This window comes from Saccopteryx bilineata, chromosome 2 (genome assembly GCF_036850765.1).
Source record: "Saccopteryx bilineata isolate mSacBil1 chromosome 2, mSacBil1_pri_phased_curated, whole genome shotgun sequence".
Taxonomy (NCBI): Eukaryota; Metazoa; Chordata; class Mammalia; order Chiroptera; family Emballonuridae; genus Saccopteryx; species Saccopteryx bilineata.
This window is the reverse complement of record NC_089491.1, coordinates 304,586,071-304,654,299: the sequence shown is the minus strand read 5'-3', so window position 1 is coordinate 304,654,299 and position 68,229 is coordinate 304,586,071. Positions and strand designations below refer to the sequence as shown.

Genomic DNA, 68,229 nt, shown 5'->3' with positions numbered 1-68,229 from the left:
GAAAGACCATTAAGTTGCTGCCAACCCCTTCTTTTTATAAACTTTTTATCCATTTGTCATTGGGTTATTAGTCCTTTTATTGTTTAGTGTTCTTTTTTGTTTGTTTGTTTTTCTAGAGACAGAGAGAAAGTCAGAGAGAGGAACAGACAGACAGGAACAGAGAGAGATGAGAAGCATCAATCATCAGTTTTTCATTGCGACACACCTTAGTTGTTCATTGATTACTTTCTCATATGTGCCTTGACCACGGGCCTTCAGCAGACCGAGTAACCCCTTGCTCGAGCCAGTGACCTTGGGTCCAAGCTGGTGAGCTTTTGCTCAAATCAGATGAGCTCGCGCTCAATCTGGCAACCCCGGGGTCTCGAACCTGGGTCTTCTGCATCACAGTCCGACGCTCTATCCACTGCACCACCGCCTGGTCAGGCTCTTTTCTTTTTTAAAGAGACAGAGAGAGAGTCAGAGAGAGGGACAGATAGGGACAGACAGACAGGAATGGAGAGATGAGAAGCATCAATCATTAGTTTTTTGTTGCGACACCTTAGTTGTTCATTGATTGCTTTCTCATATGTGCCTTGACCGTGGGGCTACAGCAGACCGAGTGACCCCTTGCTCAAGCCAGCAAGCTTGGGTCCAAGCTGGTGAGCCTTGCTCAAAGCAGATGAGCCCGTGCTCAAGCTGGTGACCTCGGGGTCTCAAGCCTGGGTCCTCCGCATCCCAGTCCGACGCTCTATCCACTGCGCCACCGCCTGGTCAGGCAACCTCTTCTTTTCCAAGAAGTCTTTCCCCAGGTTATATTCTACAGCAGTTTTTTTAAAAAAAATTATTGATTGACTTTAGAGAGAGAAGAAGGGAGAGAGAGAGAAATGTTGATTTGTTGTTCCACATATGTAAGCATTCATTGGTTGACTGGGGATCAAACCCACACCTTGGCATATCAGGATCTCGCTCTAACCAACTGAGTGACCCAGCCAGGGTCTACAATATTTTTCTGTAACTGTCTTTCCCTCCAGTGTTCTCTCCTTCAGCTCTAGCTGGTACCAAGTCAGAAGTCTCTGACTGACCCCCATTACAATAAGAGAGAGTTTTCCCCCTTGCGGCATGCTAACAAATCCACAGCATCCCCTTCCCAGGCCCTCCAGAAGATGATGAGGCCACTAGTTGTTCCAAGATTTTCTATATAGGATAAGCTTGATGTAGCAGTCTAGATAATGTGTCATGAAATGGCTTTTGTGTAACCACCAGAGTATTTTCACTTAGAACGTGAGATTATTGGCGGAAGTGGGAGAATTGGGGAAAGGGGGAGGTATTGATCACTGCGAGGGGTCAATGGAGAAGCTTCTGAGGGAAGCACCTTCGTGGGGCAGACTTCTTAAGTCTTGGCTTGGCACTTTGTCTTATATATGATTCATTTAACCTTCATCCTGAGGTCCTCCAGGCCCCATGGCTTTTCTTCAGGGACAGCCGCTGTCTACCAATGGCTTCTCCATGGATCAACTGGATACTTATCCTGAAATATTTTAACTTTCTAGAGCCTTGTAAATCCTGGGTCTCCTAACCAGCGTGGTATAGTTGCATGACTAGCCTGACATGGATGGACACTTTTCTGTCTTTTGTTCCTGCTAGGGACAGGTAACCGCTCCCATTTTTACCCCTGCTATACCCCTTCCCCTGCTATCTACCTCTCAGAGGTCAACTTCTCTCCTACTACCCAGAGCTGAGGTGATAGCCCCTTCCAGCTCCATTCTATTCTAGGAGAATATAGTGATGAGTGTGGATGGGGAAGTGTGGCCTTCTGTGCTATGAGCTAGTGGCTCTCCCATCCCCTTTGCTTCTGTCTAATGGAGCTCCCTTTCCCAAAGGCCCCTGGTTCCCTCCCTGGGATTATTCTAGGCAGAATTGTTCCAGGAATTTTGGAGCTGCAGCTCTGAAATTACTGGGTGTAGCTGGGAAGCAAACAAAATAGTCTGGTGAACTATAACTGGAGGTACAGAAGTAGTCTTTGAGAGGCAGAATAGAAGGTACTGCAGCTTTGCAATCACACGGGTTTTTTTTTTTTTCTGAAGCTGGAAACGGGGAGAGACAGACTGACTCCCGCATGCGCCTGACCAGGATCTACCTGGCACGCCCACCAGGGGCGACGCTCTGCCCACCAGGGGGCGATGCTCTGCCCCTCCGGGGCGTTGCTTTGCTGCGACCAGAGCCACTTTAGCGCCTGGGGCAGAGGCCAAGGAGCCATCCCCAGCGCCCGGGCCATCTTTGCTCCAATGGAGCCTTGGCTGCGGGAGGGGAAGAGAGAGACAGAGAGGAAGGAAGGGGGGGGGGCTGGAGAAGCAAATGGGCGCTTCTCCTATGTGCCCTGGCCAGGAATTGAACCCGGGTCCCCCGCACGCCAGGCCGACGCTCTACTGCTGAGCCAACCGGCCAGGGCCGCAATCACACGGGTTTGAATCCAAGCTCACCCACATAAGGTGCGCAAACTTGGACAAGCTCCTATATGTCTCTGAGCTACATCTATAAAATGGAGACACTACTTTCTCAGAGATGCTGTGAGGATTAGTAGTAATATAGCATTTGGAACATTCCCTGCATATAGTGGGAATATTATTATTTCACCAAAAAGGAAAAGCCACAAACAGGGACTAGACATCTGGAAGAGCAGATCAGAATCTCTAGGAATAATACTGATGTCTTGACTTCACAGAGTGTGAGGGCACTCCTAACTACAGGGGACTGAAGATGAACAATCTCCATAGCACACAGAGGGTTCCTGCAGCATTCTTGCACTGGGTCGTCAGCCAATAAGTAAGCTTTACCCTTTCAAAGCCAGGATGTAAGAAAGTTGTACAGTCATCCCTCGCCATATTGCATTTCACTTTTCATGGTCTCATTGTATTGCGGATTTAAAATTTGTATATATCTAATTTTGTATTGTGGATTTTGTGATATATAGGTATATTTATTATTTTAATTATTTTTTGCAGTAAAATAAGCATAGAAAGTGTTTATAAGAGTGTGGGAAAGGTTAATAACAGTGTAGGAAAGTTTTATAAGAGTGTGGGAAGGGTTTATATAACCTTAAAATATATATAAATAATAAAATAAATATAAGGTCGCTACTTCGCAAATTTTCACCTATCGCAGGGGGGTTCTGGAACTGAACCCCCCTGCGATAGACAGGGGACCACTTCTGCAACCAGATTATCTACTTTCAAACTGCTCTCTGTATTTACTGCCCTTTGATTATCCACTAACTCAGGGTTTCCGAAACTGGCCTGGTCATAGGAATCACCTGTGGGTAGTTAGACTTTATTTTAAAATATAGATTTCCAGGCCTCTCTCCTGGAAATTCTTTTTCCAGTGATCTGGGGCTGGGCCAGGAAATCCACTGTTTTAATTAATGCCCCACATGACTCCCATGATCCGGCCAGGTTGGGTAACAGTGCCCCAAGCTGGTGGTTCGTAACCATGGTTGCGTAGTAGAAACTCCAGGGGTGCTTTAATTGAAACATATCTTTGTCATAGAAGGAAGCACTGAACTTTGGGGTGGCTCTGGGAATCTTCAAAGACCTGGAAATGTTTTGATTGAATTTTCCTGTGTAGATTTACATATTAACTTATTTAATCCCAATTTTTACTCTATGAAGTAGGCTATTGCAATATAACAAGTCAAAATCAAGTCAGTTACTTAAGTTAGTCATTAGAGAAATGCAAGTCAAAATCATAATGGGGTATTACTTCTCACTCACTAGGTTGGTCATGAAAATAAAAAAGAGCAAAAAACAGAAAATAAGGTGTTAGTGAGGATATGGGGAAATTGTAACTCTTGTAACATTTGCTGGTGGGAATGTAAAATGGTGCAGCTACTGCAGAAAGAGTTTACTATTTCCTCAAAAAGTTAAACATAAAGTTATCATATCACCCAGCAATTTTATTCCTGAGTAGATGCCTAAAAAGACTAAAGACAGGCCCTGGCCGATTGGCTCAGTGGTAGAGCGTCGGCCTGGCGTGCAGAAGTTCCGGGTTCGATTCCCGGGCAGGGCACACAGGAGAAGCGCCCATTTGCTTCTCCACCCCTCCCCTTCTCCTTCCTCTCTGTCTCTCTCTTCCCCTCTGGCCCGGGCGCTGGGGATGGCTCCTTGGCCTCTGCCCCAGGCGCTGGAGTGGCTCTGGTCCTAACAGAGCGATGCCCCGGAGGGGCAGAGCATCGCCCCCTGGTGAGCAGAGTGTCGCCCCCTGGTGGGCATGCCGGTAGGGCGCATGCGGGAGTCTGTCTGTCTTTCCCCGTTTCCAGCTTCAGAAAAATACAAAAAAAAAAAGACTAAAGACAGAGGAGAAAGTCATTCTATTCAGAGGAAACAGCAAAATGACAGGCATGGAAAGGAGAATGTGGCCATTTCAAGGAATAGCAGATGATTCAATATGTGTTTGGATGCCTATGAGAAGCGTAGGGTGAAAGGCAAAATGATAGTTTTTGATGATATAATAAATTATACAACTTAAGACTTACTTTACATGCATTTGTTTTATGTGTCAGTTTTGTTTTCCCAACTAGATTTCAAGGTCCTCGAGCACAGAGACTTAATAGTTTTAAATTAAAATTAGTTTAAAATGTCATATTTATAAAGTTCTGTGATGTTTGTTGATGCACACAATAAAATTGAGAAGATGGTGCAGAGATTTTCTATAGACACCCTGCCCCCACACATGCATAGCCTCCCCATTATCAGTATCACTCAGTAGAGTGCTATATTTTTCACCAAGGATGAACCAATATTGACATATTATAATCACCCAAAATCCATAGTTTACCTTAGGGTTCACTCTTGGTACTGTACATTCTGTGGGATTGGACAAATGTATAATTTATCATTAGAAGGTCATACAGAGTCTTTTCACTGCCCTAAAAATCCTTTTTCATAACCTTTCTCCTCCACAACCAATGGTCTTTATTGTCTCCATAGTTTTGCCTTTTCTGAAATGTCATGCAGTTAGAATCACACAATATGTAGCCTTTTCAGATTGCCTTCTTTCACTTAGTAATCTACATTTAAGGTTCCTCCATGTCTTTTCATGGCTTGACAACTCATTTCCTTTTAGTGCTGAATAATATGCTATTGTCTGGATGTCCCAGACTTTATTGAAGGATATCTTGGTTGCCTCCAAGTTTTTGGCGATTATGAATAAGGTTGCTATAAACATACATGTGTAGATGTAAGTTTTCAAGTCCTTTGTGTAAATATGAAGGAGCTTGATTGTTGGATCATATAGTAAGAGTATGTTTAGTTGTGAGAACCTGCATTTCCACCAGCAATGTGTAAGAGTTCCTGGTTCTCCATATCCTCATCAGATTTTGGTGTTATCAGTGTTTCAGATTATGGTCATTGTAATAGGTAGGTGGTAGCATTACATTATTGTTTTAATTTGCATTTGCCTGATGACAAATGATGTGTACCATCTTTTCATATGTTTATTTGCCATCTGTAAATATTTGGTGAGGTATCTGTTAAGGTCTTTGGCCCATTTTAAAATTGGATTGTTTATTTTCCTATTGCTGAGTTTTAAGAATTTTTGCATGTTTTGAATAACAGTCCTTTATCAGATGTATCCTTGAACATTCTGATTTAAACTTAAAAATTTAATCTTTTTCCTTGATCAGACCCTTAGATATTGTCTCATTTACTCTCATAGTGTCAATTTATGGTGCTATGTTGATGACTCCCAAATATCTTTGACTTAGACTTCTTTTCTGAGCTCCAGATTTGGATGTCTCAGCACTTCCAACTTGTTATATCCAAAATGGAGCTCATCGGGCATCTTACCAAAAAAACTTGAAAACATTGGTATGCAAAGACATATGTACTCCCATGTTCATCGCAGCATTATTCACAGTGGCCAAGAAAGACATGGAAACAACCAAAGTGTCCCTCAATAGAGGATTGGATAAAGAAGATGTGATACATATATACAATAGAATACTACTCAGCCATAAGAAATGATGACATATTGCCATTTACAACAACATGAATGGACCCTGAGAACATTGTACTAAGTGAAATGAGTAAATCAGAAAAAAAGAAGAACTTTATGATTTCACACATTAGTGCAATATAAAAATGAGACTCATGGACACAGATAAAAATGAAATGGTTACCAGGGGGAGGGGAGCAAAAAGGGACAAATATATGGTGACAGAAAATGATTTAACTTTGGGTGATGGACACGCAATGCAATCAACAGTTCAAATGCCACAGAGATGTTTACCTGAAACCTCTGTACTCTTATTGGTCAATATCACCCCATTAAATTAAATTTTTTATTATTTAAAAAAATTGTATTTTATTTTATTTATTCATTTTTAGAGAGGAGACAGAGAGGGAGAGAGAGGAGAGAGAGAGAGAGAAGGGGGAGGAGCTGGAAGCATCAACTCCCATATGTGCCTTGACCAGGCAAGCCCAGGGTTTCGAACCAGCGACCTCAGCATTTCCAGGTTGATGCTTTATCCACTGCGCCACCACAGGTCAGGCTAAATTTAATTTTTTAAATAAAATTTTTATAAAACGGAACTCTTCATTTCATATATAACTGTTCCTTCTCTAGTCTTTCCCAACTCAGTAAATGGAGTCAACCTCACATTTGCTCAAGTAGCCACCTGACTTGAGACTCCTTCCTCTACTTCCCTGCCAGCCCACCACCAATCATCTATCACTATCCATTGACTCCACATCTTAAATAACTTAAAATTTTTTATATTGAAGTAAAGATCACATAACATGAAATTAACCATTTCAAAGCATAAAATCTATTGGCATTTAGTATATTCACAATGCTATGCAACCATCACCTCTATTTAGTTTCAAGACACCACATTCCCCCAAAAGGAATTCTCTTACCCATTAAGTAGTCACTCCCCATTCTTACCCTTTCCCTAGCTCCTGTCAACCACTAGTCTGTTTTGTGTCTCTGGAGTTTCCTATGCTGAACATTTCATATAAATGAAACCATGCAATATGTGACATTTTGTGACTGGCTTCTTTCACTCAGGTTAATGTTTTCAAGGCTCATTCATGTTATAGCATGTGTATGTCATTCCTTTTTATGGCTGAATAATAGTTCATAATATGTATACATACACCAAATATTGTTTATCCATTCATCTGCTTATGGACATTTGGCTTATTTCCACCTTTTGTCTTTTGTGAATAGTTCTGCTATGAGGATTTGTGCACAAACTTTTGTTTGAATACCTGTTCAATTCTGTTGAGAATATACTGTGAAATTGCTGAGTGATATGTTAATTGTATGTTTAACTTTTTGAGGAAACAGCAAACTGTTCCTGCAGCAGCTGTACCATTTTTCATTCCCACAGCAAATGTACGAGGGTTCTAATTTCCCCACACTCTCACCAACACTTGCTTTTTCTGTTGTTTTTATCATGACCATGGCCAGCTTAGTGGATGTGATTTTGCACCTTTGATTTGTATTTCCCCAATTACTAACCTAAATAACTTTTTAAAAATGGAGATGAATACTTTTATTTATTATTTATTTATTTATTTTAGAGAGAGAGAGAGAGAAGAAGGGAGAGAGAGGCAGGAGAGAGAGATGAGAAGCATAAACTCATAGTTGCTTCATTTTAGTTGTTCACTGATTGCTTCTCATATGTGCCTTGTTGGTTGGGGTGGGGGACAGGGGCTCAAGCTGGGCCAGTGACCCCTTGCCTGAGCCAGTGACTTTGGGCTCAAGCCAGTGACGTTGGGACCATGTTGATGATCCCACACTCCAGCCAGTGACCCTGAGCTCAAGCTGATATGACCACTCTCAAGATGGCAACCTTGTGGTTTTGAACCGAAACCTCAGCATTTTGGGTTGATGCTCTATCCACTGTACTACCACCAGTCAAGCTAACCTAAATAACTTTTTAATCCAGCTTTTCTCCAATCCACTGACTTGATTTTTCAACTATTATATTGCAACAGCCTACTTTGTCAGTTAGTTATTAAGATTAAGTGAGTTTATTATATGAGTTAAATATTATATATTATTTAGAACAATGCCTGGTATATAGTAATCACTGTATGACTGTTAGAAAGAAGGAAGAAAACGAAGAACAGGACAGAATGATTGAAGAAAGGAAATAAAGAAGAAACAACCTCTTAACTATTCTCTTTCCCATTGTCCTTAAGACCATGTCTTGATTTACAAGGCCCAACTAGGTCTCTTTTCAGTTTCCTGAAGGTATCACACTCTCATAGTCTCTGCACACTCTATTATCTCTCTCTGGCACCTCCTGCTCCAACTCTTTGCCTTGTTAACTCTTTTTCAATCTTTATAAAAATTTTTAAAAATTATTTATTCAAAAAAATTGTATCATATATAATATATTGGTGCCAAGAGAAAAACAGACAATATAATCTCAAGACACTCTATAGAAAAGTTGTTACAGAAGTTTCAATAAAGAAGTGATGAGAGCCTGACCATGTGGTGGCGCAGCAGATAGATCATTGGCTTGGGACGCTGAGGACTCAGGTTTGAAACACCAAGGTTGCTGGCTTGAGCACTGGCTCACCAGCTTGAGCACAAGGTCGCTGGCTTGAGTATGGGATCATAGACCTGACCCCGTGGTCGCTGGCTTGAGCAAGGGGTCACTGGCTCAGCTGGAGCCCTGCTGTCAAGGAACATATGAGAAAGCAATCAATGAACAACTAAAGTGCCACAACAACAAATTGATGCTTATCATCTCTCTCTCTTCCTGTCTATATGTCCCTGTCTATCCCTCTTTCTCTCTCTCTTACTAAAAAAAAAAATGAAGAAGAAGTGAAGAGATATGGTAGAACAGACTCAATGAATCCTAAGCAATCTGCATCATAAAAATCATATTTGGGAAATCTATTAAAGTAGCAATTCATATATATGTCTACATAGAGTAGGTAAGACTCAGTTTTGAATCTATGTAACTGGTAGCTAATTTTGGCATAACTATATAAAAGGAAACAGCTTATGTTTTGTTAAAGGAAAAGTTAGGCCCTGGCCGGTTGGCTCAGCGGTAGAGCGTCGGCCTAGCGTGCGGAGGACCCGGGTTCGATTCCCGGCCAGGGCACACAGGAGAAGCGCCCATTTGCTTCTCCACCCCTCCGCCGCGCTTTCCTCTCTGTCTCTCTCTTCCCCTCCCGCAGCCGAGGCTCCATTGGAGCAAAGATGGCCCGGGCGCTGGGGATGGCTCTGTGGCCTCTGCCTCAGGCGCTAGAGTGGCTCTGGTCGCAACATGGCGACGCCCAGGATGGGCAGAGCATCGCCCCCTGGTGGGCAGAGCGTCGCCCCTGGTGGGCGTGCCGGGTGGATCCCGGTCGGGCGCATGCGGGAGTCTGTCTGACTGTCTCTCCCTGTTTCCAGCTTCAGAAAAATGAAAAAAAAAAAAAAGGAAAAGTTAGATACAGAGAAAATACTCAATTTTACATTTTAATAATCATAGTAACAATAATAATAGTTGTAATTTATTAAAAGCCTTCTTTATATCAGGCATTACATAAAATGTTAAACTTTCCCATCAGCTACTCAAATTATTACAATCCCTATTTGAAATGAGCATTTTACTCATTTCAATTTAAACTCAAAATTTGTATTCTTCCCATTACATTTTAAAATTGTAATTAAAAAACATTTTTATTTATTGATTTTGGTGAAAGAGAAAGGGAGAGAGAGAGAAAGAGACAGAAACATCAGTCTGTTCCAGTACGTGCCCTGACCAGGGATCAAACCAGCAACCTCTGTGCTTTGGGATGAAGCTCTAACCAATGGAGCCATCTGGCTATGACTTTAATTGTAATTTTTATCTGCCTTGTACTTGGCAAGGATTGCTTATTCTTTTTAAAATTTAATTTTTCAATTATATTTGACATTTAATATGATTTTATATTAGTTTCAGGTGTACAATATAGTGGTTAGTCATTTATGTAATTTATGAAGTGATCCCCTGTTAAGTCTAGTACCTACCTGACATCATACATAATTATTACACTATTATTGACTATATTCCCTATCCTGTACTTTATATCCCATGGCTACTTTGTAACTGCCAATTTGTACTTCTCAATCCCTTTACCTTTTTCACCCAGCCTTCCAAAACCCCTGCCATCTGGCAACCATCGGTTTGTTCTCTATTAGTTTGTTTCTGTTTTTGTTTGTTTGTTTTTTAGATTTCACATATAAGTGAAATTATATGCTATTTGCCTTTCTCTGTCTGACTTTTTTCACTTAGCATAATACTCTCCAGGTCCATCCATGTTGTTGCAAATAGTACAGTTTCATTCTTTATGGCCAAGTATTATTCCATTGTATATATGTACGTACCACCTCTTCTATATCCAATTGTCTATTGATGGACACTTAGGTTGTTCCTTCTATATCTTGGCTATTGTAAATAATGCTGCAATGAATGTAAGGATGCATATATCTTTTTAAATTAGTGTTTTGAGTTTTTTACATAAACACCCAGAAATGGGATTTCTGGGTCATATGGTAGTTTTATTTAACCATTTTTGAGAAACCTTTATACTGTTTTCCATAATGGCTGCACCAGTTTGCAATCCTACCAAAAGTGCCCGAGGGTTCCTTTTCTCTACATCCTCACCAACACTTGTCGCTTGTTGATTTATTGATGATAGCCATTCTGACAGGTGTGAGGTGATAGCTCATTGTGGTTTTAATTTACATTTCCCTGATGACTAGTGATGTTGAACATTTTTCATATGTCTATTGGTCATTTGTTTGTCCTCTTTGGAGAAATCTTTATTCAGGTCCTCTGCCTGTTTTTTTTTAATTGGATTGTTTGTTTGGTATTAAGTTGTATAAATTCCTTATATGTTTTGGATATTAATTCCTCATTGAATGTTTCATTGGCAAATATCTTCTCCCAATTCAGTGGGTTGTCTTTTTGTTTTGCTGTTGGTTTCCTTTTCTGTGCAAAAACATTTTAGTTTTGTCCTAGCTGGTTGAGCATCAGCCTAGTGTGTGAAAGTTCTGGGTTTGATTCCCAGCCAGGGCACAAAGAGGAAGCACCCATATGCTTCTCCACCCTTCTCCCTTTCCTTTCTCTCTATCTCTCTCTTCCCTTCCCACAACCAAAGCTCCATGGGAGCAAAGTTGGCCTGGGTACTGAGGATGGCTCCATGGCTTCCACCTCAGGTGCTAGAATGGCTCCAGTTGCAACAGAGCAATGACCCCAGATGAGCAGAGCATCACCCCCTAGTAGGCATGCCAGGTGGATCCTGGTCAGGTACCTGTGGGAGTCTGTCTCTCTGCCTCCCCGCTTCTCACTTCAGAAAAATACAAAAACAAAAACAGAAAAACATTTTAGTTTAATGTAGTCCCATTTGTTTATTTTTTCTTTTGTTTCCCTTGGCCAAGGAGATATATCAGAAAAAAATATTGCTAAGAGAAATATCAGAGATTTTACTATGCTTTCTTCTAGAAGTTTTATCGTTTCAAGTCTTACATTTAAGTCTTTAATCCATTTTAAGTTTATTCTTGTAACGGTGTAAGAAAGTGGTCTAGTTTTATTTTTTCCATGCATCTGTCCAATTTTACCAACACCGTTTATTGAAAATACTGCCTTTACCCCATTGTATTTTTTTGCTTCCTTTGACATAGATTAATTGACCATAAAGGCTGGGATTCATGTCTAGGTTCTCTGTTTTGGTTCATTGATCTATATGTCTGTTTTTATCCCAGTACCATGGTGTTTTAATTACTATAGCCTTGTAGTATAGTTTGATATCAGGTACTGTAATACCTCCAATTTTGATCTTCTTTCTCAATATTTCTTTAGCCATTTGAGGTCTTTTGTGATTCCATATGAATTTTAGAATTATTTGTTCTAGTTTTATGAAAAATACCATTGGTATTTTGATAATTTTGCATTGAATGTATAGATTGTTTTGGGTAGTATGTGCATTTTAAGAATGTTAGTTCTTCTTATCCGTGAACATAGTAGATGCTTCCACGTATTTGTACTTTCTTCAATTTCTTTTTTACAATGTCATAATTTTCTGAGTACAGGTCTTTTACTTTCTTAGTTAAATTTATTTCTGAGTATGTTTTGATTTAGTTATAAATGGAATTTCTTTCTGTCTTTTCTTCCCTCTCTCTTTTAGTTTTTCCATTGATGAGAGAGAGAGAGAGAGAGAGATATGAAGGGAGAGATAGAGGGGAAGGGAGAGAGAAAAAGAGAGAAGCATCAACTTGTTGTTCTACTTAGTTGTTCCATTATTTGTGCACTCATTGATTACTTCTTGTATGTCTCCTGACTAGGGATTGAACCTGTGACCTTGGTATGCTGAGTGACACTCTATTCACTGAGCCATTGGCCAGGGTATGGGACTGTTTTCTTAATTTCTCTTTCTGAAAGTTCATTATTATGTATAAAAAGTGCAACTAATTTCTGAATATTAATTTTGTATTTTGCTATTTATTGAGTTCACTTATCAGTTCTAATAGTTTTTTGGGGACTCTTTAGGGTTCTCTCTATATAGTATCACTCTTTGTCAGCTTGGAAGTTTCAGCTTATTCATGGCCTCCTTACCATTGAGCCGTTCCTGACTTCTTGGACCAGGCAGAATGGGGTATATAAAATAAGACCTTATCTTTCAGATCTGGACAAGAGAATCCTTTGCCCTGGGCTTCATACGTTAGAAAGAACCATATATTACAACCACAAAAGAACTAAATCTATTGGGATTCAGCACTCAGTCCTGGCTCAGAGCAACTAGTCACCCTAAACACATATTCCTAACACAGTTCAAGCCCCAGAGAAACACTTCTCCATAAATCTTGCCCTATGTGTTCAGAAAAAAAAATTACATCAGAACACTCTGAAGCTTTTTTTTTTTTTCCCCCAGGATAGAGAGAGAGTCAGAGAGAGAGAGGGATAGACAGAGACAGACAGACAGGAACAGAGAGAGATGAGAAGCATCCATCATCAGTTTTTTGTTGTGAGACCTTAGTTGTTCATTGATGCTTTCTCATATGTGCCTTGACTGTGGGCCTACAGCAGACCAAGTAACCCCTTGCTGGAGCCAGCAACCTTGGGTCCAAGCTGGTGAGCCCTGTTCAAACCAGATGAGCCCACACTCAAGCTGGCGACGTTCGGGGTCTCAAACCTGGGTTCTCGGCATCCCAGTCCGACGCTCTATCCACTGTGCCACCACCTGGTCAGGCAGAACACTCTGAAGTTTTATGGGTTGTGTCAATGTGAACTTGGGAGACAGGCATGGCTTTGGAGTACAGAAAAGAACCGAGTTGTTGAAGGGCTTACCTAAGAAAAGAATATTGACTAGTCAAATCTTTCCTCCCAGATAGCATGATTACAATAGATTCCTGCATGACACATATTTCCCAGCAGTGCTGAGCATCTATTTTCTTGCCCCTGCTTTGAGTTCCAATTTCTGATTCTGGAGGTACTCATGAATTAGTGTAGTGCTTGTAACATTGCACACAGTAGCTGAGGAACATTTTGTAATGTTAAACAATTTGTATTATTCTTAGGTTTTTATATTTGTATGTATAGCTATAACATACATAAAACATGATACTTATTCTCTTTATTGACAATGACATGGATACTGAACAGTAAATTATATATTGTTTCATTTTAATTAGATTTAAATTTTCTTTTTCTCTTCTTTTTCTTCTTCTCCCTCTCCTTCTCCTTCTCCTCTTCTTCTTCTTTTCCAAGTGAGAGGAGGGGAGATAGAGAGACAGACTCCTGCATGCACCCTGACCAGGATCCACCCGGCAACCCCTGTCTGTGACCGATGTTCTGCCCATTTGGGGCCATGCTCACAACAGAGCAATTTTTAGAGCCTGAGGCGGAGGCTCCATAGAGCCATCCTCAGCTCCAGGGGCTGATGCGCTTGGAACAATCAAGCCATGGCTGTGGGAGGGGGAGAGGCAGAGAGAAGGAGGAGGGCAAGGGGTGAAGAAGCAGATGTTTGCTTCTCCTGTGTGCCCTGACCAGAAATCGAACCTGGGACATCCACACACTGAGCTGATGCTCTACCACTGAGCCAACCAACCAGGGCCTAGATTTAAATTTTCAAAAAAATTAAGTGTTCAGTCTCTCTTCAGTAGGGACTCTGTCTTTTTCCATTATCTGCTCTGGAACAAAATAATCCTAGTTCTAAAATGGCCAAGTTTTTAGCAATCCAGGTTCAAAATTAAAGGACTCCAGTCAAACTTTACTCCTTTCCTTTCTCATTTTCTTTGCTCATGAATATTTTGTCTTCCTTCCAGCCTTAGGGAGTGTCAGCTTGAGCTAAGTCCTTGATGGGGGTGCAGGGTGTACCTGTGATTATCTGCTAGAGCTACGCATGGTGGATTTCGGGAGTAGTAGATGAAAGGGTACAGGGGTACATGGAAGTCCCACATTTCTTGCCCCATCCCGCTCAGAGTCTTAGGGCTCAGGTTGTCCTGGCCTGGCCAGCACTTTCAGCCAGTCTCTTCAGAAAAGCCTCCAGGAGCCACAGGGCTGCAATGCCTCTGTGTTCAGAGCCAGGATTTGGAGCAGTTTCCTCTCAAGGGCCTTCCTTCCCACTCCAGGGGCTCTGAAGACTATCCTTTCTGATGCTAGAAGAGAGCGATGAGACTGGTCCCCTGCTTATTCTTTTCCCAGTTATCCCATGGATCATTAGAGACCTGGCTGTCCCTTAACTCAGAGAAGGGAGAAGAGCTGAACCCAGAAACCGGGGGTGAGCAGACAGAGGGAGAGGTGTGAATAGGGAGAGGTCAGCCAGGGGGACACAGACAGCTTGAGCTAAGAACTAAATCCAACAGTAGAACAGCCTTTGTCCTGGAGATTTCCCTGGACCCAAATGAATGAGCCACACACCACAGGTTCTTGGGGCAGACAGTGTGGTGCAAGTGAAAAAGAAAAGGACTTGGGGATTTTGACCTGCATTGGAATTCTAGGGCTGCCTCTTAAGAACTGGGTGATCTTGGACAAATGACTTCTCAGAATCTCCGTTTCCTTTTCAGTACTATTAGCACAAGCTTTAGATTTGCATAGACTCTTCCCCTACCTAACACTTGCATGACCTAGCACAAATACTTAACCTCTGAGCCTCAGTTGCCTTATGTGTGAAACAGGGGCAATAATACCTTAGTGCTGTTGTCAGGATTAAACAAGATCATTGATGGGAAGTAGGGTCCATCAGTAATTCAGGATGACAGAGTAACTGAGTTTGGGGCCAGCTGACATGGGTTGGATGTCTCTGAGAACCAATTCCTTCTCCATATGAAGGGGTAACAGTACCTTCTTCACAGGGCTTTTGTGGGCTCCAATGAGCTAAGATATATGAAAGCACCGTCTCTGTGCAGTCCCGTACAAATGTGAAAGATTATTTTTATTCTTCAGCCACCCTCTAACAAAGGCTGAATAAGTAACAAATTGGCGGAAAAAAGGAGGGTGAGGGAAGGAATGTGAATCTCAGGGGGAGTAGCAAAAAGGCTCAAATAATCCAGCACTGTGTTTTTAACATTTTTTATTAAGCTCAAGCACCAGGGAACAGCAGCATGCACAGGAGGGAGGTGAGTGGTTGGGGCAGGAGGACGGGGGTTGTGAGGAGGGATTAGGAGCCCACTGCTGTCAAAGCCCAGGACAGTCCTTGTCTGGTAAGGAAAGGAGGGAGTCTCTCCAGTCCTTGCTCCTGTGAGATCCACACAGCCTTGAGCCAAGAAATGGTGCCTTCCAATGCCCCCTACCTGGCAGCTACTGAGCAGAGTCAAATATGCTCAGGGTTGAATTCCAGAAAAAGACAAGAGCTCTGCCATCCCCTAATGGAGGGCAGCTTGTACTCCCTCATGCTCCACAAGCCAGCCTCGTCCTGCCCCCTCCTCTGCCCCCTCCCTTGCCCCATACCCTCCCCTTCCTTTTGAGAAGTCTGAACTAGGACATGATGCCAGGGGCCAGGGCCCTGCTGGTTCTGGGCTTCTCTGAGAGGCTGGATCATGAGTGCCCTTCCCTGAGCAGCTCAGCCCATAGACTGTGCCAGGGAAATGTTTCCACACATTAGTGCTTCCTGACGTAGGGCAGCAGCAGCAGGTGGCAGGAAAGGGCAGGGGAGGGAACAAAGCCTAGGGAGCCCATGGCAGAAGCCCAAGCACAGAGACATTTTTCTCCAGGCTCCAGAGCCAGGAAGTTTGGGGTTCCTCCAAAGCCTCCTACCTCAGTTTAATCCCTCAGTGACCAGTTGATGCTGCATAGAACACTTTATTTGACCAACTGTTGTGTAATTATGGCGGTATCTGTAATGCCGGTGGCCGAGGCCAGGCAGGTTCCCATTGGATTCGGGCAGACAGTAGAGAAACTGCAAATCCAGAAAGTGTTGGACCATTCCCGTTTAATACAGTAGATTCTCACAAGGGCAGGAAAACCACTTCTCATGGCAGCAGGCAAAGGAACAGCAAAAGGGCCCCTCACAGTGGCAGGCAGGCAGGCAGGCAATCCGCAATCCACCCCAAAGGAAAGCACCTGTAGCCTTACATAAGCTATGCACACATGCTAACGCACTAGTCGTGCAAAGCGCAAGCGAGCAAGCCTAACACAGCTGTTTTCCCAACAGTATCACAATTTGACTGCAGAGTAAATTAAAGGGTAGGGGAAGAGATGTAGGGGCAGGAGAGGAGAGACAAAGAGCCAGCTAAATAATCCAAGAAGAGACCGGGTGGGGGAGGGGAAGTGAAAGAAAGTTACAGCAAGAACTATATAAGCCATGGAGAAGGCAGCCTGGCAGGAGTGACCTAAATTAAATGCCTTCAGCAGGTAAAACCTGGTTAAGATTTCTCAAATCTGCGTTTGGTAGGTCAGGCCTGTAGTATGGAGCTGTTAAATAATCAGCATGAGACAGACAGGCCAGGGACCGTCTAAGACGGACAAGAAGGCAGCAATCAATGCCGGTCAGTTGAAAGATGGAGATGGCAGGAGGAGGGAGAAGCTAGGTTCCTGCTGGCTGTCCCCTAACCTTGTTCTTGGGGAATTCAGGAGTGAGCAAGGCAGGTGGTGATGTATTACCATGTGGTTCTGACCCAAAGTTTCATCAACATTGGCTTTCTCCCTTGTGTTAGTCCTGGCCCGGGTCAGGCGCCCTGATCCAGCTGCTCCTGGAACTCAGAGTTCGTGCTGGTGAGGAACTGGTTGCTGGTCTGCATCAGCATTCTGGATAAACTCAAAGATGAATTTCACCTGAGTCTCGTAGGCGTGGACTGAGATTTTCTCGTTGACTCCGTGGACGCTGAGGGAAAGAGATTTGGGGGAAGAAAGGGGAGAGCTCACTGCTGAAGCACAAGTGCCCCTGGAGAGCACCTGCCACCCCACAGCCCCTGGAAACACTGGCCTCTGACCCTCCGGGCAGGAAGTGGGCTCGGTGAGAGAGGCCATTTGTAAGACGTGAGCTTTCCTATGACATATCTCTCCAGGATTGGAACCTATGTCAAAGAACCATGGGGGCAAATTATAATAAATTTCTCCTCTGAAATCTTTCTAATCTTCCTTCTCTTAGGCCACAGCCCCCAGCTAGACTTATCTCTAAGCAAGCACTGCTCCCACTGCACCCCCACATTCCTAGGGGCACAAGAGGTTAGGGGGGGCAATTGCTAGGGTACTTATGGGGTTCTTTACTTCCCCTGGGAACTTCACTATCAGACCTCATGCCCACAATCTGCCTCTACAAAACACAAAACACAACACGCAACCAAACTCTACATGCAACCTCAAAGATGAAAGGAAATAAAGAGTAACTTCCCACTGCTTCATTAAAAACAAACCAAAGGCCCTGGTCAGATAGCTCAGTTGGTTAGAGCATCGTCCCAATACGCCAAGGTTACAGGTTTGATCCCCGCTCAGGTCACAAACAAGTATCAACTAATGAGTGCATGAATAAGCGGAACAACAAATTGATGTCTTTTTCTTTCCCCCTCGCTCTCTAAAAGTCACACCCCCCAAAAAAAATTCCATGAAAGCAGTGCTTAAGTCATATTCAAATATTTTCATTCTGTTGGCAACTGACTTACTGTGAGGAAATGAGGTCTGAATATGACAAGGAGCAGAGAGGTAAACAGAAATCATCTTCCCAGACTCCATGTTTAAAATTTGCCTTAAGGGCCCACAAAATAGTAACTCACACACAATTAAATTAGCAGTTAAAATGGGTAATCATGTCTTAGATTCCTATAGTCAAGCAGTGGTTGGCAAACTCATTAGTCAACAGAGCCAAATAACAACAGTACAACGATTGAAATTTCTTTTGAGAGCCAAATTTTTTAAACGTAAACTATATATAGGTAGGTACATTCCTTATTGAGGTAGCATCCGCACGTGGTATTTTGTGGAAGAGCCACATTCAAAGGGCCAAAGAGCTGCGTGTGGCTCGTGAGCTGTAGTTTGCCGACCAGGGCTAGTGTATTTCTTTCTGATAATTCAAAGCAGGTGTTATCTTTGACCTCACATATGCCTGCATTTCACTGAGTGGTAATCAAGAGCTCTGGAGTCTCCCCTTCTTTGGAGAGAAAATGAAGTCCAGAGGGTAAGCAGTCTCTGAAACAGAGGAATACCTGGGATTAGCACTCAAGGGTCCTAATTTCACCAGGTTCTCTCTAATCATCTTAAAAAAAAAAATCTTATCCTTGAAAAATAGTGGCCAATTTACACACATTCTGAGTAGTGGCAAGACTCTGGCAATGAGGAAAGCTGACCAATTGAGTTCTAGAATGTCTCCATTTTAGTTTGTGTAAACCCTGGCCTTTCCCCATTCTGTGGACTTTCAGGAGAAAGAGGTGGGAAATGGACAGGTCAGTTGTATCAGACCTGTCCTACTCACTCACCTATGGAGATCCTGAATTTGCATGTAGAGGGGGTTGAACCTGTAGATGTTAGTGGTGAGGCTTGAATAGTGTCGGCTGTCTGAGTAGGCAACAAAAGTACCTAGGAAGGGAAGATCAAGAGGAAGGGGGCTTTATGTGAACAACCAAGCCAAGGAAGTGGTTGTAACTGGGATGGCTAGAAAATGAGGACCCCTAGGTTACTGCAGAGCAAGGCATGGCCCCTCGTGGGAGCCTGCAGCTACGAATATTTGTCATTTAACCTACCCATTGTCAAAATCTTACTGAGACACCATTTCAGCGAGAACATGGAAGCTCCTCTCTAGGGTATTAGTGAGATATCCTTTGCATGGTCTGAGGTCTGAAGTTAAGTATTCTCCCTCCATGTTGACCATGGAGGCTAATACTTTATTTCATACCCATAGCCAGGCTATTTTAGAAATCTACAGGAATGGGAAAAAGTGGGTTTATAGTTACTAATAAGGAAAAAAATATATAATACAAGAATAAATTCTGTGTTTCGTTTACTCACAACTGTAAACCTATTTTTGCCCACACCTGTAGTTATCCAGAAATCTAAATACCACTTCTTTATTGCCTGAGCTTTCTTCTGTATCATCCTAGATAAAAAGTAAACACTCTTTGGGTAACTTTACTGCTGTAAAATGCAATCCTCTTAAAGTGGAACATGACTTCCTGTTATTCTCACCCTCTGTCTTCTGAGAGTCAAATCTCAGGTTTGGAAAGTCCCAGGATATTCTCTGAGTAAGAGTGTAGAAGAGTCAGCAGAATGCTAATCTCAACCATCTAAAGGCAGGGGATTAGATGGGATTAGATTCTCCAGTGTCTCACTTTCCTGAAGCAGCCCTCCCAACTCCCCAGCTGGGGATAGGTGTGTTCTTTGGGAACAGATCCCCTGGAAAGCATCGATTGAAGTGTAGTGGGATGATATGAGACGGTTACTTCCCCTTTGTTCAATTTCCCCTCCTGGTTTTAGACAGGTAACTAGGCTCTTCACAGTTCCTTGCTTTGGGGATTTCTGCCAGTTGATTGTTGCCTACCTTTTCTCTGTAAAAGCCTAAGGTTGTCAATGGGATTATGGAAGATGCCCTAGGAGGGAGAGGGTAAGGCAGGGAGCCTTTGAGGGCCAAGAAAGGAGAATATGGGATGGTGAGGGCCAGTGTCCCTGGATGGCGGGGACCCTGGCCCTGCTCTGTAGCAGGAGTCTGAGGAGGTGGCAGACCAGAGAGGGGATGGCTGCTTGGTGTCTCAGGGACGTGGGATCTTAGACCTAGAGCCAAAGATCCACATAGGACAGGGAATGAATCAGAGGATATCTCCAACCTGAAGTATGTTGGGACAATGGATGTCTCAGAGTTAACTGCAAGGACCAATGACCATTGACCAAGGGACTTGAATGCTATGTTGCTACCTAAAACCTTGAAGGCCTGATTCAAAGTGGGAGTGGTAGGAGATCCTTGGAGGCCTCATTAATGTCTGAGGTTGAATTTCTTGAGGAGTGAGGTTTATAGTCAGATTTAAGTTGATTAAAAAAAAAAAACAAGGCTGCTTTTTTTCACGCCTGAGTTTGTGGATGTAGAATTTCATAGAAAGCTCTTTAGGGGCTCATGCCAAGCAGAGGGGTAGGTCCTAAGTATGAGCTTAAACAATATTTGAGAGAATCCATGACTAAACCTAGATAAAAAGAAACTGGACCCAGTTCTTCGCGTTAGAAGAACTTTCCTCCTCACACCATAGACCAGAGATTCTCAAACTGTGGTCAGCCATCACCTGGTGTTAGACTCCTCTGGGGTATCTGCCTAAAATGAAGATTCCAGGATCCTCTCGAGAGTTGGTTAACTCAAGTCTTTGGAAATAAATCCAGGTAATCTACATTTTAATAAATTCTCTAGGGGGATCTTCTTCCACTCTTAAATTCAAGAACCATTGTCTAAATAGCCTGGTTGATTTGGAAAGTGTGCTGAACACTGGGGAAGTTACAGAGACGTACTGTTGCTGGGAGAGAAGGGAGTAAATATAAATGGTGTGGACCATAAGTTGTTGCTGGGCTTCTGATTTTGAGCACTGCTGCTAAGCTGTATCCTAGGATGGATCAGAACTAGACTGGGGGGAACTTGGTTCCCTCTGTGATTCTTCCAGGGGAGGGGGAGTCTGGCCAATCCTCTCCTCCATTCATTCTGGTCTAGGTTAAGCAAGAACTCATGCTTGACTTGACCTAATTTATTGTTTCTGCTCCTTTCCTGTTTGCTTTCTCACTTCCACTCCGGGGAAGGGGGTGGGGGACACAGCTCCAGTCCCATCAGGAGGGGAAGCAGCCAGCTGTTTTCAGGCTCAACAGCTGGGATGGGGGTGGAGCAGTGGACAGTGAATAGGAAACAGTTCCAGCCCCCACCTCCCTCCAGCCGCAGCTGATGAAGTCATTACCTGGGACAATAGTGTTGACTCCCGGGAAGATGGACTGTATGGTCTGGCGGATCAGCTGGTAGCCAAAGGCTTGATCATCGTAGGAGCTGACAGGCACGGGCTCAAAGGCTTTCAACACATGGAACTGAACCCGGTCATCAGCCACAATGTTCTTGACTAGTTCTAAAACCTCCAGGGAGGACATAAGGAAAGTTTGTTTTCTTACTGATTTGTTATCCAAGTACTATAGGGATTTAAATAGTCCTGATTTCTCTTGAGCAAGGCAGAGTCCTGGAGTTACAGAGGAGACTCATTTTAGCACTGAGACCTAATTTCAGCCAACTGGCTATAGGAGATTCAAGAGCCAGGTCTTCATGGAAAGCAGTCTGCAATTGAGTTTACATGTTTATATAATCAATTTAGGTTACATGTTTGAGAGACTTGCCTCACAGCCATGAGGCAGGTAGGGAATTGGAAAACCAGAAAATGATGGGTCTTTCCCTCAGGTTGGGGGCCATGGGCTGAGTAAGATTGTAGAAGAGTCAGCAGAATGCTAATCTCAACCATCTAAAGACAAGGGATTAGATGTGATGACCTCACTTCAACCTGGAATAGTCTCGGATAGGTGATGATACAGGTCACACACACTGCTTTCCCCACTGGGCATCTCTGCTTCCTGTTTGTAACTAACTGCATCGGAACCAGGAAGATGAGCTCAACACAGCCAAAAAGTCAGGAGTTGGGGGACTGGTATTCAAGTTTTCTCTCTTTGCCTCTTTTCCTCAGGAAGGAACCTAAGGAAGCTCCTAGAGAACTCAGTCTGAAATGAGTAGAGCTGAATCTTGCAAAGTTCTGGCAGGATGAAGAGCAGATGCTGAGGATGAGGTCACATGGAGCCATGTAGGAATGGCCTAGGAGGCTGCTTAAGGTGGCCCCCAAACCTCCCCAGCCACGCAGGGAAAGCCCCAGCACCAGTCCCAACCCATCTGATCAGCAGTTGCTTTAGAACTGCCTCTGTCCTAGATACGGGAGTGTCCCATAGCTGGGGATCACCTAAATGGGAACATTATCCCAAGAATATCCCTTTTAGGCCAGTGCCCCCTAGAAGCATGCTAGGAGCTGAGTCTGATAAGAAAATGAAGGTCCTTGCTTCTGGCTTAGAAACCACCATTTCAGTTAAACTAATATCCTGCTTTTGGATTAGGGGTGGGGGAGGTGGTTGACTCAGAACTTATTCTCACTCTAGCACTTATGCCCCAAATACTATAATACAAAAATATATAGTCTTGACATATTCTTGACGCACGAGGAGGTTGGGATGGGACTGTGTCTGCTGCCCCCTTGATTCAAATGACTTAGATTCCTGCCCCCAGAAATTGAAGCAGACATGCAGGCTGGACCCCCTCAGTGAGAGGCCACAAGAGCTATCTTCTCACTAGCTGCTGGCCAGGGGCTCCCCACACTCTTGACTCAAGGCAAGTCCTGCGTCAACCTCATTTCTATACTTCCAGAACTAAGACTATTAAAGGCATGCAAGCAATGTTGAATGCATGAAATTTAAAAGATGTGGACCAATAAAAATAATACTTGGCGTTGTCTCATTAAGTGGCTTATCCAGGATTATACAGTTAGTGCTGCTGGGCTGCGTGTTTGAACCCCGTCTGTCAGATGTCAAAAGATAATGTTTAACTGCTTCCAAAGTACATACAGGTTGAGGCGGTGAGGAGTGGAGCAAGCAAGAGGATGGCATTCATTTAAAATGAATTCCTTAATGGGATGAATTTTGAGCCAGAATTTGAAGGTAGGAAATGAAACTGATGGAGAAAAGGCAAGAGGCAGTGTGAATGTGGAGAGGGACATGCACGGAACCTGAGGATGACACCTAACTCTGTGCCTCGCCAGCCACTTACTGCTGTATCGCCTGGGGTGAGCGCCCCACCCTCTCTGTGTGTCAGCCTGCTCATCTGTGAACGTGTGGATAATAACAGCACCCACCTGGTAAGTGGTTGTGACCATTAGTGGAATTCATATATGTAATGTGCTTAGGCCAGGGTCTGGCACAGAGTACAGACTCAGTAATAAGTGTAAGCTGCTATTTGTCTGTTTAGAATAGAGGAAATATCTTGGACAATAATCAGAGGCACAAGGATGGGACTAGGAAGAGGGGCTCATCAATGGTAAGAGGGACCCCCAAGTTACTTGAGAGCACATGAATCTCTCATTTCTCCATGCTTGTGCACATTACCACAACAGCGTATTGTTTTCTGTTTAGATATAGTTTCCTCTCAAGGGAACGGTAAATTTGTTGAAAGCAAAGACAATGGATACTGAAAACTTGGTAAGTCCAGCTTCCATCCTGCTGTGAGTCCAGCTTCTGTCCTGTTGTAAGGCTGCTCATTACAACATCCATGACAGCTTGTCACCCAGCCTGTGCTTGAATACTTCTAGTGGAAGAAAACTCCCCATCATGTTATATTCCATTCTACCTTTGAGCAACTCAGTTACGAATGTCTTCCTTCTAATGAACTGAGATACAGCTTCCTGTAGCATCTAAGCACAATCATTCTTCTTCTGCCTTTTTTTTTGGTATTACATATACCCCACAGGATATAATACAGTACTAGATACACCATTAACCAGCAGAATTTTACCTCTGTGGAAACTAGAGGTTTGAGCTTCTGCTGCCTGAACGCTGCTCCCCAGGTCTGTGCTCCTTCTTGGGTATCTATGTAAATACTTCCTCAGAGGGAATGGAACACTATATTTTAGGCTGCTGCTGCTCCACCCCCAACCACAAATCACTTTGTGACACATCATCCTATACTTTTCTTTGTGACACTTACGTCTTAAAAAAAAAATCACTTTGTTCATTTCATTACTTGCTGGTTGCTGTCTTCCCCACTAGACCGCAAGCACCACTGACCTGGGATCTTGGTCATCCTGCTCACTACTTTCCCAAGTGCTTATAAGAAAGTCTAGCCTGACCTGTGGTGGCGCAGTGGATAAAGCGTTGACCCGGAAATGCTGAGGTCGCCGGTTCGAAACCCTGGGCTTGCCTAGTCAAGGCATATATGGGAGTTGATGCTTCCTGCTCCTCCCCCCTGACTCTCTCTTTTCTCTCTCTCTCTCTCTCTCTCTCTCTCTCTGTCTCTTTCTCTCCCTCTCTCTCTCCTCTCTAAAATGAATAAATAAAATTTAAAAAAAATTAAAAAAAAAAAAAAGAAAGTCTAGCCCATAGTAGCCACTCAAAAACATTTGAAGAAGGGAGAAAGGAAAGAAGGAAGGAAGGGAGGAAGGAAGGAAGGAAGGAAGGAAGGAAGGAAGGAAGGAAGGAAGGAAGGAAGGAAGGAAGGAAAGGAAGGAAAGAAGGAAAGAATAAAGGAAGGAAAGAAGGAAAGAAAGAAAGGAAGGAAGGAAGGGGCCTTCTATATTACCTTCTAGATGAATGGACATCCAGCCTCTTAGGAGCTTATTATCAACAAAGGAGCCATATTTAAAAACTCCCCATTAGGAGGGGGCTCCCTGAAGCATATTCCAGTGGCCTTATTTCTATCCCTTGAGGCCCATTTAGAACAAATCTTCCTTTCCACATGGTGCCCTATTACATTTCTGAAGACTCTTTTCCTCATACATAGACTATGGAGACCTATCTACATCCACAACATGGGAGAGACCAGTTAAAGATGGAGGAAGAGGACTCTGGGAGCTGTTTGTGTTTCCACAGGATTAGCCTGTGGCTCTGTACCTGTGGCCCTCAGGCCAGCAGGGAGTGTCCCTGATGCATGGAACTGGGGCACGAGGGAGAGGAGTGTTTTCAGAATGATGGAGGTTTTCCATCCTCTCTGGGCAGGTGGGCAGGATGGGCCTAGGGATTCAGGGCTTTCATCAGATAGACTGGGAAGGAAGGCCACTGTGGCAGGGACTAGAGAGGAGGGAAGGGTTCCAGGCTTGGGGAGATGAAAGCCCCAGCTGGTGGAAACAACTCTTGGAAAGGGCACAGAGTTGGAATGAGGCTGGAAAAAAACTGGTGGAAAAAAGCTCAATGAGAGGAATTCAGTGATTTCCTGGCCCTACGAGCCCCCAGGGAGGGGACAAAGGTTGGCACTTGATGAAAAGCAGCAGAGCCCAGGGCTCACCCTGGACCCAACTCCCCCGGAATGGTTGGGTGACTTTGGACAGGCTGTTAACCTGTCTCCCTGCCCCCTCATCCTGCCACAAAGAATGTTGTGCCTCCCACCCTGTATGACAAAACAAAAACTTTCTGTGGGGAAGAACTTAGGGAGAAAGGACCCCAGATGTCGAAGTGTGGCTGACCCTTGATAATCTGTGCCAGTGACCCAGAAAATTCCACCTGCCCCTAACTGTTAATTCTGGAACATATTATTTACCTGACAGTGGTTCAGTTGCCTCTTTTGATCACTTTCTGAAGGATCAGATTGAACTTCTGAATTCTTTTTAGCTCAACCTGATGTTTAAATAAGCTGCCCTTCCCTGTAGGTATCAAACATCCACTTTCAGCTTCCAGCTCAAATGTCACTTCTGTAGGGAAGCTTTTCTGTGCCCACACAGGGTCTGGTTCCCCATTATATTCTCTAGGTCCCTTTTCATCATAGCACTCATCACAATTTGCTATTTTACATTCACTATTATAATTTTTTAATTGATGTGTAGCAGACCATTGCAAGGCTCTGTCCTCAACCCTTTCCTAACTGTACACATCCTTTCTGTGTGATTTTATTGACACTAGAGACTTCAATCATGTTAATAGCACTCTAGTGTGTATCTCTAGTTCGTCTGCTCTCCAGACCTGAGGTTTTTATAATTGTCTATTCATACATTATGAGCTTCTCAACCTTCTGAACCATTATATTTCTCTATGAACTTGCTCTTCTCCAATTCCCAGTCTTGGTTAAAGGCACTTGGCCAACTACCCAGGTGAAAAAAACTTGGAGCCCTCCCGCCTTTCTCTCGCCCATGTTCATCTCTCTCACACAACTTGTGGGCACCCTCTTCTCCACCCCATGACCATGGCCTCAGTTGAGACCTTCATACCCACTGCCTGAGATGTCCCACAGCTCTCTGTCTCCTCCTACTCTAGCACTTCCTCTGCATTGTGGCCAGCTTACCTCCCTAAAAACGAACCTGAGCAGATCACTGCCCTGTTTGAAGACCTCTGACAGTTCCCTTCTGTCCACAGATGAGAACCCAAACACATTGGCATGACATACAAGGCCTCGATCTCCAAACTATACCTCCGTTTCCATCTCTCTTCACTTCCCCCAATTTATCCTACTCTTCAATTTTACTTGACTTTAGCCTTCCTCTGAATGCCTTACTTCTGGCAAAGTCCTATATGTCCTTTAAGTCCCAGCTCAAATTTCCAATCCTTACTGGACTTTCCTGACCCTCACAGGGTAGCATCAGTTCCCTTCTTTGATCAGGTCCTATTTTCATTTGTTCATCCCAAATTGTTATCATCACAGCATAGTGTGGTAGCTGAGAGCACTGAACAGAGTCTGGAACTAGGCCGTTAGATGGCTAATCTTGGGGATGTTACCTACTTGTGCCTCAGTTTCTATATTAAGTGAGGATAATACAATTCCTTCCTTATAGGGTGGTTGTGAGAATTAAATGAGTGTGTATATCTTCGGACAATGCCACATGCAAAGCAAGCCCACTATATTTGCTACTATTATTATCATTTATTAGTATTTATTGCCCACCCACAAACTCTTAAGTTCTACCAAACCAGAGATCTCCTATCCTAGCCAAGTGCCTGGTGCATAGGAAACCTTTGATAAACAAGAGACTGGGCCATTCCTTGGATAGCAGCTAATCCCAGTGCCCAGGGCCACACTTCCTGATGCTTAACCAGTCATTAGGAACATATGGTACGTACCTCCTGGACTGTCTGTGCAGGGTGAATCCTGAGGTCGACTGTGGCCTGGGCCACTGGGGGGATGACATTCATCTAGAGGAAGAACCACAAAACCTGTCCTGAGCCAGTCTCAAATCTCCACACCTTATCCCTATCCAGTAAATGCCAACTACCACCAGTAGGGGGAGAGGAAGAGGATTTGATTTCAAGGTCTGGAGCTTAATTTTCCAGTTGGCCTCTTGTCTTTCCTGGACCCTTGACATGTGGCTGTGCTCAGAGCTAGAGGTGTGTCTCCGCTGTAGGGCAGAGCTTCGTCTTTCTCGGGTCTGGAGGGCATCAGGGAGAACCACTCAGAGTAAGACTGTATTCCCTGTGATGCCCAGCATCTCTGTTTGGGCCCTGGGCAGCACCATTGGCAGTCTTCTGTGCACACTCTCTTTCCCAGGGTACCCTGGACTTTTATGCAAGAGTTAGTGTGCTTCCCTAGAACAGGGCCCCCAGAGCCTCTGCAGACCCCATCACACATGTCTGATACCCGAGGGGAATCATGGCAGTGCTGCCGCTGCCGCTGCCGGTGATATCCCACATCCAGCTGTGAAATATGACTCTGTTCTTTGACTGCCCCAGAAGAACCCAGGACTAACTAAAGAGAGTAAAACTATGGAGGGATATTTTCCCCCTTCAAAGGCCATGAGAAAACAGATTCCCCAATTGCATATCTTCCTTTGAACTGGTATGGTACAAAAAAGCACCAGAGTAGGGACAGGAGAATTGTGCTGTTACAAATTAGATGTCTGATTTTGAATAATTACAACCTCTTCGTACTTCCATTTCTCAGATGGTAATTGGGGCAATAATACTCATGGAGCTGTTAGGAAGATCAAGTGGAATAATAAATGTTACAGTATTCTGTACAAACCCCCCCCCCCACCATTAAATGCAAGGATACAGTACTATTATTTTGCTGGACACCCTAGGCAGCTGGTAAAGACAGCTCCAGTCTGGCTGACATATTGGAAACTCCAGTCAGTTATGCCAGGAATTATTTCTGAGGTCTCATTTACTTCTACTCAACCTGAGCTCCAGATTACCAGAGCTCCACAAGGCTACACTATATTCTACATGAATGGTGCTACTTGCAGTAGTGTTGGTGGTGTTTATAATAAAACGAATGGTCTGTCTCCTTTCACAATTTCAAAAAGGTCTACACCCATGCTAAATAGCATGTCCTGACTTACTTTAAACAGTGATGCCCATGAGTGGCCAGTTCAACTGGAAATAGACTAATTTGCTGAAACATATTTCTTAGAATAAAAATTAATCAAAAAATTATTCACCTGAAACTTGTTTCTATAAAAGCAAACCTCAAATAGAATTTGTTTGCTAAGGCCACCCAATATTTAGTGTATTTTGGGAGTGACAATGTGTATATTTTAAGTGCTGTTTACATCCCAAATGTTAGATTTTATAAATGGCAGGCGAAATTCTCTTTTCAGTTCAGGGAAACACTAGGGAAAATACATTAATCACCCATTAAATTTGTTAGGTGGATATATGTGCCAAAATATGAGAAAAAATAATAAAAAAAAGAGCTTTGATAGTAGGAAGGTTAGAAACTTTTAGTATATATGACCAAAATGCTAGGTAAATATTATATATATAACATGTTAAATGAGTATGGGACACAAGAATTAACTCCCAAATAAACCCTCCTCATACTAGAATAATGGTTTGTTTGTTTTTTGTACAACCCAAAGAACTTGAAGGAGATCATAGACACCCCTTAAAATACTAATATACAAAATCTGACCAGCAATTTCAGAGAGTTTGTAGACCTCAGCTAGAACTCTTGCTCTTGAGGCTTACCCTACTGATGATACAGGGCACTTCAGTACTGGGCCTTCCTATTATTCCAGCTGTAGCCAGAGAAGGACAGAGAAGCCAGGGAGTAAAGCCAAGGAATGAGGGCTGGGTACGTAGCGAGGAAAAGGTATATGGTAGGAACCAGATGATGTTACCTTGACCCCTGCATTGAACATGGTGACTGCCGTGGTGGTTCTGACCAGTGCATTGGTGAAATAATTTCTCTCCATTAATCTAAAGCAAAAGGACTAAGGTCAGACGTTTCCTAATGGAAAGAAAAATATGGAGGGTTGGAGGATCACCCACTTTCCTGAACCTTAGAGATCTTTAAGACTAGGAGGGACGTCCTGTATGTGAATTACAAATAGTGTCTAGTGGCTGAAGGACAACTATGAGTCAGATCCAGTTAAGCCAAGGATAGGGGACTGGGTAGATGTGGGTGGGGGATATGAGGGAAAAAAAGCTAAAACTTTACCTGCTTACAAGGGGCCAAAATAGCCACAGGTATTTCAAGACTATATTGGCAGGGAAGGAAAGCTGAAAGAAAGAACCAAGTCAGCAGGATTTCAGAGCTATCAGCATAACAGGGTCACTGTACCTGAGATCTGAGGTCTCTTCCTACTTTAGCTCTGCCTTGAGGGCCATCAAGGATAAGTGGAAATTACCTCTTGAATGGGAACCAGCTCCTGAAGGGTGCTTGGATGTGTTAGGTCTTAAGGTCTCAGAGAAGCACCAAGAACCCCAAGGAACAAGCCAGATCCTTGTGTCTTGGCTCAGCCTCTGGCTGAGAATTAGTGGGAGTGGGCAGAGCATGGTAAGCAGTAGGGCCCTTTTATTACTCTAAAGCAGGGGTCCCCAAACTTTTTACACAGGGGGCCAGTTCACTGTCCCTCAGACCGTTGGAGGGCCAGACTATAAAAAAAAAACAACTATGAACAAATCCCTATGCACACTGCACATATCTTATTTTAAAGTAAAAAAACAAAACGGGAACAAATACAATATTTAAAATAAAGAACAAGTAAATTTAAATCAACAAACTGACCAGTATTTCAATGGGAACTATGCTCCTCTCACTGACCATCAATGAAAGAGGTGCCCCTTCCGGAAGTGCAGTGGGGGCCAGATAAATGGCCTCAGGGGGCCGCATGCGGCCCGCGGGCCGTAGTTTGGGGACCCCTGCTCTAAAGGGTACTTCTTGCCACCCTTCGTCCTCTTCCACAGCTGATCAGTAATATGTGAGACTTTTTTCCACACCTCATTAGCCAGTTCCTGCAATGTTATCGTCAATGGCCCACTTCCAAACATGTTCGGCATTGGTGTCTGCTCCAGTCTGTAAGAGAAAAGGAGTTCTCAAGGCTTACCCAACCCCAGTCAATGATCAAAAGTCTGAGGGGGAGAAGGAGGGAGACAAGATGTTTCAACAGACCTGGCCAGGAGGTCTAATATTCACCTCCACCAATGAACCATTCAAAGATCTCAAAGCACAATCAAGACCACGTCTTCGCCACCAGCAGGAGCTGTCTCTATCTATTATGTCCATAACATTTATCAGACTGTGGCAGAATTGTCAGTCTCCTCCACTAACTGTGAGTTACTTGAGGAAAGGTTTTTTTTTTTTTAATTAAGCGAGAGCAGGGGAGACAGAGAGACAGACTCCCTCATGTGCCCAACCAGGATCCACTGGGCAAGCCCCTGACAGGACAATGCTCTGCCCATCTGGAGCTGTTGCTCCATTGCTTGGCAACTGAGAGCTATTTTTAGCATTTGAGGCAGCAGGGAGCCATCCTTAGTGCTGGGGCCCACTCGCTGGTACCAATTGAGTCATGGCTGCAGGAGGAGAAGGGAGGGGAGGAGGAGGATTGAGAAGAGATGGGCACTACTCCTGTGTGCCCTGACCAGGAATCTAACCCGGGACTTCCACATGCAGGTGGATGCTCTACCACTGAGCCAACAGACCATGGTTGGGACTATCTGTTTTTTCCACCACTGTATGCCTACTACAGTACTGGGCATAAAGCCTGAACATGGTAGATAATTAGTTGAATATTTACTTCAATAAATAAAGTTCTCACTTTTCTAAGGAAACAAAACAGAACAGAACAGAACAAACCAGGTAGAGGTGAGTGCTGCTGGTACAGACCCTGCTGTCCTCACCCGCAGCCAGCATCCTTTATTTACCTTTGTCCTCTTATCAGGACAGTTGGAGAGTTTCTACAGTGTACAGCATAGCCAGCTTGCACTTCTAACTTCCGTTCTGGACCCTGGACTATTCCAGCTACTTGAGCTAGCTTTTGCTTCCTGGTCTTTGTTTGCCATGTGGGTAGATCCCCTTTCGACCTCTAAATCTTGCCTAGATACTGGTGGCTCTGTCCTCCCTGCAGCCCTCATGATGGCTTCTCAGCCTAGCTTCGGGGCAGGAAGCTTAGCCTCCTCAAACTCAAAGGTGGGAAGTGCCAGGTCTTCCACCTTGAGTCTGGCAAGGGGTTGCTCACCGGCTGACAGCAGCTGCGAGGATGCCAATGCTTGTCTCCTTTGGAGGAATTGAAGAGTGGCCTGAAGTCACGTTTACTTGCAGCATGAGGTTAAGCATACCCTTCTCCGAGACTGCAATCCTGCAGGAGAGGATCAGAGAGGGCCCTCGTAATTTCCTCCTACCCTGAATGATCCCATAGGTCCATATGCCAATCTGCATAGTGGGCTGGTGGGCTGGGAGGTCCGCTTCATGCTATGTAAAGAAATATACACTTTAAGAGAAAGAGGGGAAAGGAGAGCCCAGAACAGCCTGAAGCTCAGAGATTTTAAGCATGAGGAGTAAAATATAGAGTTGTTTCAGTATGGTTTACAGATACCAGGCCGGGTTAATCTCAGATGGGTGAGAATACCTCCCAAGGTGGGGGTGGGTTGCTTTACTCACATGGCAAAGGGCTTCTTGGAGTTGGGAATGAAACCATCGAAGATGAAGCTACCCTCATCCACGACAAAGGAGACCTGGACACCCCTTGCCTGTAGCAAGGCTGAGATCTTCTGAGCCCCATCTGCACCAGTTACCTGCAGATATTGAAGCCAGAATCACAGTCTCACCTGCAGATATTCTTAGCCAGACCTCCAAAGATAGCTAATGGAGACCCATGCAGCTTAGCTAGGGGCTCCAGTACCTCCCTGCCCAGTCTCCTTCCTTGGAGGAGAGGGTGGGGGACAGGGATCCGCACAATACTGCCCCACAGATTCTGCGAATGTCAGAGCTGGAAGGGACAAATGCCCCTCATTTCACAAAGAAGCTGGGACCCAGAGAATAAAGTAAGTTGCCAAGGGTCAAAGTAAGCAGCATCACTGGAGATACAACATGTTCACTGATCTCCCTGTTAGTTCTCTCTCCATCACATCAATGTTTCTCCAGGTTTAGCTGATGGACCACCTGCCTGCCTCTGGTATTACCAGGGAGTTAGTTAAAAATTCAGATCTAAGCACATCATTCTGTGAAAGAAGCCAATCTGAAAAGGCTATATACTGTGTGATTCCAGCTATCTAACATTCTGGAAAAGGCAAAGATCAGTGGTTGCTAGGTGTTGGAGGAGGGAGAGATGGATGAATAGGCATGGCATAGAGCAGTGGTTCTCAACCTTTCTAATGCTGTGACCCCGCAATACAGTTCCTCATGTTGCGGTGACCCCAAACCAAAAAATAATTTTGGTGGCTACTTCATAACTGTAATTTTGCTACAGTTATGATTCGGAATGTAAATACCTGATATGCATTATGTATTCTCATTGCTACAAATCAAAAATTTAAACATAGTGATTAATCACAAAACAATATTTAATTATATGTTGATAAATATTTATTACTAATGGACCTCCTTACCTAGTGTATTGGGGCTACCATTCCGTAAATAGCTGCTTAACTAATGGATCTTTTTTTTCCAGATTAGTGGCAAGTTTTCCATATAGAACAGTGTGAACTACATCATAGGATACACTGCAGTTTCTGCACAGCATGGTATCTTTCAGGGCTCTTTCACACTATAAAGCAGCGGTTTCTGCGGTGGAATCCACATCTCATTTACTTCAATGGGAGACCCGTGGATTCCGCAGAAGAGAGATCCCCTGTACGGCAGAAATGCAGTTCCGACACATTTCTTCCTCTCCTATTCAAGTCAATGGGAGGCCGCAGTAGATTCCACTCAAATATAGAGCATGTTGCTTAATTTTTTCCACGCTAGAACTTTTCCTAGAGCAGAAAAATTCCAAAAGTGGAATCCGCCACCCCCAATAGACTTCTATAGGAGGCAGATCTTTTACACTGCAGAATCCGCACAGCAGATTCCTCAGTGTGAGATTCCTCAGTGTGAGGCCTCTTTCAGTCTATTGGGGGTGGCGGATTCCACCTTTGGAATTTTTCTGCTCTAGGAAAAGTTCTAGCGTGGAAAAAATTAAGCAACATGCTCTATATTTGAGTGGAATCTACTGCGGCCTCCCATTGACTTGAATAGGAGAGGAAGAAATGTGTCAGAAACTATCATTTCTCCGCCTCTTATTGAAATCAAAAGGAGGCTGCGGAGGACTATGTGGTAACCCGAGATTCTCGGGAGCTCTCTTCCACAAAATCCACCGCACTCCCAATGAAATCAATAGGAGGCGGATTCAATGCCGGAAACGGCTTATTTCAGCAGTTTCCTCATTCAGAATATGGGAAAATAGTGGGAGATATGGAAGATAATTATACATTGGGGAACAGTGTGAACTACATCTTATAGTGGTCTCTTATAGTATAAGACCGATGTAGTTCACACTGTGTAAATGTATGGTGCTTTGTATAAGTGTAAGCTGCTTTGTGTACTGTGTAATGATTACACACAAAGCACCTTACACTTACACAGTATTGTGTGTACTGTTTTTACATTATTAACCTTTTTTACACCAGCAGGCTGTCTCGCAGGCTCTCTTGGCTCTCCGCCTCCTAGGTTTCTGTCCTCTGGCGCTTGCTGCACCCGCCCACTGATGACGTCAGCAAGTGCCGGACACACGTAATGCACTGCTATGGACTGTGGAACTCCCCCCCCCCCCGCCCCCGCCCCTTAGGCCCCGGACGGATGATGCAATCACATCTGTGCATGACCGCAGGCATTCAGTTTGGAACGCATGACCATAATGGCGTGCGTTCAAGCTGAATAGCGCTGCTGCAGATGGTAGCGTGGCTTCTCAGCGGCTAAAGCCATCGGAAATATGTATTTTCCGATGGCTTTAGGCGACCCCTGTGTTTTGGTCGTTCGACCCCCGCCGGGGTCGAGACCCACAGGTTGAGAACCGCTGGCATAGAGGATTTTAAGGCAGTGAAAAAACTTTGTATGGCACAATAATGGTGGATACATGTCATTATACATTTGTCCAAACCTGTGGAATGTACAACACCGAGAGCAAACCCTAGCAGGGGTCTCCAAACTTTTTACACAGGGGGCCAGTTCACTGTCCCTCAGACCATTGGAGGGCTGCCAAATACAGTGGTCCTCTCACTGACCACCAATGAAAGAGGTGCCCCTTCCAGAAGTGCAGTGGGGGCTGGATAAATGGCCTCAGGGGGCCGCATTGCAACCCGCGGGCCATAGTTTGGGGACACCTGCTAATGCAACCTATGAGCTTTGGGTGATTATGTGTCAACGTAGATTCATCAATTGTAACAAACGTGGCACCCTGGTGAGGGACGGCGATGTGATAATGGGGGAAGCTATGAATGTGGGGGCAGGGAGAATATGGGAAATCTCTTCGTCTTCTCAATTTTGCTGTAAAATGCTCTATAAATTGCTCCAAAAAATAGTCTTTTAAAAGCAAATTCAGATCTATGACACAAGGCTCAGGAATCTGCATTTTGGTCAAGAGCCTTAGGTAGTTCTGGCACACAGACACACATAAAAGTTGGCAAACCACCACATCATGTCCTGAAGACCCTGCCGCTGGGGAGCAAGCTGGACTGGGTGAAGACCCCCTGCCACTGTCCCTGGCCAATAGGGGTCCCAGAGATAAGTAGGTATAGGATGAAGAGGCTCTACCTCCTCATCATGGCCCAGGGCAATGAAGAAAGATCTTCGGGGGATGTAATTTCTGATCAGCAAGAGCTCCAAGGACTGTAGGATTGCCTGCAGGACAGAAGCACAACAGAAGAGGAAAAAGGGTTACCTAAGTGGGAGTACCAGGGCATGAGAGCCATTGAGGTGCCTACATCAGGGCTGTTCCAACTAGGATTGAACACTCTCTTTAAAGATGACCAATTCAAGTTGTGCCAGGGGATGGCATGTAGGAAAGCAGAGCTCTGCATAAAACCTTTACCATCTGGCCAAAAGGATAAATTTATCAACATCAGAGTTGAAAGGGTCCCTGGGAGTCATCTACTCTAAACTCTATTTCATGGCTGAGAAATCAAAGCCCAGGAAATGGAAGTGACAAATTGATGGCTGGAACCCAGGTCTCCTACCTGGTTCTTTCTACCCTAATAACCTCCTGCCTCCCAGAGGTGAGCTGAGCATCCCCCCATCCTGGGTTGATCTTTAGGGCCCCAAGGCAGAGGGAACATAGCATTTCAGACCATCACAGAGTTCTTGTTGTCTAGTGTTCCTCGACCATAGATGAAGCCATCACGCTCCAACCCAGAGAACGGGGGCACCTCCCAGCCGTGGTCAGGGGCAGGCACCACGTCAATGTGAGCGAGCAGCATGTAGGGCTGCAAACTTGGGTCCGAGCCTCGGACAGTGAACAGGTGGCTGTATCCGCCCACAACTTCATGCTGGATAAAGCTGGTTTTGAACATAGTAGGAAAGACTAGAAGCAAAGGAATGAAAAGCAGGGAGACAAAGCCAGATTTAAGTTTCCTTTGGTTTTCCCACCATTTAGTGCCCCTGCCCTTTAAAAAAATGTAGCTTTCTGTAGAAAGCCTTCTGGGACATGGCCAGTCTGAATTCTGATTTGCCCACACAATCTGAAATTCCTCTTCCCCATATTTTAATGTGCCATTGCTGTGTAATGACATGCACATCAGGATTCCACCATCATGACAGTCAACAGTGCCAGCTCTGGCTTGGTCTGACCTAGATAACATGCTATCACAGGTACACGTTATAGGGCTATGCAAATTAGGGATATGTTAAAATTTGAATATAGTAGACCCCAGTATCCAAATTACTTGGAACCAAACATAATATATATATAAAATAAATCAGAGACATTTTCTTTTAAAAACCAACACTCCTACTGTTTGTGTTATATGGACATAAAAGGTTGTTCTGTCCAGTACAATGCCACACTGCTGCATCCAAGTATGAAAGTTCCCAGTGTCAATTATTCAGGTTATAGATAAGGCTTAACACAGGTGGTCTTAGGTACATGGGAACAAAAACTGTGCTCTCCCACTGGGCTTTGTTGGAAGAATCCGCAAATACCAATGTGGATACCTGAAAACAAAAGCCCAAAGTAGAATATGCTTTTATTTTGTCAGCCAGCTTGTCTAGTTTATTGTTACTGTACATTTATTTCTGTATTTTTGTCTCTTATTTAGTAGACTTCAACCTGGCCTCAGCCTGGCTGCTGGAGATTGATCTCAGATCCACCTGTCCCAGGGTGTTAGAGGGGCTACTTGTCCGTAGGCCACCTTCTCTCACCCTTGACAATGCTAGAAGAGGTACTTTTTATCTGATTTAGAAAGGTGGCCTTACAACTCTCCATGATCTTCTCACATGGTGTGGGAGGAGTTCCAAATCTCCTTTTCCCCCTTGACTCATTCTCCAGCTCATGGGCAGTAGGGGTAAGGAGAGAGGAGCAGTGTGATCACTCAAGCTCGTTGACTGTTTGAAGCTCAGAAATGTGACAGTGATGTTTCTGGAATAGGGCCTGGGTAGGTGGAGAGTGTCTGTAGGTATTTGTATGGAGATGGAGCAGGGAGGGGAAGCATGGGGCATAATTCTGGAAATGTGCACAGGAAGAATGAATTCCTAGTCCTACTTTTTGCATATTGACTAACACATATTAAGGCAAAGGATTGGGAGAGTTTAAGCTCCAACCCAACAGCTATGCACATTAGTTCTTCAAGGGGCAAATCTTAGTTTCTCTTCTGCCTCCACTCCAACTCCTGGATTCTCCCTTCTATCCTTCCCTACCATGAACAAACTCAAAAGAGATGCTTGGGAATTAGACTGCCCTTTGGTCAGTCCTGAAATAAACCTTTTTATTGCCTTGGTAAAGAACTGTGTCCCCAGTCCTAACTCTCCCACTCCTTTTGTACAGTTTGTGGCTGACCTTTACGAATGTATTCTCCGAACTCAGTCAGGGCTGTCGTGTTGTACTTCCCAGGGCTGAAAGATACTGTTGGAATCTGGATGGCACCTGTCAGAGTCAGGGAGTCAGAGATGAGAGATCATAGATGATGAAAGCCATTGTGTTTACCATGGTCCTCTGTGCATGAAAACACCTTTTACATTTATTATCTTATTGTGGAGAGGAAAACAATCCTTTAAAGTAGGTACTGCTGGGAAGACAAGATGGCAATGGAATAGGTGGACATACCAACTTCCACCTCCCAGAACCAAAGTGGATTACAAACTAATTTTAAGAACCATCATCTGGATAAACCAACTTTGGACTAAACTAAGAGGACTCTTCAACCAAGGAACACTGAAGAAGCCACAGTGAGACTGGTAGGAAAAGCGGAAATGCGGAGAGGGCTGCCCAGCTCCCCAGAGTGAATGGCAGCTGGGAGAGACTCGCATAGCGGAAAGTGAGTTTAGCAGAGAGAGGAGGGTCCTGAGTCCCAGGAACAAAGCCCCAGCCTGCAGCCCCAGAACCTAGAAGAGGCATATGGACAATATCTAGCTGGAAACAAGACAGGATACTGTTTGTGAGAAAGAGACTGATTTCTCAGACCCAGGATTCTTCTTAAAGGGACCGCGCAGAAAACCTCTCTCACAACCACTCACCAGGGGCTCCAGGGGACAGGGAGAGAGGAGAGGACCGGAGTAGCAGGAAGAGAGTGTAATCTAGGAGGCACAGGGAGAAACACTTTGAGGGACAGCCACCCTAACCCCTGGGATGGGTCACTCCCCAAATCTGAAGTAAATATTTCCCCTGGAAACAAAAATACCAGCAAAGGGAAGCAGGACACCAGCCAAACAAGCTCTCCCGTGGCACTCAGAGCAGAGTCGCTTAGAAGGAGGGAGCTTTCAGGACTACAGTAGTGAGTCTTAAGGTCTGAGCTGCAGCGTCCCCACCCACACAGCTGAGGGCTCGCCAGAGGGCGGGCGGTGGTGGGATGCGGAAGCACAGTTCTGTTGGCAAGGGCGGAAGCTGGCTGGCCACCACTGAGGCCCAGGTGTGAGCTCAGTCTTGCCCGGCTGGGGAGGAGGGGACGTGCAAAAGTGGTCAAGCCCAGCTGTGGGCTGCCTGCAATCCAGCCTGTGGGGGAAGGGCAGGAGCCCCAGAGGGGCGGAGATCCACCCTTGAGCAAGGACGCAGGAGCACAGCCTTGCCCTGCCGGCAGAACCAAGGCTTGTGGCCTGACTTGGGAGCTGGCTCCTCCCGTGGGGGTGGAGCCAAAAGCCCAGAACAGGCAGAGTCCACTACTGAGCATGGGCACGCAGTCTGCCTGGCCTGTGGAGCAAAGGCTTGCAGCCCTCTCACGAGTGGGCTCCTCCTGCAGGGGCGGGGTGAAAGCCCAGAATCAGGCGGAGACCTGCAGTGGAGCAAAGGTGCTTACCCTGCCCACAGGACCGAGCATAACCCCACCCACAGGGGCGGGGCGAAGGCCAAGGCCACCGAGGCTTGTACACCCGAGCACGAGATCACAGCCACTCCCATGAAAGAGAGGCGGAAACCACAGCAACAGCCCAGTGGGCAGGCACCGGCAACGCCCATACCCAAATGCCCTAGGCAGCAACAGTAGAGGGGGTGGCGGGCCTGCAGACAGACCACACCTAGGGAACACAGAGGCCATACCCAGTGGACTCCAGTGGCCAAAACCTTCTTTTACACAGACAAAATGAGAAGGCAGAGAAATGCAACACAAATGAATCAAGAAAAATTCCCAGAAAAGGACCTGAATGAGTCATATATAACCAAATTACCAGATGCAGAGTTTAAAATAACGATTGTTAGGATGCTCAAAGATATTAGAACAACAATAGATGGTCATTACGAACACCTAAATAAAGAGATAGCAAATATAAAAAAGGACATTGAAATAATAAAAAAGAATCAGTCAGAAATGACAAATACAATATCAGAAATGAAGAACACAATGAAAGGAATTAAAAACAGGATGGATGAAGCTGAGAATTGGATCAGCAAGTTAGAGGAAAAGGTACGGAAGCAGAGCAGAAAAAAGGAAAGAGACTCAAAAAGTCTGAGGAAACTCTAAAAGGGCTCTGTGACAACATGAAGAGAAATAGCATCCACATCATAGGGCTTCCTGAAGAAGAAGAGAAAGAACAAGGGATAGAGACTTTGTTCAAACATATCATAGGTGAAAACTTCCCTCAATTAAGGCAGGAAAATGCCTCACAAGTTCAAAAAGCATAGAGAACTCCATTAAAGAGAAACCCAAAGAAATCTACACCAAGACACATCATAATTAAAATACCAAAGCTAAGTGATAAAGAGAAAATATTAAAAGCTGCTAGAGAAAAAAAGACTATCACCTACAAAGGAGCCTCCATAAGGATGACTTCCGACTTCTCAACAGATCACTTGAGGCCAGAAGGGAATGGTAAGAAATATTCAAACTAATGCAGAACAAGAGCCTGCAACCAAGACTACTTTATCCAGCAAGGCTATCATTTAATATTGAAGGAGAAATAAAAAGCTTTCCAGACCAAAAAAAAAAAAAACCCTCAAGAAATTCACTACAACCAAACCAATGCTGCAAGAAATGCTAAGGGGCCTGTTGTAAACAGATCAAAGGAGAAAAGAATATAGCAAAAGAGGAATACAGTTTTAAAGAATAAAATGGCAATAAACAATACATATCAATAATAACCTTAAATGTAAATGGATTAAATGATCCGATCAAAAGACATAGGGTAGCTGTGTGGATAAGAAAACAGGACCCATACATATGCTGTCTACAAGAGACACACCTTAAAACAAAAGATGCACATAGTCTGAAGATAAAAGGATGGAAAAAATATTTCACGCAAATGGAAATGAAAAAAAAGCGGGGGTAGCAATACTTATATCAGACAAAATGGACTTTAAAACAAAGGCTATAGTAAGAGATAAAGAAGGTCAATACATAATGATAAAGGGAGCAATCCAACAGGAAGACATAACCATTATAAATATCTACGCACCTAACATAGGAGCACCTAAATATATAAAGCAGACTTTGATCGATTTAAAGGGCGAGATCAACAGCAATACTATAATAGTAGGGGATTTCAATACCCCACTAACATCACTAGATAGATCCTCAAGAAAGAAAATTAACAAAGAAACAGCAGACTTAAAGGACATACTAGATCAACTCAATTTAAAGATATCTTCAGAACCTGTCACCCTAAAGCAGGAGAGTATACATTCTTTTCAAGTGCTCATAGTACATTCTCTAGGATAGACCACATGTTAGGGCACAAAAGCGGTTTCAACAAATTTAAGAAGACTGAAATCATATTGAGCACTTTCTCTGATTACCATGGCATGAAACTAGAAATCAAACACACCAGAAAAACTGAAAAATACTCAAACACATGGAAACTAAATAGCATGTTATTAAATAACAAATGGGTTAACAATGAAATCAAAGAAGAAATAAAAAAATTCCTAGAAACGAATGATAATGAGCATATATCAACTCAAAATTTATGGGATACAACTTTTGCTGTATTATGTACAATTTTATTTTCTATGTACATCGTGCATTATATTATATGCCACATTAATATTAAGCAGGTACATATTAATTAAATGGTACAGGACATATTAATTGGTCATCGTACATACACCATTCAGTTTAATAAATCCTTGTCAACAGGACTATCCTCATCCAAAGGGTGTCTCTTGATCTACCAACCTCCGTGAAACCAACAACCCGACGGACACCACATGGTAGCACTCTTCTTGCTCCGGGCCCATTAATCGTGGGGGTTTCTAAACTGGGTCGTAAACGGCATCTGGTTCTTACCTCAGGGCCATGGGACAGTAAAATCGCCCACACAGTGCTCTTAAATAAGACATCTCGATGGATTAGTCGCTATTAAGTCCGTGATCCCGGCATAGCTTGCACTGTCATGCCTGGGGTGGGTTTTTATTTTTTGGGGATGCTTGGATTCAGCCTTGGCCGTGGAGGCCTCAATGCAGTCAAATAAAGTCAAGCTGGACTTACGGTCAGATTTCCTCGGACAATGAATACCACTGAGATAAAGAATATTTCATGGTTTAGGATACAAATTCAAGTGGTGTGCATCAAGTCATGTTACCCAGGGATATTTACCCTAAGGGGTTATTAGATTAATGGTTTCGGGACATAATACTTTGAACTAATACGAGTGTGCGCCTGCGCGGGTGTGCGCCTGCGCGGGTGTGCGCCTGTACACAAGCACGTACACGTGTAGGCGTACGCGCACGTTGGTTTGCTTAGACAACCCCCCCCTACCCCCCGTTAAGCCCCACCATATATAACTATATTATCTTGCCAAACCCCAAAAACAAGATCAAGCTATACTGGCTTATTATGGACCTAACCGGTTTACTAAATTAACCCCACCCGTTACCCAATAGCATCGCGGTACTTTAAGGAATTTATTTTCCTTAAACAGTCATCTCCCTATCTCCGCCTTTTTTCTTTTTTCTTTTCTACTCACTCAGTTAATGTAGCTTAAAAAAAAAAAGCAAGGCACTGAAAATGCCTAGATGGGCTATATAGCCCCATAAACACACAGGTTTGGTCCTGGCCTTCCTATTAATTATTAGCAGACTTACACATGCAAGTATCAGCTCCCCAGTGAGGATGCCCTCTAGGTCAACACCATGAAATAAAGGAGCAAGTATCAGGCACGCCCACCGCAGCCCATAACACTTTGCTCAGCCACACCCCCACGGGAAACAGCAGTGATAAAAATTAAGCCATGAACGAAAGTTCGACTAAGCCATGCTAATATAGGGTTGGTAAATTTCGTGCCAGCCACCGCGGTCATACGATTAACCCAAATTAATAGCTATCGGCGTAAGGCGTGTTTAAGGTAACAACCCAAAATAAAGTTAAACTCTGACTAAGCCGTAAAAAGCCCCAGTCCTTGTAAAATAAACTACGAAAGTGACTTTAATAGCCTGAACACACGGCAGCTAGGATCCAAACTGGGATTAGATACCCCACTATGCTTAGCCCCAAACCTAAGAAGTTAAACTAACAAAACTGCTCGCCAGAGTACTACTAGCCACAGCTTAAAACTCAAAGGACTTGGCGGTGCTTTATATCCATCTAGAGGAGCCTGTTCTGTAATCGATACACCCCGATAAACCTCACCAACCCTTGCCAAATCAGTCTATATACCGCCATCTTCAGCAAACCCTAAAAAGGATTCTAAGTAAGCACAATTATCACACATAAAAACGTTAGGTCAAGGTGTAACTTATGGGTTGGGAAGAAATGGGCTACATTCCCTATTAAAAGGTTATGATCAATACAAACGAATGCTATAATGAAACATATAGCTGAAGGTGGATTTAGCAGTAAATTAAGAATAGAGCGCTTAATTGAATATAGGCCATGAAGCACGCACACACCGCCCGTCACCCTCCTCAAACAACACCAATCTAAACAACCCTATTTAAAAGATCCTACTTGTAAGAGGAGATAAGTCGTAACAAGGTAAGTGTACTGGAAAGTGCACTTGGATAATTCAAAGCATAGCTTAACCGTAAAGCACCCGGCTTACACCCGGGAGATACTACAACCACTGAGTTGCTTTGAACTAATTCTAGCTCGAACCCACAACACTCAACTAATATCTGTAATTAAAACAAAACATTTACACAAATAAAAGTATAGGAGATAGAAATTATATTCGACGCTATAGAAAAAGTACCGCAAGGGAACCACAATTTAAAAGTAAAAAAAAGCAAAGCTTACCCCTTTTACCTTTTGCATAATGATTTAACTAGAAAAAATTTAGCAAAGAGAACTGAAGCTAAATACCCCGAAACCAGACGAGCTATCTAAGGACAGCCCAACATGGGGCAGACTCATCTATGTGGCAAAATAGTGAGAAGATCTTCAGATAGAGGCGACAAACCAACTGAGCCTGGTGATAGCTGGTTGTCCAGTTAACGAATTTTAGTTCAAGTATAAGTCTACTAAAAATATTCCTAAATCTAGCGTAGATTTATATTATAGCCCAAGGGGGTACAGCCCATTGGACTCAGGGTACAACCTCTATTAGAGAGTAATTATTTAGTATACCATAGTTGGCCTAAAAGCAGCCACCCATTAAGAAAGCGTTCAAGCTCAACAACTTCCCCATCTTAATTACAAACATACTTAAAAACTCCTAATATTAAACTGGACTGTTCTATTATTAAATAGAAGCAATACTGTTAATATGAGTAACAAGAATAACTTCTCCCAGCACAAGTGTATATCAGAACGAATACTTCACTGATAGTTAACAAATCACTAAGCTCATGCTAAAAATAAATCCCTTACACCAAAATTTGTTAGCCCAACACAGGAGTGCAATCAAGGGAAAGATTAAAAGGAGTAAAAGGAACTCGGCAAACACGAACCCCGCCTGTTTACCAAAAACATCACCTCTAGCCTTATCAGTATTAGAGGCACTGCCTGTCCAGTGACATAAGTTTAACGGCCGCGGTATCCTGACCGTGCAAAGGTAGCATAATCACTTGTTCCCTAAATAGGGACTCGTATGAATGGCCACACGAGGGTTCAACTGTCTCTTACCCCCAATCAGTGAAATTGACCTCCCCGTGAAGAGGCGGGGATAATATAATAAGACGAGAAGACCCTATGGAGCTTTAATTAACTAGCCTAAAGAGAATTAACACTAATCAACACGACCTAATATAACTCTATTTAGGTTAGTAATTTGGGTTGGGGTGACCTCGGAATAAAATACAACTTCTGAGTGATTAATATTTAGACCTACAAGTCAAAATAGTACCATCATTTATTGATTTAGGGATAACAGCGCAATCCTATTCAAGAGTCCATATCGACAATAGGGTTTACGACCTCGATGTTGGATCAGGACATCCTAGTGGTGCAGCCGCTACTAAGGGTTCGTTTGTTCAACGATTAACAGTCCTACGTGATCTGAGTTCAGACCAGAGTAATTCAGGTCAGTTTCTATCTATTCTAGGCCTCCCCCAGTACGAAAGGACAAGAGAGGCAGGGCCCACTTCATTCACGCGCCCTCAAGCCAACAGATACTACAATATTAATCTGATAACGCATATAACTAATTCACCCTAGACCAGGGTTTGTTAGGGTGGCAGAGTCCGGTAAATGCATAAAACTTAAACCTTTATAACCAGAGGTTCAACTCCTCTCCCTAACAAAATGTTCTTAATTAATTTACTATTGATAATTGTACCTGTTCTACTAGCCGTAGCATTTCTAACCCTACTAGAGCGTAAAGTATTAGGATATATGCAACTATGAAAAGGCCCAAATGTCGTTGGACCCTACGGCCTACTTCAACCAATCGCAGACGCAGTAAAATTATTTATCAAAGAACCCCTCTTTCATTACCCCTACAATAATAGGACTGCCTGTTGTTGTCTTAATTATTATATTCCCCACTGTCCTATTTCCTTCCTCAGGCCGCCTGGTTGCAAACCGATTAATTGTAATCCAACGATGACTCCTTCATTTAACATCAAAACAAATGATAACAATTCATAGTCAGAAGGGACAAACTTGAACCCTTATACTAATATCACTAATTATATTTATTGGATCTACAAATCTTCTTGGCCTTCTACCTCACTCCTTCACACCCACTACCCAACTATCAATAAACCTCGGAATGGCTATCCCACTATGAGCAGGTACAGTTATCCTTGGCTTCCGATATAAAACTAAAGCCTCCCTCGCACATTTCCTCCCACAAGGAACCCCTATTCCCCTTATCCCTATATTAGTTATTATCGAAACAATCAGTCTGTTTATCCAACCCATAGCCTCAGCAGTTCGACTAACAGCAAACATCACCGCAGGACACCTCTTAATTCACCTTATTGGGGGTGCAACCCTAGCGCTCATAAGCATTAGTACTGCAACTGCATTAATTACATTTATTATTCTTATTTTACTGACTATTTTAGAATTTGCTGTAGCCCTTATCCAGGCTTACGTCTTCACACTCCTAGTTAGCCTATACCTACATGATAATGCCTAATGACCCACCAAACCCATGCATACCATATAGTAAACCCCAGCCCATGGCCTCTCACAGGAGCCCTTTCTGCACTACTATTAACCTCAGGACTAATTATATGATTCCATTTTAACTCAGTATCCCTTCTACTGTTAGGCCTAACAACCAATCTCCTGACAATATATCAATGATGACGCGACGTTGTCCGAGAAGGTACATTCCAAGGTCATCACACACCCGTTGTTCAAAAAGGACTTCGCTATGGAATGATCCTCTTTATCGTCTCAGAAGTATTTTTCTTCGCAGGTTTCTTTTGAGCCTTTTACCACTCAAGCCTAGCCCCCACCCCAGAACTAGGCGGCTATTGACCTCCCGCAGGCATCACTCCCCTAAACCCCCTAGATGTCCCCCTACTAAATACATCTGTTTTACTAGCTTCTGGCGTATCAATCACCTGAGCCCACCATAGCTTAATAGAAGGTAATCGCAAACATATAATCCAAAGCCTATTTATCACAATCTGCCTAGGTCTATATTTTACAGTACTACAAGCCTCCGAATATTATCAAACTTCTTTTACCATTGCTGATGGTGTTTATGGCTCTACATTCTTTATAGCCACCGGATTCCATGGACTACACGTAATTATTGGCTCCACATTCTTAATCGTATGTCTACTACGACAACTAAAATTCCACTTCACATCAACCCACCATTTCGGATTTGAAGCCGCAGCCTGATACTGACACTTTGTTGATGTAGTTTGGCTGTTCCTATACGTTTCTATTTACTGATGAGGTTCATACTCTTTTAGTATTAATTAGTACAACTGACTTCCAATCAGTTAGATTCGGTGATAAGTCCGAAAAAGAGTAATAAACGTATTAATTTCTATTTCCATTAACACCCTTCTAGCAACCCTCCTAGTAATTATCGCATTCTGACTCCCTCAAACTAATACTTATGCAGAAAAATCTAGCCCCTATGAATGCAGATTTGACCCCATAGGATCTGCACGATTGCCTTTTTCTATAAAATTTTTCCTGGTAGCCATCACCTTCTTATTATTTGACTTAGAAATTGCCCTCCTCCTACCCCTCCCCTGAGCCACTCAAACTAATAATCTCCCCACTATACTTGTCATATCTCTATTTCTTATTACCCTTTTAGCCGTTAGTCTGGCCTACGAGTGATCTCAAGAAGGGTTAGAGTGAGCTGAATAATGGTAGTTAGTTTAAAACAAAACAAGTGATTTCGACTCACTAAATTATGGTTCCACCCATAACTACTAAATGTCCCTGACCTATATGAACACAATATTAGCCTTTACAATCTCCCTAGTTGGCCTATTAATATACCGCTCTCACATAATATCCTCACTACTATGCTTAGAGGGTATAATATTATCACTATTTGTAATAATCGCTATAACAATTCTAAACTCCCACCTAACTCTCGCCAGCATACTGCCTATCATTCTTTTAGTATTCGCTGCCTGCGAAGCAGCCCTAGGCCTATCTCTGTTAGTTATAGTATCCAATACTTACGGCGTTGACCATGTACAAAACCTAAACTTGTTGCAATGCTAAAAATTATTATACCAACAGTTATACTTATCCCCCTTACATGATTATTCAAACCTAACATAATATGAATTAATACAACAATATACAGCCTGTTAATCAGTCTACTGTGCCTGCCCCTGATTAATCAATTCAATGACAACACTCTAAACTCATCCTTAATATTCTTCTCTGATTCTCTATCAATACCCCTCCTCCTTCTAACAACATGACTCTTACCCTTAATAATTATTGCCAGTCAATTCCACTTGGCAAAAGAATCCACAACACGGAAGAAATTATACGTCACAATACTCATCCTACTACAAACATTCCTAATCATAACCTTCACTGCCACAGAATTAATCCTATTTTATATTTTATTTGAGGCCACCCTAGTACCAACCCTTATCATTATCACCCGTTGGGGTGGACAAGCAGAACGTCTCAATGCCGGACTTTATTTTCTATTCTATACCCTAGTAGGCTCCCTCCCCCTATTAGTAGCACTCACATATATCCAAAACACCACAGGATCATTAAATTTCTTACTACTGCAATACTGAGCCAGCCCTCTACAAAACTCTTGAGGTAACTCCCTTTTATGACTGGCTTGCATGTTAGCATTCATGGTAAAAATACCTCTTTATGGACTCCACCTTTCACTCCCAAAAGCACACGTAGAAGCCCCTATTGCGGGATCCATAGTCCTTGCCGCCGTGCTATTAAAGCTAGGGGGCTACGGAATGCTACGAATCACAACATTTCTCAACCCTCTTACAAGTAACATAGCTTACCCATTTATAATGCTCTCACTATGAGGCATAATTATGACAAGCTCAATTTGCTTACGTCAAACAGACCTAAAATCCCTAATCGCCTATTCATCAGTAAGTCATATAGCCCTGGTAATCGTAGCAGTCCTCATCCAATCACCATGAAGCTACATAGGAGCTACTGCCTTAATAATTGCCCACGGACTAACTTCCTCTATGCTATTTTGCCTAGCCAATTCCAATTACGAACGAATCCATAGTCGAACTATAATCTTAGCTCGCGGCCTGCAAACTATTTTACCCCTTATGGCCTCCTGATGACTTTTAGCAAGCCTCACCAACCTAGCCCTTCCCCCTACTATTAATTTAATTGGAGAACTATTCGTAGTTATAGCAACATTCTCTTGATCAAATATATCCATTATCCTTATAGGACTAAATATTATTATCACCGCTCTTTACTCCCTATATATGTTAATTATAACCCAGCGGGGTAAACACACCCACCATATTAATAATATCAAGCCCAATTACACACGAGAAAATACACTAATAGCAATACATCTGGTACCCCTACTCCTCTTATCAATTAACCCAAAAATCATTCTGGGTACACTATACTGTAAATATAGTTTAATAAAAACCCTAGATTGTGAATCTAGTAATAGGGTCTAAACCCCCTTATTTACCGAAGAAGAATGCAAGAACTGCTAACTCATGCCACCGTGCCTAAAACCACGGCTTTTTCAAACTTTTAAAGGATAGTAGTTATCCGTTGGTCTTAGGAACCAAAAAATTGGTGCAACTCCAAATAAAAGTAATAAACCTATTTAATATATCTATTGTATTAGCATTACTCCTATTAACTATACCAATCATAGCAACAACCTTCAACCTAGACAAAAAGCCAAATTATCCAAACTACATCAAAACCATAGTCTCATATTCCTTTGCAGCCAGCCTGATTCCAACCCTATTATTTATTAGCTCCCATCAAGAAATAGTAATCTCCAACTGACACTGAATTACAATTCAAACAATTAAACTCTCAGCTTTAAATTCGATTACTTCTCAATACTATTTATACCAGTAGGACTATTTGTGACCTGATCTATTATAGAGTTCTCAATATGATATATACACTCAGACCCAAATATTAACCGCTTTTTTAAGTACCTGCTAATATTCCTAATTACAATAATAATCCTGGTAACAGCCAATAACCTATTTCAACTTTTCATCGGCTGAGAAGGAGTAGGTATTATATCTTTTCTACTCATCGGATGATGGTATGGTCGCGCAGATGCCAATACCGCCGCCCTCCAAGCAATTCTATATAACCGAATTGGAGACATCGGCTTTATCGCCTCTATAGCATGATTTATGATAAACTCTAATACCTGAGAACTCCAACAGATCTTTGCATTAAACCTAGAAAACACAAACTTCCGCCCTGGCCGGTTGGCTCAGCGGTAGAGCGTCGGCCTAGCGTGCGGAGGACGCGGGTTCGATTCCCGGCCAGGGCACACAGGAGAAGCGCCCATTTGCTTCTCCACCCCTCCGCCGCGCTTTCCCTCTCTGTCTCTCTCTTCCCCTCCCGCAGCCAAGGCTCCATTGGAGCAAAGATGGCCCGGGCGCTGGGGATGGCTCTGTGGCCTCTGCCCCAGGCGCTAGAGTGGCTCTGGTGGCAACATGGCGACGCCCAGGATGGGCAGAGCATCGCCCCCTGGTGGGCAGAGCGTCGCCCCTGGTGGGCGTGCCGGGTGGATCCCGGTCCGGCGCATGCGGGAGTCTGTCTGACTGTCTCTCCCTGTTTCCAGCTTCAGAAAAATGAAAAAAAAAAAAAAAAAAAGAAAACACAAACTTCCCACTCATAGCCTTGCTCCTAGCTGCCACTGGAAAATCTGCCCAATTTGGACTCCACCCATGACTTCCCTCTGCCATAGAAGGCCCTACACCCGTTTCCGCCCTACTACACTCAAGCACTATAGTTGTTGCAGGGGTATTCCTATTAATTCGATTCTACCCTCTAATAGAAAACAATAAGCTAGTACAAACAATAATCCTATGCCTAGGAGCCATTACAACCCTATTTACAGCAATCTGTGCCCTAACCCAGAATGATATTAAAAAAATCGTTGCCTTTTCCACCTCCAGTCAATTAGGCTTAATAATAGTTACCATTGGCATTAACCAACCCCACTTAGCATTCCTCCATATCTGCACCCACGCATTCTTCAAAGCAATACTATTCATATGCTCCGGATCTATTATCCACAGCCTAGGTGACGAACAAGATATCCGAAAAATAGGAGGCTTATTCAAAACCCTCCCTTTCACTACTAGCGTCTTAGTCATCGGAAGTCTTGCCTTAACAGGCACCCCCTTCCTAACGGGCTTTTACTCTAAAGACCTTATTATCGAAGCAGCCAACATCTCATATACCAACGCCTGAGCCCTACTACTAACCCTCCTAGCCACTTCCCTTACAGCTGTCTACAGCACACGAATCATTTTCTTCGCGCTCCTAGGACAACCACGATTCCCTACTCTTATTCTAATTAACGAGAACAATCCCCTCTTAATTAACTCTATCAAACGCCTATTGATTGGAAGCATTTTTGCAGGGTCTCTACTATCAAATAGCATCCCCCCAACCACCACCCCACAAATAACAATGCCTCTATACCTAAAACTTATAGCCCTAGGAGTAACCCTAACAGGATTCATAATAGCCTTAGAACTTAATCAAATTACTTATAACCTAAAATTTAACAAACCCTCAAGCATGTTTAAATTCTCCAACCTCCTAGGCTATTTCCCTACCATCATACACCACCTCCAACCACAAATAAGCCTTACAGCAGGTCAAAAATCCGCCTCCCTTCTACTAGACCAAATTTGATTAGAAATACTATTACCGAAATCAATCTCAAACATACATATAAAGTCTTCCACCACAGTATCCAACCAAAAAGGCTTAGTCAAATTGTATTTCCTCTCTTTCCTCATTAAACTGACCCTTTCCATAATCATATTTAATTTCCACGAGTAATCTCCATAATAACTACAACCTCAATAAGCAAAGATCACCCTGTTACCACTACCCATCAAGTCCCATAACTATATAACCCCGCAACACCCATAATCTCTTTACTAAAAAACCCAGTATCACCCGTATCATAGATTACCCAATCCCCCATGTCACTAAATTTTAACACCACCTCCAACTCAACCCCCTCATTCTCAATTACACTAATAACTAACCCTGCCTCCATAAATAGACCTGTAATGAGAGAAGCTAAAACCGTTTTATTAGATACCCACACCTCCGGATACTGCTCAGTCGCTATGGCCGTAGTATAACCAAAACCCACCAACATACCCCCTAGATAAATCAAAAACACCATAAGACCTAAAAATGGCCCATCAAAACTAATCACAATACCACAACCTACTCCTCCACTCACAATTAATCCTAATCCTCCATAAATTGGTGATGGTTTAGAAGAAAACCCTACAAATCCAACTACAAATATAATACTCAAAATGAACGCAATATATGTCATCATAATTCCTACATGGCCTCTATCCATGACTTATGACATGAAAAATCACCGTTGTATTTCAACTATAAGAATTAATGACAAACATCCGCAAATCCCACCCACTATTTAAAATCATCAACGACTCTTCCGTTGATCTCCCCGCACCTTCAAGCATTTCTTCTTGATGAAACTTTGGCTCCATTTTAGGTATTTGTCTAGCAGTGCAGATCCTAACAGGCCTATTTCTTGCAATACATTATACCTCTGACACTGCCACAGCATTTAATTCTGTAACACATATTTGTCGAGACGTAAATTACGGTTGACTCTTCCGTTACCTCCATGCCAACGGCGCCTCCATATTCTTTATCTGCCTATACCTCCATGTAGGACGAGGTCTCTACTACGGGTCCTATACCTTCACAGAAACTTGAAATGTGGGAATTCTCCTACTATTCGCAGTTATAGCCACCGCTTTTATAGGATATGTTTTACCATGAGGCCAAATATCCTTCTGAGGAGCCACGGTTATCACAAATCTCCTCTCCGCTATCCCCTACATCGGGACAGACTTAGTTGAATGAATTTGAGGGGGCTTCTCTGTAGATAAAGCTACCCTAACCCAATTCTTCGCCTTCCATTTCCTCTTACCATTCATTATCGCGGCCCTAGTCATAGTTCACCTGCTATTCCTCCACGAAACAGGATCTAACAATCCAACAGGTATCCCCTCAAACGCAGATATAATCCCCTTCCACCCTTACTATACAATTAAAGACATTCTGGGATTTTTACTAATATTAACTGCCCTACTAGCACTTGTACTATTTGCCCCAGATATGTTAGGAGACCCAGACAACTACACCCCAGCTAACCCACTAAACACCCCGCCCCACATTAAGCCAGAGTGATACTTCCTATTCGCCTATGCTATTTTACGGTCTATTCCCAATAAATTAGGAGGCGTCCTAGCACTAGTCCTATCAATTTTAATCCTAGCCCTAGTCCCCATACTCCACACCTCAAAGCAACGAAGTATAACATTCCGTCCCCTCAGCCAATGCATGTTCTGACTCTTAGTTGCAGACCTCATTACACTCACATGAATTGGAGGCCAACCTGTAGAACACCCCTATGTTATTATTGGCCAATTAGCTTCAATCCTATATTTTTCAATTATTCTAATCCTTATACCCCTCGCTAGTGTCATAGAAAACCGATTCTTAAAATGAAGAGTCTTTGTAGTATATTTAATTACTCTGGTCTTGTAAACCAGCAAAGGGGATTCAACCTCCCCCAAAGACCTCAAGGAGAGAGCGCAAGCCCCACCGTCAACACCCAAAGCTGATATTCTAATTAAACTACCCCTTGGCCTATATAAGGAAATAAAATTTTTCAAAGTGGCCTTTCCGCATTATGTACAATTTTATTTTCTATGTACATCGTGCATTATATTATATGCCACATTAATATTAAGCAGGTACATATTAATTAAATGGTACAGGACATATTAATTGGTCATCGTACATACACCATTCAGTTTAATAAATCCTTGTCAACAGGACTATCCTCATCCAAAGGGTGTCTCTTGATCTACCAACCTCCGTGAAACCAACAACCCGACAGACACCACATGGTAGCACTCTTCTTGCTCCGGGCCCATTAATCGTGGGGGTTTCTAAACTGGGTCGTAAACGGCATCTGGTTCTTACCTCAGGGCCATGGGACAGTAAAATCGCCCACACAGTGCTCTTAAATAAGACATCTCGATGGATTAGTCGCTATTAAGTCCGTGATCCCGGCATAGCTTGCACTGTCATGCCTGGGGTGGGTTTTTATTTTTGGGGGATGCTTGGATTCAGCCTTGGCCGTGGAGGCCTCGATGCAGTCAAATAAAGTCAAGCTGGACTTACGGTCAGATTTCCTCGGACAATGAATACCACTGAGATAAAGAATATTTCATGGTTTAGGATACAAATTCAAGTGGTGTGCATCAAGTCATGTTACCCAGGGATATTTACCCTAAGGGGTTATTAGATTAATGGTTTCGGGACATAATACTTTGAACTAATACGAGTGTACGCCTACGCAGGTCCTGAGAGGGTAGTTCATAGCATTATAGGCATACCTCAAGAAGCTAGAAAAAGCTCAAATAAATAACTTGACCCTGCATCTAAAAGAACTAGAAAAACAGCAAGTAAAGCCCAGAGGTAGTAGAAGGAAGGAAATAATAAAGATCAGAGCAGAAATAAATGACATAGAGGCTAAAGAAACAATACAGAGGATCAAAGAAATCAAGAGCTGGTTCTTTGAAAAGGTAAACAAGATTGATGAACCTTTAACCAGACTCACCAAGAAAAAAAGAGAGAGGACTCAAATAAATAAAATTAGAAATGAGAGTGTAGAAATAACAACTGATACAACAGAAATACAAAATATTGTAAGAAAATACTATGAAGAACTGTACGCCAAAAAACTAGACAACCTAGGTGAAATGGACAAATTCCTTGAAACATATAATCTTCCAAAAATTAATCTGGAAGAATCAGAAAACCTAAACAGACCAATTACAACAAATGAGATTGAAACAGTTATCAAAAAGCTCCCAAAAAAGAAAAGTCCTGGGCCTGATGGCTTCACAAGTGAATTCTACCAAATATTCAAAGAAGAACTAACTCCTATCCTTCTCAAGCTATTTCAAAATATTCAAGAGGAAGGAAGACTTCCAAGCTCCTTTTATGAGGTGAGTATAATTCTGATTCCAAAACCAGGCAAAGACAACACAAAGAAAGAAAATTATAGGCCAATATCCCTGATGAATTTAGATGCTAAAATTCTCAACAAAATATTAGCAAACCAGATCCAGCAATATATGAAAAAAAATCATACACCATGATCAAGTGTGATTTATTCTTGGGAGGCAAGGCTGGTACAATATTCGCAAATCAATCAATGTGATTCATCACATAAACAAAAGGAAGGAGAAAAATCACATGATAATATCAATAAATGCAGAAAAAGCATTTGATAAAATCCAGCACCCATTCATGATCAAAACTCTCAGCAAAGTGGGAATACAGGGAACATACCTCAACATGATAAAGGACATCTATGACAAACCCACAGCCAACATCATACTCAATGGGAAAAAATTAAAAGCAATCCCCTTAAGATCAGGAATAAGGCAGGGGTGCCCCCTTTCACCACTGTTATTCAACATAGTTCTGGAAGTCCTAGCCACAGCAATCAGACAAGAAAGAGAAATAAAAGGCATTCAAATTGGAAAAGAAGTAAAATTATCATTATTTGCAGATGATATGATATTGTATATAGAAAAACCTAAAGTCTCAGTCAAAAAACTACTAGACCTAATAAATAAATTCAGCAAGGTGGCAGGATATAAAATTAATACTCAGAAATCAGAGGGATTTTTATACACTAACAATGAACTGTCAGAAAGAGAAATTAAGGAGGTAATCCCCTTTACCATCGCAACCAAAAAATAAAGTACCTAGGAATAAATTTAACCAGGGAGGTTAAAGATTTGTACTTGAAAAATTATAAAACATTGATAAAAGAAATCAGGGAAGATACAAACAAGTGGAAGCACATACGTGCTCATGGTTAGGAAGAATAAACATCATTAAATGTCTATATTACCCAAAGCAATTTATAAATTCAATGCAATACCAATTAGAATACCAATTACTTACTTCAAAGATATAGAATACATATTTCAAAAATTTATATGGAACCAAAAGAGAACACGAATAGCCTCAGCAATCTTGAAAAGGAAGAATAAAGTGGGAGGTATCACACTTCTGGATATCAAGTTATACTATAAGGCCATTGTACTCAAAACAGCCTGGTACTGGCATAAGAACAGGCATATAGATCAATGGAACGGAACTGAGAACCCAAAAATAAACCCACACTTTTATGGACAACTGATATTTGACAAAGGAGGTAGAAGCATATGTTGGAATAAAGACAACCTCTTCAACAAATGGTGTTGGGAAAATTGGACAACTACCTGCAAAAAAATGAAACTAGACCACCAACTTACACCATTCACAAAAATAAACTCAAAATGGATAAAAGACTTAAGTGTAAGCCGTGAAAACCATAAGCATCTTAGAAGAAAACATAGGCAGTAAGCTCTCTGACATCTCTCGCAGCAATATATTTGCTGATTTATCTCCATGGGCAAGTGAAATAAAAGACAGGATAAACAAATGGGACTTTATCAAACTAAAAAGCTTCTGCACAGCTAAAGACAACAAGAACAGAATAAAAAGACAAACTACACAATGGGAGAATATATTTGACAATACGTCTGATAAGGGGTTAATAACCAAAATTTACAAAGAACTTGTAAAACTCAATACCAGGAAGACAAACAATCCAATCAAAAAATGGGCGAAAGAAATGAATAGACACTTCTCCAAAGAGGACATACAGATGGCCAATAGGCATATGAAAAAATGCTCAACATCACTAATCATTAGAGAAATGCAAATTAAAACCACAATGAGATATCACCTCACATCAACCAGAATGGCGCTCATCAATAAAACAACACAGAATAAGTGCTGGCGAGGATGTGGAGTAAAGGGAACCCTCCTGCACTGCTGGTGGGAATGCAGACTGGTGCAGCCACTGTGGAAAACAGTATGGAGATTCTCAAGAAATTAAAAATCGAACTGCCTTTTGACCCAGCTATCCCACTTTTAGGAATATACCCCAAGAATACCATAGCACTGTTTGAAAAGAAGAAATGCACCCCCATGTTTATGGCAGCATTGTTCACAATAGGAAAGATATGGAAACAGCCCAAGTGTCTGTCAGTGGACGAGTGGATTAAAAAGCTTTGGTACATATATACTATGGAATACTACTCAGTCATAAGAAATGAGGACATCGGATCATTTACAACAACATGGATGGATCTTGATAACATTATACTGAGCGAACTAAGTAAATCAGAAAAAACTAAGAACTATATGATTCCACACATAGGACATAAAAATGAGACTCAGGGACATGGACAAGAGTGTGGGGTTACGGGGTGGGGGGGAAGAGAGGGAGGGGGTTGGGGAGGGGAGGGGCACAAAGAAAACCAGTTAGAAGGCGACGAAAGACAATTGAACTTTAGGTGATGGGAATGCAGCATAATCAAATGTCAAAATAACCTAGAGATATTTTCTCTGAACATATGTACCCTGATTTACCAATGTCACTCCATTAAAATTAATAAAAAAATAAAGTAGGTACTGCTATTTTTCCTAATTTGAAGGTGAAAAACCAAGCATAGAGAGGTTAGGTGAGCTGCTCTAGATTTGTCCAAAAACGAGCAGAACTGGGATTTAAACACAGGCCTTTTGGGTTTGGTTAGGCTAATATAGTTCTTAAAGGAAAATAAAATCTCCTAAGGCTTTACTTGCCTGACCTGCAATGGTGCAGTGGATTAAGTATTGACCTGGAATGCTGAGGTTGCTGGTTCGAAACCCCAGGCTTGCCCGGTCAAGGCACATACCACAAGCAACCAATGAACATCTAAAGCAGCGGTTCGCAACCTGTGGGTCGCGACCCCGGCGGGGGTCGAACGACCAAAACATAGGGGTCACCTAAAGCCATCGGAAATTAGGCGACCCCTGTGTTTTGGTCGTTCGACCCCCGCTGGGGTCGCGACCCACAAGTTGAGAACTGCTGATCTAGAGTGAAGAAACTACTTCTCATCAGTCCCCCTCTCTGTAAAATCAATAAATAAAATCTTAAAAAAAAAAAATCCAAGATGGGGGAAGTGGAGGAGAGTAGATTTTGGACCCTGGCCCTGAGTGGGAAGCTACTATAAGTTGCTTCCTAAGGTGTCACTCTCAGAAATTCATCACTTTGATGAATCAGGAGCCACAGTCCTGGGTCCTTCCATGAGTGAGGCCTTGTGTGCTTTGTGTGCAGAGAGTGGGCTTACTCCTCGTGGACTGGCTCATCTAGCATTCACTGTGTCTCGGCTAAGGTCAGCTTTTGGGGCACATGATACCTGGGAAGGGGTGGATTTAGAGGCTCCCAAATAAATTCTTCAGTCCTAAATAATCTCATCCTCTTTACCCAGATGTCTCAGTTCCTGAATTGCCAATAGCCTCATCCCTTTGAGCCATGAAGGCTTTGCATTCTTAGAGAGTTCCGGTACCAAATGTAAACACCACTAGGAGGGGAGACACGGTGAATTATGAGAATATTTGATTAGTTAGCTACCCTAAAACACAGTGGGAAAAAATGCACCTGGAGCAGCTTGATGTCAAAGGAGAGCCTCTGAAAGACAAACTTAATTCTGTACTCAGTTTTTCTAAGGATCCACCCTACATCATAGCCCGCTACATAATTGGGGAAGCCTGGTTAAAAACAATTAAACTGCCTATGTGAGAGGCAGATCCAAGATCTGAACTCAGGCATTTTGTCCCTTGTTCAGTTCTTTTTGTTTTTCTTTAATTGATTTTAGAGAGGAAGGGAGAAAGATTGGGACAGAGAGAAACATCAATTTGTTCCACTTATTTATGCATTCATTGGTTGGTTCTTGTATGTGTCCTGACTGGGGATCATAGCCTTGGCATATGGAGCTCCCCTGTTCAGTTCTAAGCCATGTTGTTAGAAGGTTTCTACTTTAGATTCTTATCTAACTTTTGCTGTCTTCTGTGCAGAGACTCTGGTGAGCAGCTGTCTAATACCTTTCTGAGGAATATATATATATTTTGACAAAGCACTACTTTGCCTCCCAGGCCTATCACTTCAGCATTCACACAGTTTATATTCAATCACAGTGGTTAGCTTTTAGCCCTGGCATTTGCCTGAACATGTTTACATAGGCAGTTTCTTTTAATCCATTACTTAATGAGAGGGAAAAGACAAACTAAGCTTAGTGGTGAAGAAAGATCTCATTATCTCACAGGATTTAGCAGTCAGCAGAAATTTTCATCTTTTCTCCTGGAAAATGCAGATTCACAAGGTAAACAAGTTTAAGCCTTGGTTTGAGGTCGAGGGGAGATATGACCTTTAATTAGGGGAAGAAATTAGGAATATGCCGAACTCCAATAACACCTTCCACATCACTTCTTAGAGTCATCTAGTGTGCAGCAGGCCCAACAGGTGCTAGATATTGTCACGCAGTGCCCACTCCTTGCTGTGGGGTTCTGGGGGAGATCATTTAACTGACCCAAGCCTCAGTTCTCTGCCTCTGTAGATGATAAGATTAAGATCATCTTGTCTTAAAATAATGCAGAAATTTAACATAAGTCAAAAATTTCAAAGGTTAAAAGTACAAGTAAAAAGGCAAGTTGGCACCTTCATGTTTATTGCATTGTTGTTTGCAATAGCCAAGATCTGAGAACAGCCCAACTGTCCGTCAGTGGACGAGTGGATAAAAAAGCTGTGGTACATCTACACAATGGAATACTACATGGCCCTAAAAAAGAAAGAAATCTAACCTTTTGCAACAACATGGAGATTATTAAACTAAATGAAATAATGCAGGCAGAGAAAGACAAATATCATATGATCTCATTTATATGTGGAATTTAAAGAACACAATAAACTGAGGAATAAAATAGAAACAGAGGCAGGGTCACAGGTGAACAGATGAACAGCTATCTGAAGGAAAGGGGAAGAGAGGATGGGATTAAAGAAGGTGAAGGGATTAGCCAAAGTCATATATACATAACACATATATACAGACAACAGGGGAGCAATAGCTAGAGGGAAAGAGGAGGTGAAGGGGGAGCAGAGGAGGGGAAATGGGGGTGGAAAGAGACTTTGCATGGGGTATGGGGGGCACGATGCGGTGTGCAGAGGTGTTATATTGAGAGGGACACTTGAAACCGTGTCAACACAATAAATTAAAAAAAAAAAAAAAAAAAAAAAGGCAAGCTGGGGCTAGGGTGGGTGATTGCCCAGCCAACAGAGGCAAAGTTGGAGCTTTCAGGCTGGGCAGGAAACACGAAGTCCCCAGAAGGTAGGTCTGGGGGAGAAGTGGCGTCCCTAGAGGCGCCCCCCCCCCCCCCCCCCGCCCTGCACCAGATGCCGGGATGGGGGCTAACGCTGGGATGCGGTGTGTGTAGCGCCGCCGGAGTTCGAGTAGTGGACCCTCTGCGACCGGAGAGGGGAGTTCCGGGTTGGCCCGAGGAGAGAGGCACCTATATCTGAGCACAGGTGGGTAAAAAGGACCCAAGTTCACCTTTCAGCGTTTCCTTCATTGTAACACATTCCTCTTGGCTGAACTGAGAAGGAATTCGCAACGCCCTCTGATGCTCCCTGCCCCTCTGGTCCTTTGATTTGGAGACGGTGGCGATACCTAGCAGCAGCACAGCCACCAGGGCCAGCACGCCAACGTAAAACGAAGCCATACTCTCAAGTTCCCTTCGCAAGCTTGCGCTGGACTTGGGACCCAAAAGCCCAGCCCGCGGTCAACGCCCAGGCACAGATCCAATGCTAGCAATCGCCTTATCTCCTCTTGATTCTCGGACCTGGCCAGTCATCGTTGGCCTATGGCTGAGAGCCAATCAATCGGTGGGGCGGCCACAACCAGGCTCGCAAGGCTTTTTGGGGATTGTGGTTTCTAGCCCTCTAGCCGGTTGATGGAGAGCGGAGGTGAAAGTAGGTCTCCAGGCATGAGTCAGGTCGGGTCTGTGCTTGGATCTTCCGCTTTGAGATAGTGATAAATCCCTTGCTATATGACACTAAATCAAATTAAAGGGAAGAAAAGCAAAATAAAATGAGTGAAGCTTGTCAAAGGTTCATAAACGGCTGAAATAAACCAATTAATCACTGAAGTAGTGAGTAAAAATTCATTGCGCACACACCAAAAAGAGAGTCAGTAAACAGGAGCATTTAAATCAAAACATGGAACGAAGATTGGTGTGTATTGTTATAAAGCAGCTTATATAGCGAGAAAAAAAGTGACTGTTCTTCACGGTGATTGGTTCCATTATTAAAATTTCCAATGGTTACCTCATATCAACCTCAGTCACGTTTTGCTTACTATTTTAAGAGGCATAAGCAAGAAATGATCTATGTCAAGTTAGTCTTTCAAAATAAACTAAATTAAGCATGTTTGTATGACTCAACTGTTTTTGTCAGCTCCGGGAAACTTCAGAGCTAGTTTCCATTTGGTTTTGGCTAGTTTCCATTTGGTTTTGATTTTAACAGTTCACCCCTTTTGGTCATACTAAATGACCAACCAGAATAGCATCACTCTTGGTTACCGTCGCTGACGTAGGTCGAAGAATCACGCATTCTCTGTTTTCTATTAATTGAGTTAAGCCAGAGAGCAATATCGTCACCATCTTCATCATTTATGTGGTTATTATTGATTTCACTCAGTTGTTTGATTCTGATGGATGCCATAACATGTGAGCAGCTGCTGACTGGCATTTAAAAGCCTTGGGTCTGGAAATTTCCCAGGGCAGAGATTCCCAAGAGCCTACATTTAACCAATTAAAAAAATCAAGTGAGTTTTAATGTTTTAAAAGTTGTTTTACATGGGCAGAACATATGTATTAGTAAGCATTTATCCTCATAATAAATTAGGATGGGATGAACATCAAGATGTTTTATTTCAAATGCATATATTGTCATTAAAAATAAGAATTAGGACTGACCAGGTGGTGGCGCAGTGGATAGAGCGTTGGACTGGGATGTGGAAGGACCCAGGTTCGAGACCCCAAGGTCGCCAGCTTGAGCGCGAGCTCATCTGGCTTGAGCAAAAAGCTCACCAGCTTTGACCCAGGGTAACGTGCAAGGAAAAACTAATGATTGATGCTTCTCATCTTTCCATTCCTGTCTGTCTATCCTCCCTCTCTCTGACTCTCTCTGTCTCTGTAAAAAAAAAAAAAAAAAAAAAAAAAGAATTAGCCTGACCAGGTGGTGGTGCAGTGGATAGAGCTTTGGACTGGGATGTAGAGGATGGAGTTTTGAAACTTCAAGGGTGCCTGCTTGAGCACAGGGTCTCTGGTTTGAGCATGGGATCATAGACATAACCCCATGGTCCTGGCTTAAAGCCCAAGGTCACTGGCTTGAGCCCAAGGTTGCTGGCTTGAACAAGGGGTCACTCACTCTGCTGTGCTCCCCCATCAAGGCACATATGAGAGCAATCAATGAACAACTAAGGTGACGCAATGAAGATGCTTCTCATCTTTCTCCCTTCCTGTCTGTCCATATATGTCCCTCTCTCTGTCACACACACACACAAAATAATTAAAATTTTTTTATTTAGAAAATTAAATTTAACAGGGTGATATTGATCAATAAGAGTACAGAGATTTCAGGTAAACATTTCTATAGCATTTGAACTGCTGATTATGTATACCTATCACCCAGAGTCAAATCATTTTCTGTCATTGTATATTTGTCCCTCTTTACTCCATTCCACCCACTCCCTTCCCTACATCCCCTGGCTCCTAGTAGCCACTTCACTTTTATCTATGTCCATGAATCTCAGTTTTATATGCCACCTATGTGTGAAATCATACAGTTCTTTATGTATTTTGGATATTAACCTCTATCAGATCAAATATCATCTCCCATTTAGGTGGCTGCCTATTTGTTTAGCTGTCAGTTTCTTTTGCTGTGCAGAAGCTTTTAAGTTTGACATATACTGCTCACAAAAATTAGGGGATATATCCCCTAATTTTTGTGAGCAGTGTAGTTCCATTCGTTAATTTTTGCCTTTACTTCCCTTGCCTTTGGGGTCAAATTCACAAATTGTTCTCTATGGCCAAGCTCCATGAACTTACTATTTATATTTTCTTCTATGTAATTTATTGTTTTGGATCTTATATTTAGGTCTTTGACCCCCTTTTTTTTTTTTTACATTTTTCCGAAGCTGGAAATGGGGAGGCAGTCAGACAGACTCCTGCATGCGCCCGACTGGGATCCACCCGGCTTGCCCACCAGGGGGCGATGGTCTGCCCCTCTGGGGTGTCGCTCTGCTGCATCCAGAGCCTTTCTAGCGCCTGAGGCAGAGGCCACAGAGCCATCCTCAGCGCCTGGGCCATCTTTGCTCCAATGGAGCCTTGGCTGCGGGAGGGGAAGAGAGAGACAGAGAAGAAGGAGAGGGGGAGGGTGGAGAAGCAGATGGGCGCTTCTCCTGTGTGCCCTGGCTGGGAATCAAACCCGGGACTCCTGCACACCAGGCCGACGCTCTACCACTGAGCCAACCAGCCGGAGCCTTTGATCCATTTTGAATCAATTTTTGTGCAGGGGGACAAACTGTAGTTGAGTTTCATTCTTTTGCATGTGGCTTTCCAATTATCCCAGCAGCATTTATTGAAGAGGCTTTCTTGTCTACATTGTGTGTTTTTGGCTCCTTTGTCTAAGATGATTTGTCTGTTTATGTGTGGTTTTATTTATGGACTCTCAATTCTGTTCCATTGGTCTGTATGCCTGTTTTTTTTTCTGCCAATACCATGCTGTTTTGATATCATGGCTCTATAGTATAATTTGAAGTCAGGTAGTGTGATACCTGCAGCTTCATTCTTTTTTCTCAGTGTTGCTTTGGCAATTTGAGTTTTTTTATGTTTCCTTACAAACCGGGTGATTTTTTTTAATGACATTGGTATTTTGATGGGGAAATACATTAAAGTTGTATATTGCTTTGAATAATATGGCCATTTTAACTATGTTGATTCTTCCAATCCATGAACATAAAATATTCTTCCATTTCATTGTGTCTTTTTCAATTTCTTTCAATAATGCTTTGTAGTTTTCAGTATATAGGTCCTTCGCATCCTTTGTTAAGTTTATTCCTAGGTATTTTGTTTTTTTTTGTATTGTTGCAATTGTAAAAGGAATTTTTTTTAGTTCATTTTCTGGTTTGATTGTTGGCATTTAGGAAAGCAATAAACTTTTATATATTGATTTTGTATCCTGTAACTTTATTGTATTGGTTTATTGTTTCTAATAATTTTTTTGGTGGAATCTTTGGGGTTTTCTTTATACAAAATTATGTCATTGCAAAATGTGATACCTTTACTTCTTCTTTCCTGATATGAATGCTTTTTATTTCTTTCTCTTGACTGATTGCTCTGCTAAAACTTCCAGAACTATGTTGAATAAGAGTGGAGAGAGTGGGCAGCTTTGTCTTGTTCCTGACTTTAGAGGAAAAGTCTTCATTTTTTCACCATTTGGTATGATATTAGCTGATGGTTTGTCATATATGGTCTTTATTGTTTTGAGGTGTTTTCCTTCTATACCCATTTTATTGAATGTTTTAAACATAAAGGGATGTTGTATCTTATTGAATGCCTTTTCTGTATCTATTGATAGGATCATATAATTTTTGTTCTTTGTTTTGTTGATGTCTTATTATGTTGATCGATTTATGTATATTGAATCATCCTTGTACTCCTGGAATGAATCCCACTTGATTGTGTTGTGTTATATTTTTAATGTGTTGTATTCAGTTTGCCAGTATTTTGTTTAGGATTTTTGCGTCTGAATTCATTAGAGATACTGGTCTGTAATTTTCTTTTTTTGTGTTGTTCTTGCCAGGTTTTGGCCTTATAAAATGTGTTAGGGAGTATTGCTTCTTTTTCTATTTTTTGGCAGACTTTGAGAAGCATAGGAACCAAATCTTCTTTGAATGGTAGAATTCACTAGTGTAGCCATTGGGTCTTGGACTTTTATTTTTGAGGAGGATTTTGATAGTTTTTTCTATTTCCTCCCCGCTTATAGGTCTATTTAGGTTTTCCACTTCTTTGCGACTCAGTCTAAGAAGATTGTATAGTTCTAGGAATTTATTCATTATTTCTAGGTTGTTGAATTTGGTGGCATATAATCTTTCCTAGTACTCTAGTATGATCCTTTGTATATCTATGATGTCTGTGGTAATTTCTTCTCTTTCATTTTGGATTTTGTTTATATGAGTCTTTCCTATTTTTACTCAGTGAGTTTAGCCATGGGTTTGTCAATTTTATAGATATTTTCAAAGGACCAGATCTTTGTTGTATTAATTTTTCTATAGTTTTTTGTTTTATATTACATTTAGTTCTGCTCTAATTTTTACTATTTCCTTTCTTCTCCTGACTTTGGGTTGCCTTTGTTCTTCTTTTTTTCTAGTTCTTTAAGATGTGATGTTGTTTAGTTGGGATCTCTCTTGTTTCTTATTATAAACCTGTAATGATATAAACTTCCCTCTTATTACTGCTTTTGCTGCATTCCCAGAAATTTTTATAAGTTGTGTTGTCATTCTCATTTGTCTGGATATATCTTTTAATCTTGCTTTTATTTCTTCTTTGACTCAGTCATTTTAAAGAAATCTGTTGTTTAATTTCTACATATTTGTGGTTTTATTTACTTTTTGCATTGAATTCTAATTTCAAAGCTTATGGTCAGAAAATATGCTTGGTATAAATTTCAATCTTCCTAAATTTGTTGATGTTAGTTTTGTGGCCCAACATATGGTCTATCTTTAAGAATCTTCCATGCACACTGGAAAAGAATGTTATAATCTGATGTTCTAGGATGTAATATTTTGTAAATGTTTATTATATCCATTTGGTCTCATGTGTCATTTAAAGTTAATAGTTCTTTATTAATTTTCTGTTTGGATAATCTTCAGTGGTCGGCAAACTCATTAGTCAACAGAGTCAAATGTCAATAGCATGATTGAAATTTCTTTTGATAGCCAAATTTTTTAAACTTAAACTATATTTGTAGGTACATTCCTTATCAAGGTAGTGCCTGCACGTGGGATTTTGTGGAAGAGCCACACTCAAGGGGCAAAGTGCCGCATGTGGCTCATAAGCCGCAGTTTGCCAACCAGGGAGTATGATTGTGTTTTTGTTTCTACTTTTAGATTAGTTAGTGGATGTCTTATATGTTTTGGTGCTCCCTAATTTGGTGCATATATATTAAGAAGTGTTATATCTTTTTGATACAATGTCCTCTTTATTATTATGAAATGTTCATCTTTGTTTCTTATTACCTTTGTTGTCTTGAAGTCAGTACTGTCAGATATTAGTATGGCTACACCTGATTTTCTTTGGGTACTATTTGCTTGGAGAGTTGTGTTCTAACCTTTCACTTTGAGTCTACTCTTGTCTTTGCAGCTTAGATGTGTCTCTTAAAGGCAGCATATAGTTGGGTTTTGCTTTTGATTCTCTCTGTTACTCTATGCCTCTTTATTGGTAAGTTCAGTCCATTTACATTTAGGGTAATTATTGATGCTTGAGGATTTTCTATAGCCATTTTACGTTTTGTTTTCTGGTAGCTCTGTGTCTCATTTGGTTCTTCTCTTTTGTGTTTTTGGCAGTTGTTTTTGTGTGGTGGTATTCCATACTTCTTTCCCCTGTTTCTTCTTTTTTTAAGCCATGTGTTCCAATAGTGACTTTTTCTTGGGTAGCTACCATGAAATTAGTGAGAGAAAATTTTTTATATGTACAAGAATCCTTTGTCTTATGAGTGCTTCTGCACTCCATCCTCCTTTGCTACTGCAGAACTTTTTAAAAATTTTTTATTAATTTAATAAAAAATTATTTATTGCATTTACATAAATTCAAGTATCCCACTGAATACATCCCACCCACCCCCATATTCCCTTCAACATCCCTCTTGCCCTTCTCCCTCCAATGCCCTCCCCCCTTCCTTCCAGGATTTGCTTTCCTGATCTCTATAATGCTGTGTTATGTATATATAATTTCACCAATCTCTTTCCCTTCTCTGATCCCATCCTCTCATTCCCTTTCCCTCTGTCCACTTTCCATCTGGTCCCTTTGATCCCACCTCTGTCTCTATTCCATTCCTCAGTTCACATTGTTTATTAGTGAGATGATATGATAGTTTTCTTTGTCTGCCTGGCTTATTTCACCTAGCATAATAGTCTCCAGGTCCATCCATGTTGTTGCAAAAGGTAAGATTTCCTTCTTTTTCATGGCCCTGTAGCATTCCATTGTATATATGTACCAAAACTTTTTATCCACTTGTCCACTGACGGACACTTGGGATGTTTCCAGATCTTGGCTATTGTAAGTAATGCTGCCATAAACATGGGGATGCATTTCTTCTTTTGAATCAGTGATTTGGTTTTCTTGGGATATATTCCTAAGAGTGGGATGGCTGGGTCAAAAGGCAGTTTGATTTTTAATTTTTTGAGGAATCTCCATACTGTTTTCCACAATGGCTGCACCAGTCTGCATTCTCCACCAGCAGTGCAGGAGGGTTCCCCTTTCTCCACATCCTTGCCAGCACCTATTGTGTGTTGTTTTGTTGATGAGCGCCATTTTGACTGGTGTGAGGTGATATCTCATTGTGGTTTTAATTTCCATTTCTCTAATGATTAGTGATGTTGAGCATATTTTCATATGTCTATTGGCCATCTGTATGTTTTCTTTGGAGAAGTGTCTATTCATTTCTTTAGCTCATTTTTTTTATTAGATTTTTTGACTTCCTGGTGTTGAGTTTTACAAGTTCTTTATAAATTTTGGTTATTAACTCCCTATCAGATGTATTGTCGAATATGTTCTCCCATTGTGTAGTTTGTCTTTTTATTCTGTTCATACTGTCTTTAGCTGTGCAGAAGCTTTTTAGTTTGATATAGTCCCATTTGTTTATCCTGTCTATTATTTTACTTGCCTGTGGAGATAAATCAGCAAATATATTGCTGCGAGAGATGTTGGTGAGCTTACTGCCTATGTTTTCTTCTAAGATGCTTATGGTTTCACGACTTACATTTAAATCTTTTATCCATTTTGAGTTTATTTTTGTGAATGGTGTAAGTTGGTGGTCTAGTTTCATTTTTTTGCAGGTAGCTGTCCAATTTTCCCAACACCATTTGTTAAAGAGACTTTACTCCATTGTATGCTCTTACCTCCTTTGTCAAATATCAGTTGGCCATAAAGGTGTGGGTTTATTTTTGGGTTCTCTGTTCTGTTCCATTGAGCTGTATGTATGCCTGTTCTTATGCCAGTACCAAGCTGTTTTGAGTACAATGGCCTTGTAGTATAACTTGATATCAGGAAGAATGATACCTCATTCTTTTTTTTCAAGATTGCTGAGGCTATTTGTGTTCTCTTTTGGTTTCATATAAAGTTTTAGAATATGTGTTCTATATCTTTGAAGTATGTCATTGGTATTTTAATTGGTATTGCATTGAATTTATAAATTGCTTTGGGTAGTATAGACATTTTGATGATATTTATTCTTACTAACCATGAGCACAATATATGCTTTCACTTGTTTGTATCTTCCTTAATTTCTTTTATCAATGTTTTGTAATTTTCCGAGTACAAGTCTTTAACCTCCTTGGTTACATTTACTCCTAGGTATTTCATTCTTTTTTTTTTTTTGCAATAGTGAAGGGGATTGTTTTCTTAATTTCTCTTTCAGACAGTTCATTGTTAGTGTATAAAAATGCCTCTGATTTCTGAATATTAATTTTATATCCTGCCACCTTGCTGAATTCATTTATTAGGTCTAGTAGTTTTTTGACTGAGACTTTAGGGTTTTCTATGTACAGTATCATATCATCAGCAAATAATGATTGTTTTACTTCTTTTCCAATTTGAATGCCTTTTATTTCTCTTTCTTGTCTGACTGCTGTGGCTTGGACTTCCAGAACTATGTTGAATAACAGTGGTGAAAGGGGGCAGCCTTGCCTTATTCCTGATCTGAAGGGGATTGCTTTTAATTTTTTCCCATTGAGTATGATGTTGGCTGTGGGTTTGTCATAGATGTTCTTTATCACATTGAGGTATGTCCCCTATATTCCCACTTTGCTGAGAGTTTTGATCATAAATGGGTGCTGGATTTCATCAAATGCTTTTTCTGCATCTATTGAAATTATCATGTGATTTTTCTCCTTTCTTTTGTTTATATGATGAATCACATTGATTGATTTGTGAATATTGTACCAGCCTTGCTTCCCCAGAATAAATCCCACTTGATCATGATGTGT

At 42.3% G+C, this 68,229-nt stretch overlaps 1 protein-coding gene and 1 long non-coding RNA gene across 2 annotated transcripts; both read right to left on the bottom strand.

Annotated features, from left to right (window-relative positions):
- Nucleotides 1–16,310: 16,310 nt before the first annotated feature.
- PM20D1 (peptidase M20 domain containing 1) lies at nt 16,311–59,742 on the bottom strand. The gene is made up of 13 exons (XM_066261535.1): nt 59,515–59,742; nt 37,315–37,401; nt 35,612–35,844; nt 35,079–35,165; nt 31,950–32,083; nt 31,528–31,647; nt 30,290–30,365; nt 29,508–29,569; nt 29,188–29,266; nt 27,191–27,262; nt 21,313–21,481; nt 18,871–18,970; nt 16,311–17,282 (listed from the first exon to the last, which is right to left on the bottom strand). Exons 1-13 carry the CDS (start codon nt 59,681–59,683, stop codon nt 17,159–17,161), a joined length of 1,512 nt encoding a protein of 503 aa, XP_066117632.1. The 5' UTR covers nt 59,684–59,742; the 3' UTR covers nt 16,311–17,158.
- On the bottom strand, nt 44,824–53,374 carry LOC136326108 (uncharacterized). The gene is made up of 2 exons (XR_010729382.1): nt 49,611–53,374; nt 44,824–49,192 (listed from the first exon to the last, which is right to left on the bottom strand). It is a non-coding gene; the product is annotated as an uncharacterized lncRNA (long non-coding RNA).
- Nucleotides 59,743–68,229: the final 8,487 nt, after the last annotated feature.

What these genes read in the sequence shown, in the direction of transcription:
- PM20D1 (XM_066261535.1), bottom strand. Translation starts at nt 59,683, where the DNA reads ATGGCTTCGTTTTACGTTGGCGTGCTGGCCCTGGTGGCTGTGCTGCTG. An exon ending in TCCAAGAAGCCCTTTGCCAT is followed by an intron (nt 31,648 to 31,949) that starts GTGAGTAAAGCA and finishes CCTCTCCTGCAG; the next exon opens with GATTGCAGTCTCGGAGAAGG. An exon ending in TGCAGGAACTGGCTAATGAG is followed by an intron (nt 29,570 to 30,289) that starts GTGTGGAAAAAA and finishes TCTTTCTTTCAG; the next exon opens with CTTTCCTTCCCTGCCAATAT.